At 41.4% G+C, this 60,286-nt stretch overlaps 3 protein-coding genes across 4 annotated transcripts; 1 reads left to right on the forward strand and 2 right to left on the reverse strand.

Moving 5' to 3' along the window:
• Positions 1-15,311: 15,311 nt before the first annotated feature.
• Positions 15,312-21,061, reverse strand: pigh (phosphatidylinositol glycan anchor biosynthesis, class H). The gene is made up of 6 exons (XM_063001453.1): positions 20,978-21,061; positions 20,577-20,829; positions 19,104-19,313; positions 17,120-17,203; positions 16,330-16,412; positions 15,312-16,198 (listed from the first exon to the last, which is right to left on the reverse strand). Exons 2-5 carry the CDS (start codon positions 20,754-20,756, stop codon positions 16,347-16,349), a joined length of 540 nt encoding a protein of 179 aa, XP_062857523.1. The 5' UTR covers positions 20,757-20,829; positions 20,978-21,061; the 3' UTR covers positions 15,312-16,198; positions 16,330-16,346.
• A 2,854-nt stretch (positions 21,062-23,915) lies between these two features.
• On the forward strand, positions 23,916-40,664 carry zfyve1 (zinc finger, FYVE domain containing 1). Its single transcript, XM_063002375.1, has 11 exons — positions 23,916-24,419; positions 26,299-26,803; positions 29,438-29,652; positions 31,424-31,530; positions 31,615-31,723; positions 31,812-31,909; positions 32,966-33,083; positions 33,284-33,454; positions 34,845-35,025; positions 35,689-35,805; positions 36,982-40,664. Exons 1-11 carry the CDS (start codon positions 23,931-23,933, stop codon positions 37,212-37,214), a joined length of 2,343 nt encoding a protein of 780 aa, XP_062858445.1. The 5' UTR covers positions 23,916-23,930; the 3' UTR covers positions 37,215-40,664.
• A 2,302-nt stretch (positions 40,665-42,966) lies between these two features.
• wdr21 (WD repeat domain 21) lies at positions 42,967-53,375 on the reverse strand. 2 transcript variants are annotated; one of them, XM_063001454.1, is made up of 13 exons: positions 53,073-53,375; positions 52,904-52,983; positions 51,681-51,838; positions 50,278-50,360; positions 49,911-50,013; positions 49,668-49,811; positions 48,739-48,788; positions 48,544-48,623; positions 48,330-48,422; positions 47,055-47,152; positions 46,124-46,303; positions 45,904-46,018; positions 42,967-43,891 (listed from the first exon to the last, which is right to left on the reverse strand). In XM_063001454.1, exons 1-13 carry the CDS (start codon positions 53,171-53,173, stop codon positions 43,662-43,664), a joined length of 1,515 nt encoding a protein of 504 aa, XP_062857524.1. In that variant the 5' UTR covers positions 53,174-53,375; the 3' UTR covers positions 42,967-43,661. The 2 variants fall into 2 exon arrangements, with proteins under 2 accessions (XP_062857524.1, XP_062857525.1); XM_063001455.1 differs by lacking the exons at positions 51,681-51,838; positions 52,904-52,983; positions 53,073-53,375 and having other exon boundaries at positions 50,282-50,311.
• Between the last annotated feature and the right edge of the window lie 6,911 nt (positions 53,376-60,286).

A 60,286-nucleotide genomic window follows, 5' to 3' on the forward strand; every position in this document is an offset into this window, starting at 1 on the left:
TCTTCTATATGGTAAGTGGAGCTGATAGAATGGACAATGAGTGTAGAAACAAGGAGGTGGTTTTAATGGCTGATCGGTGTACTTGTACTTGTAAATAAAAAAGGGTGTTTCTATACTCTCATTTAATATACGTAGATGTACAATAATAAGGGGTATAAAGATTTTAAATATATATTTATTTTATTCACTAAATTGTTAAAAGGTTGCTGATGGGGGGATTGAGGGGGTTGAATCGTTTTTCAGGCACAGTGGAGACTCGGGGAGGGAGCAGAACTTCAGGGCTACATTAATTGAAAAGTTGTGGAACATGGCCGTTGGTTTCCAGGTCACGTGCAGAGCTAACACACCTGCTTCAGCACCTCAGCAGGGCCGACAGGCCGGCGCGCTGTTTACAAAGCAAGATCGGAGCCAAAATTCTAATGAAAACCTGAAGTCGGAGCGGCGAGAGGTGAAAGCTATCTGATGCCGGTTGTGTTATTCGGAGGGCCGTGGGGGATGGACGGGGTTTTTTTCAAAAGCACAGCAGTGATCCTCTTAAATACACCTCCTGAGGGACGGCCGCGGAATCAGAAACACGAGGTGGATATTTGAGAAACCACTGTGTTTAAGTCCCCCCGTGGGCTTTGTGGGATACGTCCCGGCTCTGCCTTCACCCCGAAACAATGGAATGTAATTGTATACACAAATGAGTCTGAACTAAATAAATCTGGTCCATTTGGTTGGTTGTCATACCAGACTTTCCTCTAAACTGTCTCTAGGTGTGAATGAGTGAGTAAATGAAAGAGTAAGTGTGATGCCCTGCAATAAAGCTGGTTTTATACATTAAAAAACATTTATTTTATCATTAATTAGAAAGATTTTACTTTCTGAAATTCTCAGAAACAACATTAGGAAAACCTACGGGGCTAGACCACCACCTCAAGCATTTCATTTACATTCTTATTTGCAGCATTTAGCAGACGTTTTTATCCAAAGCGACTTATTATTTAAGCAAGTGAGGGTTAAGGGCTGTGCTCAGGGGCCCAACAGTGGTAACTTGGCAGTGGTGGGGCTCAAACTGGCAACCTTATGATCACGTACACGTCTAGCACATAGATGATAGATAGATAGATAGATAGATAGATAGATAGATAGATAGATAGATAGATAGATAGATAGATAGATGGACGGACGGACGGACGGACGGACGGACGGACGGACGGACAGATAGATAGATAGATAGATGGATAGATAAATGGATGGATGGATAGATAGATAGATGGGTGGATGGATGGATGAATAGATAGATATATTAGACGATAGATAGATATTTTACATTTTCAGCATTTAGCAGACGTTTTTATCCAAAGCGACTTACACAATGAGCTGAACACGATGAGCAATTGAGGATTAAGGGCCTTGCTCAGGGACCCAACAGTGACAACTTGGTGGTGGCGGGGCTTGAACCGTCAACCTTCTGTTTACTAGTCCAGTACCTTAACCACTGAGCTATCACTTCCCTGATAGATAGATACTTTATTAATCCCAAAGGAAATTAAGGCCTCAGTAGCAAGTTACATAAATCAATAGTAATAGTACACACTACAAATATTCACATCATACAAACAAGTAACTGTATAATCACAACAACACAGTTTAGGTCAATCTAGGAGGGTTAGCAACCCTTCAAAGTGTTTTGGTGGGTCCAGAGTCTTACCCGAAAACAACAGACACAAGGTAAGAATCTCTCCCTGGACAAGGTGATAAGGCAGATCTACACTCACCCATTTACTTACTGACAGCTAAAATAATCTACCTACTGGCTTGTTTTGCACAGGCTGGAGAAAACGCCACTGATTCGATTAAATTAGATTAAACTTTATGGTCATTGTGCAGAGCCAATGAAATGCAGTAGCATCTAACCAAAAGATATTAATTATTTACATATATTACAATTAAAGTGCAGCAGTGACCAGTTAAGTGAAATTGAGGGGACAAATTTACAGAGTAGTAACATATTTTGTAGTATTTATTTACAGAGACACACCTGACAAGTGAGTATATTATTTGTAATATTGTATAATGATCTTGTTTACTAATTGATTCCTCTTTTGCTGATGGCAGTTAGTGGCACCTTTCCAGTCGTGTTCGCACAGCCATTAAATAATGAAGCAAGCTTGTTTCAGCCCTTCATGCTCTGTCGGTTCGATTGAAGAGGAGCGGGGGTGTAAAAACTGTCGCTTAGATGCTCGGTGGGGTTCCAGCGCCCTTCCCGCACTGTGGGGTTTCCCTCCGAAACACCCCAGCCTTCGGGCTAAGAGATAAGCTGATCCACACCTAAACACAAACCCCCATTGTCTAAACCCGTCTCCCAAAACCTTAATTCAATACAAAATTATTTGTGTAGCATTTTTAACAACAGTTAATGTCACTGGGGCAGTGTACACACACTGGGTCTAATCCCTCGCTAATAGTAATGCTGTCATGGATAAACATTGAAATAAAACTCGGAAACTGGAAACCAAACTGAACCCATCCTCCTCTGGCGACTCTGGGTAATTTAATTATAGTAGGAAGAGTATAAATGAGATTAAGAGACTAAAATAAATGTTAATACGAAAGCAAATTGTTTAAAAATGATTATTCTCTTAGATTTTCATCTATTTATTTACGTCTAAGTAAAAAAATGGCAATATCACATATCAGACATTTCAGGTAAACAAGTGTCCCTTACTATACAAGTATCTCCCCACTTACTGTATATTTTAGATATTTAAATATAATACACTTCCATTGTGGCTTTTCTCCAACCTTTTCATCATGATCAAGTTGCCCTAATGTTGGGGTGGTTCTAATGTTTTGGCTCATCAGTATACGTGTAGATAGATAGATAGATAGATAGATAGATGGATGGACGGATGGACGGACGGACGGACGGACGGACGGACAGATAGATAGATAGATAGATAAACAGATAGATGATAGATAGATAGATAGATAGATAGATAGATAGATAGATAGATAGATAGATAGATAGATAGATAGATAGATAGATAGATAGATAGATAGATAGATGATAGATGGATGGATGGATGGATGTACGGTCGTACGGACGGATGGACGGATGGGCTGACAGACAGACAGACAGACAGACAGACAGATAGACAGACAGACAGACAGATAGATACATGTCAGTATGATAGATAGATAGATAGATAGATAGATAGATAGATAGATAGATAGATAGATAGATAGATAGATAGATAGATAGATAGATAGATAGACAGACAGATAGATAGGTGTCAGTCTGGTAGATACAGTGTATCACAAAAGTGAGTACACCCCTCACATTTCTGCAAATATTTCATTATATCTTTTCATGGGACAACACTATAGAAATAAAACTTGAATATAACTTAGAGTAGTCAGTGTACAACTTGTATAGCAGTGTGGATTTACTGTCTTCTGAAAATAACTCAACACACAGCCATTAATGTCTAAATGGCTGGCAACATAAGTGAGTACACCCCACAGTGAACATGTCCAAATTGTGCCCGAAGTGTCAATATTTTGTGTGAGCACCATTATTATCCAGCACTGCCTTAACCCTCCTGGGCATGGAATTCACCAGAACTGCACAGGTTGCTACTGGAATCCTCTTCCACTCCTGCATGATGACATCATGGAGCTGGTGGATGTTAGACACCTTGAACTCCTCCACCTTCCACTTGAGGATGCGCCACAGGTGCTCAACTGGGTTTAGTCCATCACCTTTACCTTCAGCTTCCTCAGCAAGGCAGTTGTCATCTTGGAGGTTGTGTTTGGGGTCGTTATCCTGTTGGAAAACTGCCATGAGGCCCAGTTTTCGAAGGGAGGGGATCATGCTCTGTTTCAGAGTGTCACAGTACATGTTGGAATTCATGTTTCCCTCAATGAACTGCAGCTCCCCAGTGCCAGCAACACTCATGCAGCCCAAGACCATGATGCTACCACCACCATGCTTGACTGTAGGCAAGATACAGTTGTCTTGGTACTTCTCACCAGGGCGCCGCCACACATGCTGGACACCATCTGAGCCAAACAAGTTTATCTTGGTCTCGTCAGACCACAGGGCATTCCAGTAATCCATGTTCTTGGACTGCTTGTCTTCAGCAAACTGTTTGCGGGCTTTCTTGTGCGTCAGCTTCCTTCTGGGATGACGACCATGCAGACCGAGTTGATGCAGTGTGCGGTGTATGGTCTGAGCACTGACAGGCTGACCTCCCACGTCTTCAACCTCTGCAGCAATGCTGGCAGCACTCATGTGTCTATTTTTTAAAGCCAACCTCTGGATATGACGCCGAACACGTGGACTCAACTTCTTTGGTCGACCCTGGCGAAGCCTGTTCCGAGTGGAACCTGTCCTGGAAAACCGCTGTATGACCTTCGCCACCATGCTGTAGCTCAGTTTCAGGGTGTTAGCAATCTTCTTATAGCCCAGGCCATCTTTGTGGAGAGCAACAATTCTATTTCTCACATCCTGAGAGAGTTCTTTGCCATGAGGTGCCATGTTGAATATCCAGTGGCCAGTATGAGAGAATTGTACCCAAAACACCAAATTTAAAAGCCCTGCTCCCCATTTACACCTGGGACCTTGACACATGACACCAGGGAGCGACAACGACACATTTGGGCACAATTTGGACATGTTCACTGTGGGGTGTACTCACTTATGTGTCCAGCTATTTAGACATTAATGGCTGTGTGTTGAGTTATTTTCAGAAGACAGTAAATCTACACTGCTATACAAGTTGTACACTGACTACTCTAAGTTATATCCAAGTTTCATGTCTATAGTGTTGTCCCATGAAAAGATATAATGAAATATTTGCAGAAATGTGAGGGGTGTACTCACTTTTGTGATACACTGTAGATAGATAGATAGACAGACAGACAGATAGATACTTTATTAATCCCGAAGGAAATTAAAGCCTCTGTAGTAAGTTACATAGATCAAAAATAATAGTACTCACTATAAAGATTCACATCATACAAACAAGCACCTGCATAATCACAACAACACGCTTTAACAACAGGGCCTGTGGGTACATATGGAGGTGTTATTTTGGTATACATCGTAAGGCTGGTATAGACTGTAAAGTATTAATTATAAAGTATTAATTATAAAGTGTACTACAGTGCAAAGATTAAAAAAAAGTTGTAGATGGATGTGCAAAGAGGTGCATATGTGCCTGTCTGTGTAAACATAAACTCTGTACTTTAAGTAAATATCAAGCCAGATCAATTTACAATCCCATTAATTTACCCTGCCAGGCTTTTTTCACGTTGGTAACACAATAGGGAGTCACGCCAAGTAATCGTGCCTTAACATGTCTGAGGTTGAATTATTTTGCATAGAAAATGAAAGGAGTTTAACAGCCATTGGCAACATCTGCAGTATCAGGGTTTCAGAAAGCACCAGTAACTGATGCTTCAGCACAACCGATATGATCGATTATTTGATTTAAAAAAAATATGAGATAAATAATTAAAAAATAATATATCCACCGTAATTAAAATAGAAATAGGGGGTCTGTTTGAAAACCTAGTGAGCTGCATTGCTGCCTTCTGCCTACCTGATCAGCTGCCTCAATAAAGAGGATTCTAATTAGACATCAAACTCATTAGGCAGATTATTCAGACATGATTAAGTCATCGCAGTTTTGGCTTACTAAGCTAACACAGTTAGCCTCAGGCTATTAAACTAAACTGTCCCTGACAAGTTCAAATTTACAGATAAATGAGACAGTTACACCTTTGTATAATTGCACCTTTATATAAATTAAACATCAATGATAATTTATTTCATTTTTTTCTATTTTATTTCTGCATTTTCTCCCTTTCTCTCTCGATTTAGTGTAGTCAATTTGTCTTCTGCTGCTGGTGGGTCCCTGATTGCAGTTGAGGAGGGTATATTGCTGCTCACGCCTCCTCCGACACGTGTACAGTCCTAGTGGACCCCTTCTATTCACTCATGCGCTCTGCACAGGCGCCTCTATCTGCTAATCAGGGTCCTTGCACAGCGTTTAAAGTCCCCACCCACATAGTCATATCGCCCTAGCAGACACGGTGGCCAGTTAGTGTCTGCTGCAGGCACTGCCAATTATGCCGGCTAGATGGCGCCCAGCCGACTGGTGGCAACGCCAAGTCTCGAACCGAGGAGAAGGACTGGCACAGTAACAAACCATTAATTAAAACCATTAATACGTGTGTACTTTAATACTTTTTGCTTTAATGTATCTTGAGCTGCTGTAATAACTGGCTTTCCCTAAGGGATTAATAAAGTGATCCATCAATCTGTCTGTCTATCATCTATCTATCTGTCTGTCTATCTATCTATCTATCTGTCTGTTTATCTATCTGTCTATCTATCTATCTGTCTATCTATCGGTCTGTCAGTCTATCTGTCTTTCTATCTATCTATCTGTCTGTCTATCTATCTATCTATCTATCTATCTATCTATCTATCTATCTATCTATCTATCTATCTATCATCTGTCCGTCCGTCCGTCCGTCCTTCCATCCATCCATCCATCCATCCATCCATCCATCCATCCATCCATCCATCCATCTATCTATCTATCTATCTATCTATCTAATTTAAATAAAAATGACCTGCTTTGAGATGTGAGATTTCATGTGACAACAGCAGTCTGAGCCTCTGTATGAGCCATCCAAGACGGGTTAACCATTTAAAAATCACGTCCACTCAAAAAGCGTATCCACTTGACCCATTCGATATCATCATCTTGACGTTTTTGTTTGTTGAACTCGTTCTGGATCACTTTAACTGTCCTTCCAGTGAAAGCACTTGCTTGGAAACGCTGAGGCCCTGAAAACAGCTCGGCGTGTACAAACACAAACTTTTCACCTACACAAACACTCGACAGCTTTTACTCTGTTTACACAAACACAGAGGGATCAGAGGTGCTTCTGACCGTCCATCAGCTGCCCACGTGTTAATTCCAGAGAGAGTTTATTGGGACGTAAATAAGCTCCGACGGTTATGGTGCAGTTATTACTTTGGGAAAGTCCCTGAACGCGTGACATGAGGATGTCTGAATATGCGTGTGTGTGTGTGTGTTATTTAAACTCTATTTATTAAGAATTTCAAAAACAAACCCCATAACTTTTCTACATCGTCACCTTCCGATGCATTTTCCCAGCGTCGTACCAACTTTTTAATGCCGTCAGCAACAAATGTTTTTGGTTGAGCTTGTAGCGACTGATGCAGAACTGCTTTCACATCATCATCACATGAAAATCTTCTTCCCATTAAAGCTTCTTTGAGCGTCCAAAAAGGTGGAAATAAGATGGAGCTAAATCCGGACTATAAGCGTCTCTCAGTCTCTCAGACACGACCGATTACTCCTCCTCCCTCCTACCCTCACCGCTTATAACCGCAATATAAAAGTGAGGGAACTTTTTGAAGATCCCTCAAATATCTGTAACTTTTTATATACACTGACCAGCCATAACATTAAAACCACCTCCTTGTTTCTACACTCACTATATAGAAGCACTTTGTAGTTCTACAATTACTGACTGTAGTCCATCTGTTTCTCTGTATGCTTTGTTTCCCCCCTTTCACCTTGTTCTTCAATGGTCAGGACCACCACAGAGCAGGTATTATTTAGGTGGTGGATCATTCTTAGCACTGCAGTGACACTGACATGGTGGTGGTGTGTTAGTGTGTGTTGTGCTGATATGAGTGGATCAGACACAGCAGCGCTACTGGAGTTTTTAAATACTGTGTCCACTCACTGTCCACTCTATTAGACACTCCTACCTAGTTGGTCCACCTTGTAGATGTAAAGTCAGAGACGATCGCTCATCTATTGCTGCTGTTTGAGTTGCTCAATATGGCAGTGAAGTTTGGGGTTCGCTTACACACCATCAATTCCATAATTGGGACAAACATCCATTAGAGACCCTGCACACAGAGTTCTGTAAAAGCATCCTAAAGGTGCACAGACACACCACGAACAATGCGTGCAGGGCAGAATTAGGCCGATTTCCACTAATTATCAACATACAGAGAAGAACAATCAACTTCTGGAACCATCTAAATAAGAGCGACCCCCAATCTTATCATTATAAAGCCCTGAAACACCAAGAGCTGAGCAAACATACCAGTCCCCTCATCCAACTGGTCCTGAGTCACTGCACCCATACACCACTAACACACACAGATACACCACTAACACACACAGATACACCACTAACACACACAGACACTGTAATAACACACACAGATACACACTAACACACACAGATACACCACTAACACACACAGATACACCACTAACACACACCGATACACTAATAACACACACAGACACTGTAATAACACACGCCGACACACCACTAACACACACTAACACAATAAAGACTCAGGAACAGGAGAAATCTGTAAATCCAATTAGAATAAACCAAATTACACAAAAACTCAGAACTAAATATCTGAATTATTGGGAAACTAAAACTAAAACTCAAAGTAAAATGCAGTTATTTATTATTTGTTGTTATTTATTATTATTATTATTTGTTGTTATTTGTTGTTATTTGTTATTTGGCCCTAAACAGACACTACAGTGCAGCAGATTATCTGAGCGCAGTATCCGACCCTAAATTAAGAAACACCCTGACGAGGTACAGACTGAGCGCACACGACCTGGCCGTGGAGACGGGGCGACACACCCGGTCCTGGCTGCCCCGGGAGGAGAGGTTGTGTCAGCACTGCACTCTCAGTACAGTAGAGACGGAGCTGCACTTCCTCACCCGGTGTACCAAGTACCACCACGTCCGCTCCCAATTCTTCCCTAAATTTAATAACATCATCCCCAACTTCACCTCCCTCCCAGACCCCGACAAACTGCCCCACCTACTGGGGGAGCACAGAGAGAGCTGCACACTAGCAGCACTCTATACACACACCTGTCACCAGGTGAGGGACAGTGGGTGACCATGTCTCATACACACACACACACACACACACACGCACACACAAACTGATCGTTTTTCTACCTCATTAATGTAAATATTATAATTTTTATTGTTATTATTTTTGCACTGTTTTTATTAATATTTTATTCTATTTTATAATATTTTTGCACATGTAACTGTTCTGTATATTTTTGTTCTTTCTTATTTTTATTTTTATATTTCCCTGTAACTTGCTTTGGCAATACGAATGTACTTATTTGTCATGCCAATAAAGCTTCTTTTGAGTTTGAGTTTGAGTGTGTGTGTTTAGGTAAAGAAGGCTGGAGAGGTGTCAAAATGTGGTGCCCCCCTCCTCTCTGTAAGTTCCTGGGCAGTTCGCACCTCCAGTAGGGGTGATTATCCTGTTGTAAGAAGCTTCACAGTGGGTTCACACACCCCGTGAAATTTCACCCCTCTGGTCAGACTCTGCCCCTCACAAGAACTCCAAATGGTCAGAATAACCAGATGAAGGCACATGGGAAGAAACAAGAGGGGGAAAAAAATCGGGGTATTGACCTCTGACCGCTGAGTCTATTCTTGTCCGGGCGTGTTTCAAGGGCGAGCACGAGGAACAACTGTGCGACGTCTTAATAACCGATGATGGACACACTCGAGATCGTCCGAACGTTCTGCTGGAAATACAAAGAACGCAGAACAAATGGTTGTTTCTCCTTCCTATTTTAGAACAGGAAAACCTGTCGAACGGCTCCGCTTTTGAAGACGGCGTGAGCCCGAAATCGAAACAGGTCATTATATACACAGCAGGGCGGGGCAGGGCCTAGAGCGGCTTTACCAACACTGCAGGGTTCAGCAGCTGAGAGAAAGAAGCAGACAGGTTCATGTAGTCACTTATATGAGTCAGAAACGGATCGCTGACTTTTAAATGTCCAGCGCGCAGACGACGCAGCAGCTGTTCTGCAGACGGCCGGGTGAAACTGATATCATGAAAAGCTACATGACTAAAACGTTTGTAGACACACAAAACATAGACATTGTTGTGAAGTCACTATACACAGGTACAAAATGAAATTTTGCTATCCTAACAGCCTGCACTCGGCTGCTGAATTAGTTTCCCTGCTCCAGAGTCCACTGGGGTTGTGCTTTTTCTGTACCCATAAGTAAGCCATACAGCAATTTTGTGCAGATACACTGTAAAGTTCTCTGGGCCTGAGCACAAAAAGGGGCTCTGTGGTCAGACGAGTCCAGGTTTCAGGGTTTTCAGGGAAAACAAAAGTCAGGTTCTCAATGCCAAAGGTGAAAATTACCATTCAGATTGTTATCAGTGAAAGATAGATATAAAACTCATGCTGCCGTTAAAAGACAGTGGCTGCATCCGAATTCGCATACTTAAACATTCATTCATTCATTCATTCATTTGGTCCAAAGCAACTTACAGTACCGTGACAGTAATTTGTCTGCGCAATTGAGGGTTAAGGGCCTTGCTCAAGGGCCCAACAGTGACAACCTGGCAGTTATTTGGCTTGAACCAGTGACCTTTCAATTACTAGTCCAGTACCTTAATCGCTAGACTACAACTGCCCTGCAGTTCTTAACCGCTTATCCAATTAGGGTTGCGGGGAGGTGCTGGAGCCTATCCCAGCTTTTCAATGGGCGCAAGGCACACAGTAACCATCAGCAGGGCAGACACACACATACACACACATTCACTTATAGGGCAATTCAGTGTCTCCAATTAACCTGACTGCATGTTTTTGGACTGTGGGAGAAAAACGGAGCACCCAGAGGAAACCCACGCAGACACAGGGAGAACATGCAAACTCCGCACAAAAAGGACCCGGACCGCCCCGCCTGGGGACCTTCTTGCCCCATACTTAAACAGTATGTACTAAATTCGAGCTATGCTCTTTCAGTACGCAAGTGTGCGGTACGCATGCAACCTCGTACGTCCTCGTCCTCCACTAAGCTACTCGTAACGTTATTCAGGGTTGTACTTAATCATAACATTTTTCATTTTTGTCTTCCACTTCGAACGCCTTTGCAGCTCCAGTTGAATTATGGGACAGATTATCGGACCGCAGTGTGCTGTGTTTGCATATTTAAGAATAGCTGCCCATGCAGTAGGTCATCTGGGTACTTTTCACGTACTGTTTAATGAATACTCTGTATTCGGACACACTACCAGCTCTCACGTACTATTCAGTATGCAATTTTGGACACAGCCAATGCCAGAGTGCTTGATTGACCCACTTGCAGTCTGATCTGTTTCCCATTAAAACGTATGGCACATCATGTGGACGATCAGACAGCAGCAACCTTGGACTGTTGAGTAGCTTTTAATTCATGGCAAACCTGCCTATTTCTGGTTCTTGGATTACAACTGACCATTCAGGCAGCTTACAGTTTGGGTCTTCTTTCAGACCTTGGCAAGGGACCACTGTTCCATGCACGTTTTTAACTGGTGCGGTCAAAATATCCTATTCATGGGGAATGAATAGAAGAAGTCACTGAATATAGTCATTCATAATAACTAACAACAATTGTATAGCTGTGCTCAGTGGTTTATTATGCTAGCCCTCCATCGCTGAGATCCGGGTGTGAATCTCAGCATTGTTATCAGCCGGCCGGGCGTCTACACAGACTGCCGTGGCCTACGTGTTCTTAGAAGCAAAGTAATGAAATAATTACTGTAACAGCTGTAATGATGGTAGTTAAACTAATCACATTTAATGTTGCTCTATGTGAGTAAGTATGAATTAGGCCCAGGGGTGGGTGAGGAAGGCTAAGGCAGGGAATGAGAGGCTTTATAATCGTCACCTCATTTAAGAAAATAGAAATGCAGAGCTCCAGGCTAAAGGCCAATTTAAAAGCCTTGTAGAGCTACAACAAAAAAAAACCCCACCCACTGCTTATTCTGCTTAATATTGTAAACCTTTTTATATCACATTAACCAGCATGAACCCAGCAAGGTGAGTACAGTTACATAATCTCAAATCAAACCAGTATGATCTGATTACATCAACAATATTCATGCAGTCTCCTACACACAGAAAACACTTCCTTACAAAAGACCTCGCACAATTAATTACTGCCGGCTCACCAGGGAACAGAGGGGGCGGATTAGCTCAATCCTTCCAGCAGTTTGGCACAATTGCGACCATGCTGGAGACCTCAGCAAAGCCCAACCAGACCTCATTCAATTCCTATACATTGTATAATTTGTAAGCTTCAATGATAAATCCCACCGACACTGGTAACTGATTAACTGAACCCCCTGCAAGAGGCTGAAGTCACATGGGGCTCTTGAGCCACAATATTATGATCACCTGACAAAAATGCTGTCAAAACAGTGGTCCCACCTCTATAAGAGCTCTGAAGTTGTCCCCTGGTATCTGGTACCAGATTACCCTTCAAAATGCCTTGGTATTTCTGTGAATCCATATTTAACCATGGGGAAAGTTTTTCACCAAACAGTTCTTATTTTAATTCACTCCATAGAACTGTGTTCCAGAATTGTGTCCAAATTTCTTCTGGTGTATTCCAGTCCATTCTTCCTGTCCTTCTTGGTCAACAGTGCATCTTGGAGCCCAGTCATGAAGTCCTTGGATGCTCAGTAATCTTCATATAAGTATCACAGTACTTTTCATGTACTGTTTAATGAATACTACGTTTTCGGACACACTACCCGCTCTCATGTAGTATTCAGTATGCAACACACAGCCAATGCCAGAGTGCTTGACTGACCGGCCTGCAGTCTGATCTGTTTCCTATTAAAATGTACGTCACATCATGAAGTGGACAATCAGCCAGCAGCAACCTTGCTCTGCATGTCAAGCCTTTAATTCATTGCAAACCTGCCTAATTTTGTTCTTGGATTACAACCGACCGTCCGGACAGCTTGCAGTTTGGGTCTTCTTTCAGTCACAGTTGTCCCAGCCTTCATCTTCGTTGTCCTGATAATACTGCTAAAGCCTCTGGACACAATTGTGGGCGTTCTCCCATGAGCACGGGCAGGAAAGTTCGGAACTACCGGACAACACTCACAATGATTTCTCTAGAGGAGTACCTGGACTGTAAAATCTTCTTATATGCATTACTGCATTGCTTCTTAATGTTGTAACCCAACTTTAGGTCATACAGTATACTAAATCATTCATTTTCTTTGATTATTTACTGTATAGTAAAGACTTTACTTAAAGCAAAATCTACCTTTGTAGAAGAGTTTATCCTTTATTTCCTTAACATCTTTGTTTCTTTGGGGTGGGCTTTGATTATTTACAGTTGTAACTAAATGTTACGTGAGTGTTAAGTTAAAATGATTCCTGCAGAAGTAAAATTAGACACACAGCAACAACAATTAATAATTCGGTGGTGTAGAAAGTTCTACAAGGCAGCACGATGGCCAAGTGGGTAGCACTGTCACCTCACAGCAAGATAGTCCTGGGTTCGATCCCCGGGTGGGGTGGTGCGGGTCCTTTCTGTGCGGAGTTAGCATGTTCTCCCCGTGTCTGTGTGGGTTTTCATCCCACAGTCCAAAAACATGCGGTCAGGTTAATTGGAGGCACTGAATTGCCCTATAGGTGAATGGGTGTGTGTGTGTATGTGTGTCTGCCCCGCGATGGACTGGCGCCTCGTCCAGGGTGTTACTGTGTGCCTTGCGCCCATTGAACATCTGGGATAGGGTCCATCACCCCCCTCCCCCAATTCCTTTATTATTCATAACTGACTACGGCTGGTGGCTTTTTGTGCTTATATATCTAAACATGGGTAACGTGTAAAAGACTGTGCTTTTGTTTTTACTGTCATAATCAACCAGAACATTGGGTTATGTGTTTGAAAAACCTAAATTAAACACATTAAACAAAATAAAGTATAATTTTAGTTTGTTTACACCGTTTTAACACTACTGACCTAACAAAATGTCGAACAGGTACACGATCTCCCTCTAGTGGACATATGATGCCAACATTCAAAATGTATTTTCATGCTAAAATGCGATTTTTAAAAGATATTTATTGTAAATAAAGGTTGAATAAGTAAAATAAAGTTTAATATTCTTCAAGTTGCAACTTTTGTACATTTCCAGTATGAACCAGTACAGCAGAGGTGTACCTCCAGCTAACAAAATTACGTTCTGAGAACGTTCCCCAAACGTTCCATTTTGGTTGTGGGAACGTTGCATTGGAATGTTCCCTCAACGTTATTTTGTCCAGTTTTCTTGATGTTCTCAGAACGTTTTTTTAAAGTTATGAAAACGTTCATAGATCGTTACCTAAACCTCATTTGCAACCATAATTTAACGTTCTGGGAACGTTGTCTTGGAATGTTCTAAGTATTTTAAATTTTAACATTTTAAATAAGGTCCTCTGAACGTTCCATTTTGGTTGTATGAATGTTTTATTAGAACGTTCCTTCAACGTTATTTTGTCCAGTTTTTTGTCAGTTTTCTTAATATTCTCAAGACATTTAATACAAGTTAAAGAACAAACCCAAAAAACATTTTTAAATGTTTTAAATGTTACTTTAACATACTTTTAACATAACTACAGACAATGTTAATCCCTCTGTCTCTGATATATTGGATGAAGGAGATTTCAGGCAGAGAGAGAATCTGTTTAACTTTGCACATTTATTTGCAACACACACACACACACACACACACACTGAGCGGCTCATAACCGCAGTTTTTAATGCAGTTTTTATAATATCATGAAAAATAATAGTTTATCTTAAATATATTATTAAATAAAATATTATATAAAGCAAAACTGTTTAGTAGGAATCAATGAATTTAGTCTTACAGTGGTGCATCTTATGACCTCTTTAAATCAATGTAAATCAGTTAACTGTTCCGTTAGCTGGGCTAGTCCAGTCCAGTCCAGTCCCAATTTGTGTTTGCATTTCTTATAAACGTCTGACTGAACTGACTAGGTATAAAATAACAGTTCATTTATAATAGCAGATTTTAAAAAATGATTTTAAAAAACACATCACAATCATCCAACTATGAAAAGATTAGTTTGTCAAACGCTAAGTGCATGAATCTGCCGCTGTATTGCGCATGCGTCGTGCAGTTTTTATCTAAAGTAAAAAGAAAAATAATAAATAAATAAAATATCATGACCACATTTAATAGCTGCCATTGAGCAGAACACTTACAAAACCGTGTTGGACTTCAGGCAAGAATACCCTAACCAGGGCGCCAGTTAATTGCAGGGCTTCGGCCATCCACCCAATACTGTATCTTACCAATCATATCTGTGAAGACGTCTGTCTGGCCGATAGCACCACTGCCATTCATTTGAACCAGAAACCTGGGTTAGAGTAAAGACCACTGCACCACTCAAGCACTCATTAGACTTTATATTTTATTTAAAATACAAATTCTAATTTGTCTATGCATTTTTAGTTAACAAATGTTGGAATATTTAGAGTTTAAGGGTCAAAATAAAAAAATAAAAAAAGCTTATGACATGTAATTTCTTTCCAAGAAAAGAATTTCTTCGCCAAGTTATTTTCTTATCTTTTTTTTATATAATTTTTCTCCCCTAATCTTGTCGTGTCCAATTACCCTGATTGCGTCCTCTATACTGATTCGACCCTTCACCGCTGACTGAGGACGCCTCTCAACTGACATTCGCCCCCTCCGGCACGTACAGTCAGTACAGACTGCATTTTTCACCCGCACGAGTCGAGTTCATACACTTCACGGGCACTGTGTACAGAGGGCCACACCCCTATCAGCATTATTCCTCAGCCCTGTGCAGGCGCCATCAGTCAGCCAGCAGGGGCCGCAGTCGCACCAGTTATGAGGACCTATGATCCGACTTTTTACCCTCTAACCCTGAACAACAGCCAATCGTTGTTCATGCTGTTTCCCAGCCCAGTCGGAAAGACATTTTGTGTATGCCATGTTAGCGAAGTTTAAACAAATTTAATTCAACATGATCCTTAACAAACAAATTTCCATTAGTAGTTTATAATGTCAAAAACAAAAGGAGTTACAGAATAAATTTAGTTTGGTTAGTTTCTTATACATTTGATTAACTTTAAAAGGAAAGAAATGTCTAGATTACACTGTCCAGGAGTTGGAATTGACCTAATAGTGCTTTAAAATATTAATAATAATAATACAGCTCCAGTTTATTGCAAAAACCCTCATTTATGCATTAGGAGAAGACAGAATGAAAAGCTGGCACAGTTTACGATGGCTCTTCTACTTTGTCAGACGGCTTTACTGTAAAAAAATAAAGGACAACAGGATTTCTCGTGAATGAAAACACGGTTTTAAATACATTCTTAGGAATTAGACAAATATTCTGAGCATGTGGCAGGACCAGATGTGCTAATTTTACACAATACCCTTACCTGGTACGTCATCGTGTTTACCCTATTATCTCCTGACAGCTCTTGTACACGTGAACCAGACAATTCAGTCTTGGCTTTGAACTCTGAAACAGAACACAAATCATTCAGAAAAACTAAAAGGCTGACACGTTACAATTTCCACTCAAAGTGTTCATCAATTCATGTGCTAATGATGGTAACACTGCAAATGGTCATGCACTAATAACATTTAAAATTTTGGACACAAAGACAATATACACTGATCAGCCATAACATTAAAACCACCTCCTTGTTTTGTCACTGTCCATTTTATCAGCTCCACTTACCATATAGAAGCACTTTGTAGTTCTACAATTACTGACTGTAGTCCATCTGTTTCTCTGCATGCTTTTTAGCCTGCATTCACCCTGTTCTTCAATGGTCAGGACCCCCACATGACCACCACAGAGCAGATATTATTTAGGTGGTGGATCATTCTCAGCACTGCAGTGACACTGACATGGTGGTGGTGTGCTAGTGTGTGTTGTGCTGGTATGAGTGGATCAGACACAGCAGCGCTGCTGAAGTTTTTAAACACCTCACTGTCACTGCTGGACTGAGAATAGTCCACCAACCAAAAACATCCAGCCAACAGCGCCCCGTGGGCTGCGTCCTGTGACCACTGATGAAGGTCTAGAAGATGACCTGTGGGGGTCCTGACATGGTAAGTGGAGCTGATAAAATGGACAGTGAGTGTAGAAACAAGGAGGTGGTTTTAATGTTATGGCTGATCAGTGTATATGAATATACATGAATTAAAATGAATACAGACCTGAAAAAGAGGTACAACACTGCTGACACCATCCGGATCTGCTGAGTCTTTTATCAAAATGCACAAGTAATAGATGATGTTTTGCTGAAAATAAAATACAAGCATGTTGGTTCAGAAACATAGGGTGGTCATTTTATTCATTTCCTTTTCTTTAACTGCTTTATTCTGGTCAGGATCGCAATGGGTCTGGTTTCATGTGGAATCAGTGAATGCAAGGAATGAACCCACTATGGACAGGACGCAAATCCATTGCATGTCTGAGAAAATGTCTAGCCGGCCAGTAGGACCGCTGAGATTCGGACCTGGGTCTCAGTGTAATAGACCGGAGCGCTACCCAAGCGCCTATGTAGAAAATGTAATCAGAATGGAATTACTAATTTATTCTGTTTAATTTCTTAGAGTTTTTTTTTTTGCTTCTCTGTGCTTGTTTTAATGGACCTGCTTTCATTTCTACATCTTCCATCCTGGTAATTACACTCGATGCTGGGATTTAGACACTTCGTTCACACTTGACCATGCTTCAGTAAACGACTAGTAATGCCTAGTACACACAATTTAAACCAATCTTTCTGTCACTAACCTATTTTGGGGAGCTTCTTTATCCATCCCCCAATCAGCAATTAAACTTTCCAGCACTGGACTCTACATTTCATTATACACACACATGTACAGTATATATTTACATATATTATATATTGTGTTTTATTATATAGTTGTTATTACCATACCGATGTACAGTATAATAGTTATTGCATCTCATAGCTAATATTTTTTATAATGTTCTTATTTTTATTTTATTCTACTCTATTTTATTTACTCTATTTACTGTACTTACACTGTACTGGAGCTGCTGTAACACTCGAATTTCCTCCATGGGGATCAATAAAGGAATCTTGTCTTATCTCATCTTAGACAGCTCAGAATGTGTTGTGTCACACACTGTTCACTTTACATGCACACATTAGGCTCCAGGGATCCTCCAGATGGACAAAATAAATCATATATATTTTTATAAGCATATCTAAGGACTTACAGCTCTAATATGGACAGCAGAGGTACAGTCTATAATTACCATCATTGTCATTTTCACGTTATTACCACTGGTCAGAGTTACGGTGGAATACGGCTAACCGCAATGCAGTAATACACCCCAGACAGACAGCAATCCATGGAGTCCTTGGCCACCCCCTTTCTCAGACATAGCCAATCATGTCTATATGTACACGCCCGACCGATATTCTAGCCCATGACCACAGTGGTAGTGACCTAGCATAATTTACTGATGCTCCACCCGAGCACCTAAGTCTATCCATATTAGCCATTTCATAATTTAGATATTTTATGACTTATATATATTGTTAAAAATGACGTTGAGGAGTCTTTGAAAGTTTTGAGGGTAAAAATGACTTTACACCGATCAGATGCAGAAAGATCTAACAACAAACAAGCAGCTCCCGCAGAACAAAGCCCAGAGTTTACATGCTCATACATTGATTACATTTTAAAAAGAATAATGCATATGACAAAAATATGATCTCAAAATAAGTCCTTTTCACAGTATACAATGCTTCCTGGGGTTATGCTACAAATTTGCTAGCACAACAGTACAGCCAATAATGTCAGATCCTTTAGATACCACATTCAGATACACAAACTTTTACCTAACTGCTTTGAGAATGTTCCAGCATAATGTTTATGTACATCAATATTCCAAAAAGTCTAACGACTTACAACATTCAAGACATCAACAGGTCAGTTTACATTGTCACATCAAGGGTTTTCATTTGGTAACAACTTGCAACCTTATCTACACTACGAAAAAGCCACTCTTTCAATAATGGAGTCCACACCTATCCTGCAAAAATGCTCTGTTATTTTACATTTAATTTTAAATGTCATTTTTCTTTTGATATTTTTAGCACTGGAGTTTCACATGTGATGAAAATGTGATGAAATCATAACACTGTATTATCACATTGCTTACCATGTAGATGGCCTCGTTGATAACGATATCTTTGATCTTGCTCATTTCTATGAATGTCGTGCTCTCACGTCCGGAGGCATAAGTGGAGGACAGCTGGACACCTAGCGAGCCCACAATCAGCAACGTCTCATGATCCACCTTAATAAAATGCACATACAGCACCATTCCAACTAAAGTGGCGATGATGGCACTAGACAGAACTGCTGTGTTCTAAAGGAAAAAATAAACAATTTAGGAGAAACATTAGCCAAAATAAAAAAAACAACACCACATGCTCATTTTAGCTCAATGTCTAAAATCTGTTTCTTTTGTTTGTACTGGAGATACTAGCCTTATTGTGCCATGGAACACACGTAGCAGAGGTATGTGGCATTTATAAAGCTGTCATATTCAAGAGTTATTTTATTTAACAACATTTATTCATTATTGTTTTACCACCACTTTCCCCGAGCAGGGTCACAGTTTCTGGGACATTAGTTAGATAAACTGGATTCTGCTATGTTCAACTTCAAAATGAGCAAGACCACAGAATAAACAGATTTCTAGGGACAACTCCATGACTCAGTGTGGTGTAAAAAAGCAGAGGCTAAAATATTACAGTTTAAAAGGGTAACATCTTTACTTCCCATTGTTATTACATATAAGTAACTGTTTGATTTTAAATCATTTAAAAAAAAGCAACATCTTGCCGCTCAGGTGGCGCAGCGGTAAAAAACACACGCTGGAACCAGAGCTGGGATCTCAAATACATCGTATCGAATCTCAGCTCTGGCTGCCTGCTAAGGCTGAGCGGCCACATAAACCACGATTGGCCTGTTGTTCAGATATGGGTGGGACTAAGCCGGATGTGGTCTCTCTCTCTCTCATGACTGGTGCAATTACGACCTCTGCTGGCTGACTGATGGCGCCTGCACAGAGATGAGGAAAGAGTGCTCTCAGGGTGGTTCTCTCCGTACACAACGCTGAGCTGCACTGCACTCGTCAAAGTGTAGGTGATAAGATGCATACGGCTGCTGCCCACGTGTCGGAGGGGGCGTGGGTTAGCTTTGTTCTCCTCAATCAGAGCGGGGATCGGCATTGGTGGAGAGGAAGCATGACGCAATCGGGCAATTGGACGCGCTAAATAGGAAGAAAAAGGGGAGAGAAAAAAACAACAAATGTCGTTAAACCCTATCAATGCTTCCAAGTAACACGGTCATGGATTCAACCATATTTCTACCTAAAGTTTGTTGATGGTTATTAAAAGAGAAAACGGCTATAAAGGAATCACAGTGTGTTCCAATCATTCACAGTCACAAAAAAGAGCAGTTGCAGGAATCAGTGACATCCCAAGTCTATCATGACCCTTACAGGTGAATGTGAATAACTGACCAAAATCTAAAGAGTAATTATGTGTGAATTTGGCACCTTGTTTACTCCCTATTTTAGGCACATTTTCTCCAGTGTGTATCTGGAACATGTGAAGCAACATACCTCTGTTATAAAGAATGCAGTGTAGGCGAATAGCCACACACAGCAGGTGTACACCATCACCTTCCATAATGATAGTTTAGAAGAGCTGACAGTGAACTCTCTACAAAACTGGGTGTAATTCTGACTCGATAATGAAATCTTCTCTCCATTGATGTCCGTGAAGTCTTGTTGATCAGCCATGTTGTCCCACTTTTGTAGGTTTGAACAGTTTTCGTGCAGAAAAGCAGCTTTTAAGACTGAAGGTGTCCAGAAGCTGAAAGTAGTAGAGAGTAGTGTATACAACACACATTACACATACAATTAACACTAAACAATAAACTGTTTATACACACACACACACACACACACACAACAGTGCACATTGTAAACACGCTATACACCAAACTCATGTTTATACTTACTGCTCATGCTGAATAACACAGAATGATTATTATGCTATTTAAACTATTTAATATTTCCTTGAAGCTTGAATTATATCTTATAAGACGTCTATCATTGTGCAATGTGCAGCAATGAAACTCGGTGCGTTGCATTGCATTATGGGAAGTTGAGTTTACAACACGGATTTATCATTATCAAGCAAGCCAGTTATTATGTAATATTTCTCATTCAAAGCAAATTACAACTCTTAAACTGTTTATTTTGATAGAAAACCAGTGAACGAGATTATATAATATGTGTTAAATATCAGGACGCGTTTAATACTTCGGGTATAAACTACATATCCCGGCAAACCTTGCGACTTTGCATTAAAAACAACTCGATCAGCTGATAAACCTGGGAACAATCGCGTTTTCTTTCCGCACCCGTTTTTCAAATTAAGAGGCGATTGGTTGGCATTTAGACGCTACAAACTCTGACCAATTGAACAACCGAGGACGGAATTATCAGCCAATCATAGAAAAGAGGCGGGTTTTCAGGGACATAAAGGAAAACAGGTGGGAAAAATATCGCTGGCAACAACACAGAAATCTACCGGGGAGGGGAAACCAACAAGCTGGTTGGAACACTATTTTACTTTTTATTTTTTAAATATATTATAAGTCTTCCTTTATGATTAGTGAGACGTTTTTAAAATCTAAAGCGCCTGACGTTATTCCTGACGTTTAAGGGAATATATTGAAGCTGTTTTGTCTGAACAGGACTTGTTTTGGTGCTGGTCAGTGTTTACTAATGTAATTTGGGTAACAGAGACATTGTCTGAATAATCCTACAGTACAGGCTTCCACTGGGACTGTTAGTGTGTTCTGTATTATATAATCAGATTTAATGCTGGTGGGCATCGACCTTAGTTAAAGACTGGGTGATATGTTTTCTTCCTGACACGTATGCTAATGCTGGCTGGGACAAAAAGCTGAAGGTAAACAGTACATGTAGTAAACTGCAGTCAGCACTGTTTTGATATTTAAGACATTGTACTGATCAGCATTAGCTCTGTATTCTGTTTTAATGTTTCTTTGGTACCTAACATAGTTGCCCACAACCTGAGGGGTCAGTGCCAGCCAAGGCAATGAGAGTGTGGGAGCTGCTTTATTTAGACCTGTATAGATATTTGAGTTAATCAAGCACTAGGTCTTGATGTTTATGTAACATATGTGGCACAGGAGCTTGTTTTGCTTGTTGTATAAGCAAATCAGGATTGGAACAAATCATTCTATATTAGTGTAATCTGTAGTGTATATCTAGATTAGTAGAAGTAATAATGTATATTGTAGTGTAATTGCATACCTAATGTATATAAGTATTTTACAGATCTAGCTGACTTAATGGATCATTTCTGACTAAAGTAGAATAGATATACTTATATAGATACGTTTTGATCCTCTGACAGTAAACAGTTTATTCGTACATAATAATTATAATAATAAGATTTCAACACTCTTTAAATCTTAAAACAACAGCGATCAATACTGACCCACTTTGCACACATCACCCCGAGTGCCAAATTTTCTATGCATTGCATAGAAGTGTAGTGGATCTTCTGGATGCGGCAAATTGTCATAGTTATATAGACTTACTCTTTATATAGATATACTTGCCTATCTGACTAAACTGATTAGTGCCAACCAAGATAAAGGAGTGAAAACTAATATTAGACCCTCAAACAAGCATCTCCAGTCTTTCCCCCCCTTAAAGTTAGTATATTAGAGTCTGAAGACACAGTTTTCCAGGTTAGGGTACATTAGGGTAACAAATGATTTAGATAGACATTTAAAATCATTGTCTAAAAATTGAGTATTTTCACTTAATTACACCACAGTCAGCTGTACAGCTGTAACACAAAATTTAAATATATATATAGAGCAGATTGTAGTAATACTGAGCAGTGATTGGCTTAATTTAAAAACGTTCATTTATTCCCCTTTATTCAGTTTTTGACTGGCAACCTTAAAGTGATGGATATTAATTCCTAATCAGGAATCCCACCAAGGCAGTAAAGGTGAAAACTCAAACTCAAATAAAAAGTGTCAATCTAACATTTTCAATTAATTTGATCACTTTTGCAACAAAAATTGAATATTTTAATCGTTCTAAATTGATCCAAGCATTACATTCATCATTGCTTGTTAAAAGGAGAACAAAAAATTACAAATACATTTCAGATTTTATACTGAAAGTTTGATACTGAAAAACTGAACCACTTTCCTGGATTTAACCATTTTAAAATAGTCTCAGTTCTATGTACTGCATAACAGCCCATATAGGTTTCAGCTGTATCTGTATACAAAATTAAAGAGCTGTAACAAACATTTAAATACAGGGGAAATACATAACACTTGACTTTTACTTGAATTGAATGATTAATACCATCCACCCCAGTCTATAATTTTCACTCTTTCTGTCAGGTACTATATCGGTACTGTATACTCGTGGCATTTCTCATTTGGCTTGAATAAACTCCTAAGGGGATAAAAGTCCCTTTGACTTTGATCCCTACAACATTCTTATAAAGCATTGTATGTAGAAACATATGATTTATTCCTAGAATTAAAAATCTAAAAAAAACAAAAAACATTTAAGGACGTCTTGTCTTAGTAGTTTGTATTGACGTAGGTGTGTAGTGTAAGATCATGTTACTTCTTGACTAGTTGCCTAACCAACTGCATGGATCATTATCAACCAGGGCAGTAAGAGGGACGACTGACTTATTGTAGATCCTAATAGTTAAAATAATTAATAAAAAAGTGAACAGAGTGATTAAAACCATCTGACCTTCCAGTTTAAGTATTTAGAAGCTAATTATTTGTTCCTAGGTATTTGTTTTAGATGGAATAAACTGCTGTCTTATCCATTCACCAAATTAGATTGGTGCACATCAGATCAGTCTGAAAGTTTTAATTCTGATTATTCAGAATGAGTGGGCGCGGTTCAGGGGAAAAGGGAGAGAAGGGAATAAATGGGATCTTGGCGTGTCAGGAGAGTTACGCCTGTGGCGGTACCGACCAGGCCGCTTACGAGTGTGACGAGTGCGGCAGCCTGCAGTGCGCCCGCTGCGAACTCGAACTGCACCGTCAAGACCGCATGCGCAATCATGACCGGGTTCGGATCTCGGAGGGTCACGTCCCGTTCTGTGACCCGTGTAAAGGAGACGGAGGTCCAGGTAACGGAGCCCGGCACAGAGCCGTGGTGCGCTGTCAGGGCTGTAAGGTCAACCTGTGCCTGGACTGCCAGAAGCGTACCCACAGTGGCGTGAGCAAGAAAAAGCATCCCATCACTGCCTATCCACCATGCAAACTCGTAGAGAAGAACATGAACTCTGGGTTTGGAGAAGCGGATGATGTGCAGGCACAGCTGGAGAAGGTCTGCAGCTTCCTTCTGGTGGACGAGAAAGAGGAAATGCAGGTACGAGTTCAAAGATTCGTACACCGATCAGCCATAACATTAAAACCACCTCCTTGTTTCTACACTCACTGTCCATGTTATCAGCTCCACTTACCATATAGAAGCACTTTGTAGTTCTACAATTACTGACTGTAGTCCATCTGTTTCTCTACATGCTTTGTTAACCTGCTTTCACCCTGTTCTTCAATGGTCAGGACCACCACAGAGCAGGTATTATTTAGGTGGTGGATCATTCTCAGCACTGCAGTGACACTGACATGGTGGTGGTGTGTTAGTGTGTGTTGTGCTGGTATGAGTGGATCAAACACAGCAGCGCTGCTGGAGTTTTTAAATACCATGTCCACTCATTGTCCACTCTATTAGACGCTCCTACCTAGTCGGTCCACCTTGTAGATGTAAAGTCAGAGACGATCGCTCATCTATTGCTGCTGTTTGAGTCGCTCATCTTCTAGACCTTCATCAGTGGTCACAGGACGCTGCCCACGGGGCGCTGTTGGCTGGATATTTTTGGTTGGTGGACTATTCTCAGTCCAGCAGTGACAGTGAGGTGTTTAAAAACTCCAGCAGTGCTGCTGTGTCTGATCCACTCATACCAGCACAACACACACTAACACACCACCACCATGTCAGTGTCACTGCAGTGCTGAGAATGATCCACCACCTAAATAATACCTGCTCTGTGGGGGTCCTGACCATTGAAGAACAGGGTGAACGGGGGCTAACAAAGCATGCAGAGAAGCAGCTGGACTACAGTCAGTAATTGTAGAACTACAAAGTGCTTCTATATGGTAAGTGGAGCTGATAAAATGGACGGTGAGAAACAAGGAGGTGATTTTAATGTTATGGCTGATCGGTGTATATTGTCTTTAACTATGTAGTGTATATTATGAGTGTCTGTAAAGAACATCTTAAACAGGTGATATAAACATTTGTATATAAAAGTAGCATCCAGAAAAAAAACTAGTCCCAAAATTGCCAGGATTTTAGGTTTTCCCCTTATACAGTGCATAATATCATCAAAAAATCAGGACATTTGGAGATATCTGTGTGTAATGGACAGGGCTGAAAACCACCACTGAAAGTTGTCCCAGGTTTTTAAAGACAGAGTCTGTGATGGTGTTGGGTGGGGGTATTAGTGCCCATGTAAAGGGGACAATCTGGGCCATTGTATAACAAAAGTCCATGCTTATTTCAAAATGTCAACGCACAGTGGCTCGGTGGGTAGCACTCGCCTCACAGTAAGAAGGTCTTGGGTTCGATTCCCAGTGGAGTGGTCCGGGTCCTTTCTGTGTGGAGTTTGCATGTTCTCCCCGTGTCTGTGTGGGTTTGCCTTTCCTCCGGGAGCTCCGGTTTCCTCCTACAGTACAAAAACGTGCAAGCGAGGTGAATTGGAGATACAAAATTGTCCATGACTGTGACATGTTACAACAGTATGTCTATGCAATCAGAGAGTGCAGGTGCTACACTGGCCTTCCTGCAGCCCAGACATGTTTCCTATTGAAAATCTGCAAGATGAATAACACACTCGGGCTGTGCTATCGGCTGGCCGGGTGTCTATACAGACATGATTGGGTCTCTGATGAGTGGAGATAACCAAAGCCCTGCGCCCAGTGGAAACAAGCCTACTGCGACCCTGACCAGGACCAGGGGGTTGATGTTACGTGAGGGTGTGGTAAATATATGTGCAGTCCACATTAGCTAGACCGGATCATTAAAAGTCTAAATAGCTTTTTGGAGCTGTTCAGTCTCATGCTACAATGGTAAAAAGAACAGGGTATTGTTTGTTTGGTCTACCGAGCTCACTCTTCTGATGTACATGCGTGTTACAGTTTTATTCTGTATGTCTTGACCCCTCCATCGTGGTTTGACCTGTGAACAGGTAACCGACGCAGACGACTTCGTGAGCCGACTGGGCTGCGTCACGGACGAGCTTCTGAAGGTGGTGTCCATCTTCGGTAACACGGGGGAAGGCAAATCCCACACCCTCAACCACACGTTCTTCAGGGGCCGGGAGGTGTTCAAGACGTCGCCCACGCAGGAATCCTGCACCGTCGGGGTGTGGGCAGCGCTGGACCCGCTCCATAAAGTGGTGGTGGTGGACACGGAGGGACTTCTGGGAGCCGGAACCAACCAGGGCCAGAGAATCCGTCTCCTGCTGAAGGTCCTGGCTGTGTCCGATCTGGTGATTTACCGGACGCACGCCGACCGCCTGCACGACGATCTGTTTAAGTTTCTGGGAGACGCTTCGGATGCCTATTTAAAGCATTTCACCAAGGAGCTGAAAGCCACCACGGCTCGGTGTGGTTTGGACGTGCCGCTTTCCACCCTGGGCCCGGCCGTTATTATCTTTCATGAAACCGTCCACACCAAATTGCTCGGGTCAGGTCAGTGCATTTATAGTTGTTTTATATATATATATACAGTGCCTTGCAAAAGTATTCAGCCCCCTTGAACTTTTCAACCTTTTGCCACATTTCAGGCTTCAAACATAACGATATGAAATTGTAATTTTTTGTGAAGAATCAACAACAAGTGGGACACAATCGTGAAGTGGAACGAAATTTATTGGATATTTTAAACTTTTTTTAGAAATAAAAAACTGAAAAGTGGGGCGTGCAATATTATTCAGCCCCCTTGCGTTAATACTTTGTAGCGCCACCTTTTGCTGCGATTACAGCTGCAAGTCGCTTGGGGTATGTCTCTAATAGTTTTGCACATCGAGAGACAGAAATTTTTGCCCATTCTTCCTTGCAAAACAGCTCGAGCTCAGTGAGGTTGGATGGAGAGCGTTTGTGAACAGCAGTTTTCAGCTCTTTCCACAGATTCTCGATGGGATTCAGGTCTGGACTTTGACTTGGCCATTCTAACACCTGGATACGTTTATTTGTGAACCATTCCATTGTAGATTTTGCTTTATGTTTTGGATCATTGTCTTGTTGGAAGATAAATCTCCGTCCCAGTCTCAGGTCTTTTGCAGACTGCAACAGGTTTTCTTCCAGAATGGTCCTGTATTTGGCTCCATCCATCTTCCCATCAATTTTAACCATCTTCCCTGTCCCTGCTGAAGAAAAGCAGGCCCAAACCATGATGCTGCCACCACCATGTTTGACAGTGGGGATGGTGTGTTCAGGGTGATGAACTGTGTTGCTTTTACGCCAAACATAACGTTTTGCATTGTGGCCAAAAAGTTCGATTTTGGTTTCATCTGACCAGAGCACCTTCTTCCACATGTTTGGTGTGTCTCCCAGGTGACTTTTTATGGATATCTTTGAGAAATGACTTTCTTCTTGCCACTCTTCCATAAAGGCCAGATTTGTGCAGTGTACGACTGATTGTGTCCTATGGACAGAGTCTCCCACCTCAGCTGTAGATCTCTGCAGTTCATTCAGAGTGATCATGGGCCTCTTGGCTGCATCTCTGATCAGTCTTCTCCTTGTTTGAGCTGAAAGTTTAGAGGGACGGCCGGGTCTTGGTAGATTTGCAGTGGTCTGATACTCCTTCCATTTCAATATGATCGCTTGCACAGTGCTCCTTGAGATGTTTAAAGCTTGGGAAATCTTTTTGTATCCAAATCCGGCTTTAAACTTCTCCACAACAGTATCTCGGACCTGCCTGGTGTGTTCCTTGGTCTTCATGATGCTCTCTGCGCTTTAAACAGAACTCTGAGACTGTCACAGAGCAGGTGCATTTATACGGAGACTTGATTACACACAGGTGGATTCTATTTATCACCATCAGTCATTTAGGTCAACATTGGATCATTCAGAGATCCTCACTGAACTTCTGGAGTGAGTTTGCTGCACTGAAAGTAAAGGGGCTGAATAATATTGCACGCCCCACTTTTTAGTTTTTTATTTTTAAAAAAAGTTTAAAATATCCAATAAATTTCGTTCTACTTCACGATTGTGTCCCACTTGTTGTTGATTCTTCACAAAAAATTACAATTTCATATCGTTATGTTTGAAGCCTGAAATGTGGCAAAAGGTTGAAAAGTTCAAGGGGGCTGAATACTTTTGCAAGGCACTGTAAAACCACCTCCTTGATTTTACACTCACTGTCCATTTTATCAGCTCCACTTACCATATAGAAGCACTTTGTAGTCCTACAATTACTGACTGTAGTCCATATGTTTCTCTGCATGCTTTGTTAGCCCCCTTTCATGCTGTTCTTCGATGGTCAGGACTCTCACAGGAGTGTGTTAGTGTTAGTGTGTGTTGTGCTGGTATGAGTGGATCAGACACAGCAGTGCTGCTGGAGTTTTTAAACACCTCACTGTCGCTGCTGGACTGAGAATAGTCCACCAACCAAAAATATCCAGCCAACAGCGCCCCGTGGGCAGCGTCCTGTGACCGCTGATGAAGGTCTAGAAGATGACCGACTCAAACAGCAGCAATAGATGAGCGATCGTCTCTGACTTTACATCTACAAGGTGGACCGACTAGGTAGGAGTGTCTAATAGAGTGGACAGTGAGCGGACACGGTGTTTAAAAACTCCAGCAGCGCTGCTGTGTCTGATCCACTCATACCAGCACAACACACACTAACACACCACCACCATGTCAGTGTCACTGCAGTGCTGAGAATGATCCACCACCTAAATAATACCTGCTCTGTGGTGGTCCTGTGGTGGTCCTGACCATTGAAGAACAGGGTGAAAGCAGGCTAAAAAAGCATGTAGAGAAACAGATGGACTACAGTCAGTAATTGTAGAACTACAAAGTGCTTCTATATGGTAAGTGGAGCTGATAAAATGGACAGTAAGTGTAGAAACAAGGAGGTGGTGCATATTTCATTCATTATATGTCCTGATTTTCAGAAAACAATAAAGTAAAATGTTTAAAATTAGTATATATTTACTTTCTTGGACAAAGAAGTGTGTGTGCCAGGAGAAATAATAATAAAAAATGATCAATGATCCTAATACTGCGATTTTTTTTGTCGTTTAAAGAATTGTTTTAGAACTTGCACTCATTTCAGTCTTAATATTTTCGTGGTTACTGTGTTTCCTGGGCTTGCAGATAAACCATCGGAATCAGCCGAGCGTCTGCTACAGGAGCGCTTCCGGAAGCTCGGACTCTTCCCAGAGGCGTTCAGCTCCATCCAGTACCGCGGCACGCGCACGTACAACCCGCCTACCGACTTCAGCGGCCTGCTGCGTACCGTGGAGCTGCAGCTGGAGAACAGCACCACGCGTTCGCCACGTTCTGCCAGCGTCGTCTACAAAGCTCTGAATGTAAGCACGCTACTGTCCTTACAAAGGTCCATACAGCAGGTCCAAGGCATAATGAATTACAACCACACTCATTTTTCCACCTCAGCTGCTATACTGGTCAGGGTTTTACCCTGGAAACACTAAGCACAAGGCAGGTACACCGTGGACAGGGTCCCTGCCTTAGACATAGCCAAACATGTCTGTTGTAGATGCCCTTCCGGCCAATAGCCTGCTAGGATTCGAACCTGGTCAGTTCTCAGCCACAGGGTCTTTCCGAAAACCTAGCGCTCTCTCTTTACGTAGACACACTTTACGTCATCCTACACTCCTGAGAAGAGGGCGTGTCTAAATTCTTAGATACTGTAAAATGCTCCTACTGAGGCGCCTTAATTCTGAGTGATGATCTGACTGAATGACGAGGGAGCGTCCGACGCTTCCTCAGCGCTGAAGGCAATCCCAGCATTCAGTGCGGCACGACTTTCCTCACAAAAAACGACAAATGTGCTGGACGAATGAAATGCGGAGCAACCAACGGAGTTCTTTTCAAATGTAATAAATTCTCATTGATGTTTAATCTGTATAAAGGTGTAACTATACGAGTGTCGTTTATCTGTAAATTCAGGCTCGTCAGGGACGGTTTAACCGTTTTCTGTACACGGAGGGAGACGGTAGCTGGCGTGCTAGCGGGTTGTGCCACCTCGGCCCGTCGGTTTGAACGTCCCGAGTGCGTAGTGCGTCTAAATAATCTGTATCATGAGTTCAATGTCTTATTAGAATCCTCTCTACTGAGGCAGCTGATCAGGTAGGTAATAGGCAGCAAGGTTCGATTCCTTGGAGGTGGAAGCCGTCTGGGTCCTTTCTGTGTGGAGTTTGCATGTTCTCCCCCTGTGGCTGGCTGCATGGGTTTCCTCCCACAGTTCTTGTGTAACGAGTAACTACAATTAAATTTTCTGTGTTTTGCAGACGCTCTTATTCAGAGCGACTCACAGATGAGCTTTCACAGTAAACATTTCCTACTCAATAACATGTTTTATTGTGTAGGAAATGGGGGGGGGGGGGGGGGGGGGGGTAAGAGCGTTAGTAAGTACGTTAGTTCTCAGCTTAAGTGCGTAATAAAGAGGTGTGTTTTGAATCGTCTTTTGAAGACAGTGAGAGACTCAGATGATCGCCAGTAGTCACATTCAAATACTTTAAGAATACTGCAACAGTGGAATCATACTGAAAAGTGGCAGATTAATCCTAATATTTATTTACTTATTAGGATTTTAACGTCATGTTTTACACACTTTGGTTACATTCGTGACAGAAACGGTAGTTACTGGTTACACAAGATTCATCAGTTCAAGTTTAATGTCAAACACAGTCATGGACAATTTAGTATCTCCGATTCACCTCACTTGCACGTCTTTGGACCACGCAGACCACGCTGGAGAACATGCAAAATCCACGCAGAAAGGAACCGGACCGCTCCACCTTGGAATCATACCCAGGACCTTCTTACATTTACATTTACATTACATCGGCATTTAGCAGACGCTTTTTACAGTCTGCTCAAGGGCCCAACAGTGGCAACCTGGTAGTAGTAAGGCTTGAACCGGCAACTTTCTGATTACTGGACCAGTACCTTAACCACTAGTCTTGCTGTAAGGTGACAGTGCTACCCACCGTGTCACTGTATTAATCCTAATAAAATAAATACATGTACTGTTTAGTTCATTGTGGGGGCTTGATGTACTGACTGTAATGTGGACGAGGCTCAGATCGGATTAATCAGACCCTCGTCTCTTCTCAGGCGCTGAGTGAGCGTTTCAGTGGAGAAATCCCTGACGAGCACCTCTCCAGTAACTCCTTCTTTCCTGATGAGTACTTCACCTGTTCTAGTATCTGTCTCAGCTGTGGGTGAGTCTTCACACGCTGCACAGGTAAAAGATCTGACGTTCTGTTCTCCTCGCTGAGCCTAAAGCCTGTATGTCTGACTTTCAGCTCGGGCTGTAAGAACAGCATGAACCACCTGAGAGAGGGCGTCTGCCACGAGGCCGAGCACCGGTGCCGCTACTCCGCCCCGTATGACAACCGCATCTATACATGCAAGGTGACTCCTGATCCCTCAGCCCTCAACGTTTTATACGTACATGGTCAGCGATTTTTCCTAATACCTGGTTCTTCATGTGACCTCACAGGCGTGTTATGAGAGTGGGAAGGAGGTCATTGTGGTTCCCAAGACGACAGCATCCTCCGACTCCCCCTGGTTTGGACTGGCTATTTACGCCTGGTCTGGGTAAGTCCTGTCTGCTACTGAACACTAGTTATTGACTAGTTATTCAAACTGACCTCCAGGAACGTTTAAGCAAAGATTTTGAAGTTGTCATCAGAAAAAGTTCAGCTCAGGCTTTCGTCCTTTTCCTTTACATACTGAAATTCCTTTGGATTCCTTGAATCGTTTAATGATATTATGCAGGTTTATGATATGTGCTGGTATGAGTGGATCAGACACAGCAGCGCTACTGGAGTTTTTAAACACCGTGTCCACTCACTGTCCACTCTATTAGACACTCCTACCTAGTCGGTCCACCTTGTAGATGTAAAGTCAGAGACGATCGCTCATCTATTGCTGCTGTTTGAGTCGGTCATCTTCTAGACCTTCTTCAGTGGTCACAGGACGCTGCCCACAGGGCGCTGTTGGCTGGATATTTTTGGTTGGTGGACTATTCTCAGTCCAGCAGTGACAGTGAGGTGTTTAAAAAGTCCATCAGCGCTGCTGAGTCTGATCCACTCATACCAGCACAACACACACTAACACACCACCACCATGTCAGTGTCACTGCAGTGCTGAGAATGATCCACCACCTAAATAATACCTGCTCTGTGGTGGTCCTGTGGGGGTCCTGACCATTGAAGAACAGCATGAAAAGGGGCTAACAAAGCATGCAGAGAAACAGATGGACTACAGTCAGTAATTGTAGAACTACAAAGTGCTTCTATATGGTAAGTGGAGCTGATAAAATGGACAGTGAGTGTAGAAACAAGGAGGTGGTCATAATGTTATGCCTAATCGGTGTATAATAGTGTGTATGAGGTGGAGGCTGTATGTTACATCTTGTTGTAGCCTAGTGGTTAAGGTACTGGACTAGTAATCAGGTCACTGGTTTAAGCCCCACCACTGCTAGGTTACCACTGCTTGGACTGTATACTGTCACAGTACTGTACGTCGCTTTGGATAAAAGCGTCTGCTAAATGCCGTAAATGTAAATGGTAAAAATGACAGATAAAATGTGGGTCGCTTCAAAACCCTGATCTAAAGGGGGAAATTAATTTAATGTATTTATTTTTGCAGGTATGTGATTGAGTGCCCAAACTGCTCAGTTATCTACAGAAGCAGGCAGTACTGGTACGGAAACCAGGACCCTGTGGACACAGTGGTCCGTACGGAGATCCATCATGTCTGGCCGGGGGTGAGAAATCCTTTTATTATATTATACATATTACATTTTAGGCTTATTATCCACATAAAACCTTTCAGGTTTTGAGGTACAGACCTCATCTATGATTTTCATTAGTAAAGGAGACCACCGTTGACCAGATATTCAGGTTGAAGACATTCACACTAACACTAGTCGCTTGAAGATTCCTTTATTGTGTTTTATTTTTCCAGACGAACGGATTCTCGAAGGATAATAACAACGCTGCTCAGAGGCTGCTGGACGGGGTGAACTTCATGGCTCAGTCAGTGTCAGAGCTGAGCGTTAAGCCTGCCAAAGCCATCACATCCTGGCTCACAGACCAGATCGCTCCTGCCTACTGGAAACCCAACTCGCTCATCATGGTAAGTGCCACGTACAGAGTTTCACGTGTCCGATCTGGACTGGAGTACTCGATAGTAAAAATAGTTCATTTAAGATGTATTTCTACATTGTACGCAGAATTAAAAGTATAAAAAGGTCTAGTGGAACGTTTGCCTCGGTCGATCTACAACTGTGCAGTTATGATAATTAATGATTATTAACACGTGACCACAGTGTCTTGCCAAAAATCTTGTGTTGACCCCCATGCACATGATGAACCTGATCTTGATTTAGTGTTTGTTCAGTGTTGTAGTTGTGACAGTATACAGTCTAATAATTGAGGGTTAAGGGCCTTGCTGAAGGGGCCCAACAGTGGCAACCTGGCAGTGGTGTGGCTTAAACCAGCAACCTTCTGATTACAAGTCCAGTACCTTAACGGCTAAGCTACAACTGCATAGTTACAGAGACGTGCTTATAATATAACGGGACACCTGCGCCATTAAGCGGCAACCGTTGACATCCTAGTCATTGCAACTAACTTTGACCTTTGCTAAGAAGCCGTGTCACGTTTACGTTTTAGCGGCAAAAGAACGCAGGGTAACATCAGTAGCGTAAACAATAATAAATAGAATTTAAATCTCTCGCAATCCAATGCAAAAGCATCGTCTGTAAGTAGTAGACGTTTATATTACCGTAATTCCGTAATTAAATACGGTTGTTACCGTTACTAGCTATGTGCATGTACTGTAGTATGTTTTTTATTGTTTGTATTTTGTAGTTTTACTCCATTCTGATGCACACAGTGTATCCACACAGCTGGTAGGCAAATAAAACCGACCTAACTGTATTTTGGGGGAGGGAGTCTGTCTGTCTAGCTGTCTGTCTAGCTGAGAAAGGGGGAAAAACTCTTAGTGAGGGCAGAACAATTCTCTCAAAATACACTGTAAAATCCTACATAAACTGCATCTCCCACAATGCATGCCGAATTTGTGACCTGCAAAGTGACGCATCCCGCCACTAGATGATGTCGAGAAATATTTACAAATAATCCCAAAATGCACAAGAAGAGAAAATTGAAGCAGAACGAGAAAATTTAATGAGCGATGAGAAAGTGAAAACAAGTTTGTGCTTCAAAAAGAGAAACCGGTACGTTTCTTGTGTTAAGAGGCCGTGTCTGTGGTAAAGGAGGACAATATAAATGTAGATATACGTTATAAATATACAGGATAAATTTGGCAGAATTTAGTCTCCAAGAAAAACAACAAATTGTCCAATAATTAAAAGGCGACTGCAATCACAGCAGGATACGTTACAATCGGCCCTTTGAGGGCCACCGTAATGCAGACGTGGCCCTCAGTGAAAATGAGTTTGACACCCCTGCTCTATACACATAAATAATCATGTATTACTTATTTAACTGTGGTGCTGCAGAACTGCAGTACATGCGGCGAGACCTTCAACGATAGTGACTCGAAGCATCACTGCCGGGCCTGTGGAGAAGGCTTCTGTGACGGCTGTTCCTCCAAAACCAGGCCTGTACCGGAGAGAGGCTGGGGACTCACACCCGTCCGAGTCTGCGACGCCTGCTTTCAGAACCGAGGAATTTCTGAAGGTAAGCGAACACTAACAGCGGTGTGGTAAAACGGGTGAGTGTGGATATGAGACGAATCTGCATTTGTGTGGAATAAGAGTCAGATCCAGTGTTACAGCTCCACACGTATCTGTGTCTATCTGGATTTTCCTCACTGTTTCACTTTTAAACTTGTGTTACAGCTCGAGCTTCTGAGAAATTGTGAGAATCGGCTTCTCCGAGAGTCTAAAACGCCTATCGTTAATTAAAGCTTAAATTTTCAGCGATTTTTCAGATTACGAGGCCAGTATCTTAACCATTAAGCCATCACTGTCCACATACTGCATGTTTTTGGAGGATGGCAGGAACTCTAAGTACCTGAACGAAACCGTGGGATATTTTTGCCCCATACCCAGAGTGTCAGAACCCACCACGACCCTAATCAGGCCGGTGGTTTTACAAGCTTTTTAAATAAATGAGAGTTAATTGTAGTATTTGCGCAAGCTCAGCTACCACTTGGATCCAGGGTTCGAATCCCCAGCGATGTTCTCAGCCGCTTGAGCTTCTCCATACAGACATGATTGGCTATTTTTGGTTTGGAGGTGGGATTAGTGATTCACGGAAGCCGGACCCACCACGACCCTGACCAGGATGAAGCATTGATGATGTAGTTCTTTCCTTTGTAACAAACATTCTGTCTTGCAGAGCTGCTGGACGCTGCTCTCGAGGAGGACGAGAGCGGGACGCTGATAGCCAGGAAAGTAGGAGAAGCCGTACAGAACACGTTAGGAGCCGTAGCCACCGCCATAGACATCCCACTGGGTTTGTATCATACTGTCTCTCCTCATGTACAGTGTATGGCCAAAAGTATGTGGACACCTGACCATGAGCTTGTTGGACGGTCCATTCCAAAACCACAGGCATGAACATGAAGTTGGTTTCTTTTTGTTTACTCTACTGGGAAAACTTTCCACATGAATTTGTGAGTGTGCCCATTTAGTCAACAGGCACTCTTCTATGTGAAGAATGTCAGACACCTACCACCATAAAACACATCCTGAATGAACGTTTTGTAAGTTCTTTGAAAGCACTTTGTAGTACTACAATTACTGACTGTAGTCCATCTGTTTCTCTACATGCTTTGTTAGCCCCCTTTCATGCTGGTCTTTAAATGGTCAGGACCCCCACAGGACCATTACAGAGCAGGTATTATTTAGGTGGTGGATCATTCTCAGCACTGCAGTGACACTGACATGGTGGTGGTGTGTTAGTGTGTGTTGTGCTGGTATGAGTTTTTAAACACCGTGTCCACTCATTGTCCACTCTATTAGACACTCCTACCTAGTCGGTCCACCTTGTAGATGTAAAGTCAGAGACGATCGCTCATCTATTGCTGCTGTTTGAGTCGGTCATCTTCTAGACCTTCATCAGTGGTCACAGGACGCTGCCCACGGGGCGCTGTTGGCTGGATATTTTTGGTTGGTGGACTATTCTCAGTCCAGCAGGGACAGTGAGGTGTTTAAAAACTCAACACAACACACACTAACACACCACCACCATGTCAGTGTCACTGCAGTGCTGAGAATGATCCACCACCTAAATAATACCTGTTCTGTGGTGGTCCTGTGGGGGTCCTGACCATTGAAGAACAGCATATAAAAGGGGGCTAACAAAGCATGCAGAGAAACAGATGGACTACAGTCAGTAATTGTAGAACTACAAAGTGCTTCTATATGGTACTTGACACCCTTTCCTGCCATGAACATGGCCCAAAGGGCAAACATGGCGTTAAAAACTAAACACTAACTAACTATATGGTACTTGAAGCTGATAAAATAGACAGTGAGTGTAGAAACAAGGAGGTGGTTTTAATCTTATGACTGATCGGTGTATGCCCAAAGCATTAAAAGAAACTCTGACACAAGATAATACAGGAAAAATCATTAAATTCCTCATTAATATAAGACTGAAAACACGCTTACTTCTTCTCCCCATCAGGTTTGGTTAAGGATGCGGCTCGACCAGCCTACTGGGTTCCAGACCAGGACATTCGAACCTGCTACCAGTGCCAGCGCGAGTTCAGCGTCCGCCTCTCCATCCATCACTGCCGTGCCTGCGGACAGGGCGTGTGTGACGGCTGCTCCCCCGACCGGCGCCCCGTGCCCTCTCGAGGGTGGGACCATCCCGTCCGGGTGTGTCTGGCATGCATCCAGAAACCCGGAGAGCTCTAGCGGGACCTGACGACAGAGCACACACGCAGACGCCGACCCACCCGGGGGGTCAGGACGCCAGGAATGGTCTCACGCTGGGAGGATGAAAAGCTGCTGGTCCTGTAAAGCAATGTCAACACTCGGTCCTTTCACAAGCATGTCGTCACCTGTCTGGCTCCACTACAGTCCAGCTACAGATACAAGCATTATGTTTTATTCATTTACTCTGACAATCCGTTGTTTTTCATGCGTTGTAATCAGTCACCTGTGTGTCCATGAGGTCAAATTATAAAATTTACGTTTGTGGCATTTTAGCAGACGCTTTTATCCGAAGCGACTTACAGTTGTGACGGTAAACAATCTAAGCAATTGAGGGTTAAGGGCCTTGCTCAGAGTACCTTAACCACTAAGCTACAGCTGCCCTTGAAGCATACCTAATTTTTTTTTTAGCTTTGCACTAAAACTACAAAGCAAATGTGGCCAAAAAAATAATGAAAAATTTATTTTTAAAACATGAATAAAAAGTCCCGGACAGCTACAGTACTGCAGAGTTTAGCATTTTACGTCATGTTTACATTTACAGCATTTAGCAGACGCTTTTATGCAAGCGACTTACCTCTATTTCCTCGGCTGCTCCCGTTAGGGGTCGCTACAGCAGATCGTGATCCGCATTATCGATTTGGCACGGTTTCTACGCCGGATGCCCTTCCCGACACGACCCTCCCTATTTATCCGGGCTTGGGACCGGCACTACAGTGCACTGGTTTATGCATCCTAGCGGCCGGGTACCTACAGGACAATTCAGTGTCTCCAGTTTGCCTGGCTGCGTGTTTTTGGACTGTGGGAGGAAACCGGAGCACCCGGAGGAAACCCACGCAGACACGGGGAGAACATGCAAACTCTGAGGGAACAGAAAGGACCCGGACTGCCCCACCTGGGGATCGAATTCAGGACCTTTTTGCTGTGAGGCGACAGTGCTATCCACTTTATCCAAGCGACTTACCATTATGACTAAATACACTTTAAGCAATTGAGGCTTAAGGGCCTCGCCATAAACCAGGGCCCAAAAATAGGCAACTTAAACAAGCAATCTTTTTATTACTAGTCCAGTAATTTAACCACTGAGCTACCGCTTCAATTTTACCTCTTTAACACACCTGATTCGACTCGTCCGACATTCGTGTTTGAATTTGGTCTGTTTGAAAGAGTAAAGCTGATTTTTTTTTAAGTTCGGCAGCTCTCCAGGATCCGAAGTTAAGTCCAGTGAAAAATTAAAATGACACAATTTTCCATCTACCCCAAATGCAGTGTAACATAACACAGTAAATCAGCCACGTTGTTACAGTAATGGAGTCTGTCTCACACAAGATGTTCATACATAAATCTTGTACGTTTGCTTTAATAACATGCACATATTTATCTCATGGTAAATAAACGTGCGCGTAAAGTAAATAGAGTTTGTATTTTCTAAATAGCTCCGTTGTGAATGCAAACAACCTGTATGCTTGGGTGCCACAGTGGTAAATTACAGTAGCTCACTACTGCAGGTATCCAGGGTTTGAATCCCCAGCTGTACTATCAGCCGGTCGGGCGTCTACACATGAATCAGGATATATAAAACAGACTGTTGTTGTAGGATTTAAATGCACGACTCGATTGATTGTTTGTCAGCATTTCAACTTTTAATTTAAAAGTTCCAGAGTCCGACTATCAGACTTTATAGCTTGTCAAATAGTAAAGAATCGAGCTATTCAGCTATTCGTATATCATTACAGCCCAATTAAAATATGATTATTTTATCAGTCTTTAATTGTGAGCTAAATGAAGACGAATACATTTCCTTAGGCAGCATTATTTATATTTAAAGAACCTCATGGACCTTAATGCTTTTGGCAGTGTAGTTGTTTGAGTAAACATCACACTGATATTCTTTTATTATTTTTATCACCCTGTTTATTCTGGTGTCACTGGGAACCACTGGTCGCAGGGCAGAAATACCCAGGACAGGGTGCCAATCATGTGTGTTCATATGCCCGGCTGGCCGATGGCGGGCTCGCATAATAAACCACTGTGCCACCTGAACGTCCCACTCTGACTGTAATAGTTTTAGTTGCAACGTTAATCCTAGGAGTCTTTTATTTTACACATACAGGGGAGTGTACTTGTTTAACTCACTATATTTACATCATACGATCCTAAAACCTCATGATTCATGCAAATATTGACCAGTTCAGCTGATTCTGCATCCTTATTACAGTTACTTTTAAAACATTTGACTAAAACTGCCTTCTTTTCCCTCAATTGTTCCCTCTGAACAGGGGTTTCTGCTCTGCCCAACCATTAAATACTAGCTAAAGTAGCCGCAGCAATTTTTATAGAATATTTCAGGTTATAATGTGTCCTAAACCACATCTGCAAATCTGTAATGCTTGTAGGGGTGTGTGACATGTTCTGTGGCAATATAATTAAAACATTAGCAAAGGATTTTAAATAAAACACACTCTTTAATTTAAAGAAGCAAATATCAGATTAATGCCTTGGCTGATTAACTACATTCAGGTTAAGTGGAAAAATGTGTCCGTTTCATGTGTTAATAAATCATTTCTTCCGCCACACGTCAAAATTTATATATAGGTGTGTTTCAGACGTCATTAAATCAGTGTTGTGTGCATAAATCCAGGGAATTAATCACTGTACTGTACGTTAAGGCAGCTGTGAACTGTTACGAGGCTACTCATACACCCAAAACCTCGGTGGTAGCATTTTGGATTCTGAATAACACCAGCCATATTGGGAATGACTTATGAATTGTCCTAGAATTCTGCTCAGTACTACAATGGCACGACAGTCTGGAAGGGAGTTTGTAGGGTGTGTTCAGCCTTGCTTGCTAAAAAAAAAACTGGGCCTAAGATCATGTTTTAGGGGTTGAAATGACATGCAGGCCTTGCGTCGTCTTCCCACAGGACAATATGTTGTAATTATGAGCTTTATGTAGTAGGGATTGTGTTTTAACCCCATGATTTGTCCCTGTTAGTAAGCTTTTCTTTTAGATATATGTATTAAAAAGTTTATCTTAGACCTTTACAGAAGATACCGCCACTAATGTTGGATTTATATCACATTGTATAAAGCTCTATAGCTAAACCATACACACAATATGCCAATACAATGTATGACATGAAATTGCATTGGTAGTTTCTAAACCACATCCACAATCTGCTTGACTGTCCATTTACAGAATGATCACAATGTTAGTAATCAAGTGTCTAAGAAAATCACATTTTAGCTGTTGTCAAAGCCCCCCACATGGTGTAGGCCTTGGTACATGCCAAAAGCAGCTTGTTTAGTGAAGTGTAATATGAGTATGACTAAGAGTGACTGACTAAATGCACCTAGATGGATAACTGTCATATTTTATTCGCAGTGTATGCTGATTAAATTAAATTAAATTAAACATGAGTTTAATTTTTACTACGGTGTAGCTGTGAATCTTGTAAGCATGTCTGTGTTATTTTCCCTGCCTGAGCCAAAAACATCTGACTCACCTGAATCATAAACGAGTCCTTCCTGGGATATAAATGGGAATGTCTGAGCCAGGAGGACAGAAATACGTGCAGAACATGAACATGTCTGATCCAGCAGCAGGACTAAGACATTCTGGTGTTGTCAGGTTGGGAGGGTTCACCTGAGAACTTCCAGCAGGTGGCGCTGTAGCTCTAAGCAAATTTATTAAAGAAAGGAAGAAATAGGATTACAAAAGTAGGATGACCATAGTTTGGTTTTCAAAAAAGAGGACACTTGGCAGGATGGCAGCGTGGGCCAGACAAACATCTGCACTGGGTGGAAGGTTTGGTGGCACCATGGTAATGTGTATAGAGGTTTAAATATTTGACAAATGCATCAATAACCATCCATCTATGGTATTGAACTTAGAAAAACAGCTACTTTTCGTTTTCGTTCAATTCAGCGTTTAGCCCTAAACAATAACAACAACAAATATATTTATAAAGGCATAAATAATAATTTATTATATCAGGTTTAAACTAGATAATGTAACGGTACAGGACTTGATTGTTCTGAATGGATTATAAGAATTAAAGACATATTACCCAATGTGGCCAAAATCCTGTCACCATGGTACATTTTTACAATATTATTTCTAACATACCCTCACTAAGCACTTTAATTACAGTAGGTGCAGCTCTATACCTAGTATACAGATGCACATTGTTGGTATACAATTACTGGCTGTAGCCTATCTGTTCCTTTGTACATGTTGCCCAAACCCCCTACCCCATTTATCAATCAAAAGGGATCAAAAAGGACCTCTACAGACATAGCATGGTACTGACATGGTAGTGTGTGTTGTTCTATCTATCGTGTAGTGTATCGGGTACAGCAGTGTTGTTGGGATTTTAAAATACTGTTGAATTTTACTGGACCTTTTATTAGGAACACATACTGTACCTAGTTAGCACTTGTAGTAAGTGTAGTTAGCAAATAGAGCCATTTTCTATTCTGTCATGAGTGGACACTTTCCGATCACAGGCTGCTGTTGGCTTTATATTTTAATTTTCTTGCAGTTTTGACAGTGAGATGTTTGAAAATCCCAACAACACTGCTGCACCAGGTGTACTCATACCAGTACAACCCACACTACCACATCATTACCTTGTTATTGTTACTGCAGCACTGAAAATGGTCCACCACCCAAAAATTACCGTCAGTGGGCGTCATATTGGTAGGGGGTGATAAAGTGTGCAGAGCAACAGATGGGCTACAGTCAGTATTTGTATGGTAAAATAAAATAAGCACTGGGTGTAAGTACCAGATTTGTTCCTAATAAAGTGCTCAGTGACGGTACCTTTCATATCCATTCATGGTATGAACATTATAATGGCCAAAGTACGTGGACACCTGATGAGATCTTGTTGGGCGTTCCGTTCTATGGACAGTGATGTTGGATAGGATGGCCTTGCTCACAGTCAAACTGAGTAAGTAGGTACAAGTCAGCTTAAGTCCTTAGTAAAGAGGTGATGAAGGTTTTTAATCGTCTTTTAAAGACAGCGAGAGACTCGGATGTTCGAACAGACAAGGGAAGTTTGTTCTACCACTTGGGTGCAAGTACAGAGAAAAGCTTTGATGCTGATGCTCATCTTCCTCGAGTACTGGGTGGAGGATCAAGACGGGCGAGACTAGTGGCTTGGAGGTTGCATGGTACAGAGCGTGGTTTGATTAGATCTCAAAGGTAACTTGGGGCTGGTCCATTTTTGGCTTTGTAGGCGAGCATCAGTGTTTTAAACTGAATGCGTGCAGCTACAGGAAGAGAACGCAGCAGTGGGGTGACGTGCAAGTGTTTAGGTTGGTTAAAAACCAGACGAGCAGCTGCATTTTGAATGAGCTGCAAGGGTTTAATAGTGGACATGGGAGCTCCTGCCAGGAGGGAGTTGCAGTCGTCCAACCGTGAGATTACAAGTGACTGCACAAGGATCCGAGTAGCTTCCATGGAGAGAAATGGTCGAATCTTTCTGATATTGTAGAGGACGAACCGGCACCATCTTGTCATGTTGGCTACATGAGAAGAGAAGGTCAGCTGGTTATCCAGGACGACACCAAGGCTTCTTACATTATCAGATGGTCTGATCTGGGAGTCATCAAGAGGTTTCTTTATGGTCCTTCACAAATACAGTCATAATGAAACAGAAAGTGCCCTTCCCCAAAGCCTTGTCTTTTAACAATTCATTGAAATAAATAAAAAATAGTAATTGAAGTCTTCATACCACTTGGTTGTGGTTAAACTGGTTTTAATCTCTTGTGGCACATTACATTGACAATTTGTACAGCATTTAGAAGGGTTCACCAGTATGGCACACATCCATTTTCTTAGTTTTCTCTCCTTGTTTTGCATTTCTCCCTATTTTCTCCCAATCTAATCATCGTTAATTCCTCTATTACAATTTTCTTGCTGCTCTGACACGTATTTACGTTTACTTAAACTTCTATCCAAAGCGACTCACAAATGTGACCACATACATTCCAAGCGATTGAGAATTAGGATCCAACAGTGGACACCTGGCAGTGAACCAGCAACCTTTTGATTACTAGGCAAGTACCTCGTCCACTGTGTGCAGTCTCCAACTTCATCTTTTCACCTGATTGTAGTGGAGTCTCGCAGAGAGCCGTAACACGTATAGAACTATGCAAACGTCCCCACCACAACTGCAGGTGCTTTGGTCAGACAGCAGAGGTCACTATTGTACAACCTTCCTCAATCTGCTACGTATTGAGGAAGGTTAGCATGTTAGACAGACCATGCACAGTGCCAGCCATGCATCCCATTCTCCAAGTTTGCTCCAAAACGTGAACATATCATAAAACATGTTATAAAATGCTCCTACAAACCATTAACCAGGCACCACACTACAGACCAGCTTGTAGCTCCAGTAACTAAACCAATTTAAGAACCAGCTAGGTCTTTGCTTCTGATGCTGCTTCGTCCTGATAATCGTTGTACGGGTAGTGATAGAGATCATGCCGGACGGCCATCAGGAGACCGGGCAGTCCTCTGCGGCCTCCGAGCCGTGAGGAGAACACCACGTTGGGGATGGAATCTTTCCCGGCAGGATGAGGGGAAGGAATAGTTCGGAGCAGATGACCGTCTCCGAGACTCCACAGCCTGGTGTAGCAATCCTGACCCGCTGAAAACACACCAGCACACAGGAAACACAGTCAATTCCAGTATGGGTAAGAAGCAGATAATAGTCAGACATGTCCACCAAATAGGTGCCATTTGCGTGTAGTAACTTAATGAAATTAAACTTCATTTTTTATCTTTGTATAACACGGAGTCTAGTAACACACACACTTAACTCCTCAGAGTGTGTTTTGGTCAAATCTCAGGCACCTGTTTACAAGGTTTCTAAGTGGAAGATGAGCTGTACATAAGTAACAGTACTGAAAGTAACAGGACTGAGTTTTTAACATAGAATAAGTAAATACATGAAATATAGCAGCATGGAGAACATGCTAAAAGCACAAAAACATTGGGCACACTGGGCACAGGTGATTTATCACATTTATAACAACACTAAGATAAAATGTAGGTAACAGGAATGAATGTCGAGATGAATCTTCTCAGTCAGAGTTACAATATTATCAAACATACAGGAGAAAAAGGGAGAACCTACTAATTATCTTCCTTTAATCTTCAGTAGATACAGATAATGAACATTTCTGTTTAATATGTGACCTGATTGATGAAAATATTTCCACATTTTTATTATCAGAAGGAAGAATATGTGAGGGTAACAGGACTGAGTGACTAAAACGTGGATTTTATCCACATTTTTATAAATTTCTTATGTAAAATAAATATTAAAAACATAGATGGGATCAAACACTGCAAGTAAAAATGACTTCTAAAAGATTTTACTCTATTATATTTCATTGTAAAGTGTCGTGTTAGAGGGTGGGGACATGACCAAAATACTATTTTTTAAGTCTTATAGGGAGTTTTTATTAACGATTTAAATTATTTATCCTAAATGTGCAATTAGATTAATGTGCAGGACACTTTGCTAATTAAAACAATTATTTTTAAGTTAATTTTCATATAAATTTTTTAATTTTTATTTTCTTTATGCATTTTCTCCCTTTTTCTCCTTTTTGGCGCGTCCAATTGCCCGATTGCGTCACGCTTCCTCTCCACCAATGCCGATCCCCGCTCTGATTGAGGAGAACGAAGCTAACCCACGCCCCCTCCGACACGTGGGCAGCAGCCGTATGCATCTCATCACCTACACTTTGACGAGTGCAGACACACCCTGAGAGCACTCTTTTCTCATCTCTGTGCAGGCGCCACCAGTCAGCCAGCAGAGGTCGTAATCGCACCAGTCATGGGAGAGAGACCCCATCCGGCTTAGTCCCGCCCATATCTGAACAACAGGCCAACCGTTGTTCACGTGGCCGCTCAGCCTCAGCCGGCAGGCAGAGCTGGGATTCGATACGATGTATTCGAGATCCCAGCTCTGGTTCCAGCGTGTGTTTTTACCGCTGCGCCACCTCATATACATTTATACATATAATGTCCTGGGGACGTAAATGGCCCATTTATTTTTTGCATATATAATATGAGCAACAATTGAACTAATATCAGAACAGTACGCTGGTGCAACCATCTTCTCCAAAATCCTTTTTTATTGGTTGTTGGTGCACAGGAATGTGTCGTTCATTCCCAAACTTACTTTCCCCTTTGTGTATTCATCTTTATGTGGCTCCTTGCCATTTCCTATTGTCTGTAAAGGCATACTATCGCAATATGAACAAGCCTTCACTGTCTAAATGGCACAAAATAACAAAACGACGTGAGTTTGTGTACAGTGGGTTTAAGTAAGAGTGAAATTCCTAAACGGTTGCTGGTTTCACATGTGAATCTACTGTAAAATGTGGGTATTTAAAAAAAGCAATAGTTTTATAGTAGCAATATGCTCTGGGAAAATAATATGAAAAATAACTAAATCATGGTAAATTGGCATCATTAAAACAGTTTGGAAAACATGGGGATGTTTCCAATATAACCTGGTATTTGTAAATGTAGAGCACAGCAAAGACTTTTGTTTTTTAGAGGTGAAAAACGCACTAATCTAATTATAATTAATAATAAAACCATAATTAGTAGCAACGATACGTTTGTGATAGGATACAAATGTACCTGCTAGCAACAATCCCTCCTGCTCACACAGATGAAGCGGCAGATAGGCGTACTCATTGTGGTGACCTTCGTACTCCAGTACTGATTTTCTGACGCGAACATCCCAGAGCTTTATCTAATCGGATAAAACAGACGAGCAAACAGAGGGAAAATGTTAATTACTCGTTTGACTGGCCGGATGAGCAACATCAGCGGTGTTAAGAATATCCTGGACAGAGACCTTTCCCAGCATGTCCGCAGCGAGGAGGTAGTTCTCGTCCTGCAGGAGCCGCACCGAGGTGACGGCCGAGTCCTGACGGAAGCGGCAGGTCTTCCAGCTGTGGTCCCGCCCTCGACCCCTCTGTCTCAGGTCGATGCTGAAGATTTCTCCCGAGCGGCAGCCGTTAAACAGCACCGGAGCCTTTCAGAAAACAAATAAAACACACCGTGAGAACAGGGCAAGGTGGCAGTTATTATTATTTATCAGGATTTTAACGTCATGTTTTTTTATTTGGTTGTTACTGGTTACACAAGATTCATCAGTCTAAGTTTAATGTCAAACAGAGTCGCAGACAATTTGGCATCTCCAGTTCACCTCACTTGCACGTCTTTGGACTATTGGAGGAAACCGGAGCTCCCGGAGGAAACCCACACAGACACAAGAAAAAAACATGCAAACTCCACACAGAAAAGAACCCGAACAGCTACACCTGGGAATCGAACCCAGGACCTCCTTGCTGTGAGGCAACAGGCAAGGTGGCAAAGACGTCCTAGTCACACTTTACGTTACAACCCAATCTGTTCCGTTTGAATTAGGAAAGGCCAACACACGTCATTCACAATTCAGTATCCGTCTCTGCTCGACCACAACCTGAATAACCTTATTGCTGCATATTATATTATCGAATCTGATTGGCTAAGAAGTGTTACAACTGTGCTGATATTCGTACTAACAGCACAGATTTTTCACTCTAAACTGCATCACGCTGCCAAATAATGACAAGCTTGAGGCGCACAATCTGTGACGAGGCACCAGTGTCTCTCTGAGAGGAAGGTACTGTCAATATTAAGCATATTCAGTATAAACTTCAGGGCTTCTTTGATTTATTTTGTAAAAACTGTAGTAGTATTATTGTCGCGAATAAATCAACTATTTAGCCAGTCATACTAACTCGGAGTGCAAACTGCTGGGTCAAAACGTCACTGCTGCTGCTGTACGTCTGTCTTCGGCCTGTTACTGCATCGGTTACAATGACACTCCGCGAAAGACCTACGTAAAGAATAGTTACAAAAACTATTATCAGTATTTCCAATATGCACAAATAACATGATAAAACATCCATAAAAATACAGTGATAAATACACCAGAATAATCAAGCCAGCTATTATTCTTATATTCTAATATTGAATTATTATCTGGAACACAATCACAAAGTTATGTAATGAAATCAAATCTTCCAGTGGCCGAGCTGGTGAGCTGATCCTGGGGATTAACACTAGGTCTGCCTCATCTGTTCAGGTATTATTTAGGTGGTGGATCATTCTCAGCACTGCAGTGACACTGACATGGTGGTGGTGTGTTAGTGTGTGTTGTGCTGGTATGAGTGGATCAGACACAGCAGCGCTGTTGGGAGTTTTTAAACACCTCACTGTCACTGCTGGACTGAGAATAGTCCACCAACCAAAAATATCCACCCGACAGTGCCCCGTGGGCAGCGTCCTGTGACCACTGATGAAGGTCTAGAAGATGACCGACTCAAACAGCAGCAATAGATGAGCGATCGTCTCTGACTTTACATCTACAAGGTGGACCGACTAGGTAGGAATGTCTAATAGAGTGGACAGCGAGTGGACACGGTATTTAAAAACTCCAGCAGCGCTGCTGTGTCTGATCCGCTCGTACCAGCACAACACACACTAACACACCACCACCATGTCGGTGTCACTGCAGTGCTGAGAATGATCCACCACCTAAATAATACCTGCTCTGTGGTGGTCCTGTGGGGGTCCTGACCACTGAAGAACAGAGTGAAAGCAGGTTAAAAAGGTATGTAGAGAAACAGATGGACTACAGTCAGTAATTGTAGAACTACAAAGTGCTTCTATATGGTAAGTGGAGCTGATAAAATGGACAGTGAGTATAGAAACAAGGAGGTGGTTTTAATGTTATGGCTGATCGGTGTAGGGTTCCAGACTTCTTCTACCCCACACCCCCAATTACAGCTAAAAATGATAGAAAATACACAATTCTGTCTAAGCAGCTTCATAGATTTCAGGCTCAAAAAGACACAAGGAAACATCCCAAATATTACAAGGAAGACCCCTTGAGAGGAACCTCTCATACAGAATGCGTTTGTCCATAATATATGACAATGACAAGGATATAAATCAGAAAATTAATGCTGTGATCCAGCAAGTTCAGGGTTCTTCCATCCATCTGTCCTTACCTGTACTGAAGTTTTTATCAGCCTGTGGGTTCAAACACCAGGCACATGACCACGCTGTAGAGATCTTGAAACTGCAAAGCATCCCAGGCTGGTCTGATCACAGAATAAGAGCGGGTGGTTTTACTTCACCTTCACTGCTATAGTTTTACAAACAAATAATGATGTATTTATTTAGAAAGTACAAAATATCCAAAGATCCTTAAATATGTCTCACCGGGATTGGAGTTACTAAAGAGAGATGCAGGCAGTAAACTGACACAGCCTGGAGTCTCGGATATTCCAACCAAACACAACCTACAGAGGCTCATCAGGAAAGTACAAGTGTTTTAACTGGCATTAAATGTCTTTTACTAATTATTTTCTTACAAAGCAACATGTTAGGAAAACAATAGAACGTCCAAAAGGATACAGAACATGAGAGTCTGAATGAGTCACAGAAGCCCAGCACACAGAGTTCACCTAAAACAAAGAGGAATACAAGGTTATGCATATCAAAGACATGCGGTACCGGTGTTCAAACTCAATAAACCTACCATATTCCTACACTTTAGCTCTATTGGTACACCGATCAGCCATAACATTAAAACCGCCTCCTTGTTTCTACACTCACTGTCCATTTTATCAGCTCCACTTACCATATAAAAGCACTTTGTAGTTCTACAATTACTGACTGTAGTCCATCTGTTTCTCTGCATGCTTTGTTAGCATGCTGTTCTTCAATGGTCAGGACTCTCCCAGGACCACCACAGAGCAGGTATTATTTAGGTGGTGGGTCATTCTCAGCACTGCAGTGACACTGACATGGTGTTAGTGTGTGTTGTGCTGGTATGAGTGGAACACCTCACTGTCACTGCTGGACTGAGAATAGTCCACCAACCAAAAACATCCAGCCAATAAGATGAGCAACTCAAACAGCAGCAATAGATGAGTGATCGTCTCTGACTTTACATCTACAAGGTGGACCGACCAGGTAGGAGTGTCTAATAGAGTGGACAGTGAGTGGACACGGTATTTAAAAACTCCAGCAGCGCTGCTGTGTCTGATCCACTCATACCAGCACAACACACACTAACACACCACCACCATGTCAGTGTCACTGCAGTGCTGAGAATGATCCACCACCTAGATTAATACCTGCTCTGTAGTGGTCCTGACCATTGAAGAACTGGGTGAAAGCAGGTTAAAAAGGTATGTAAAAAAACAGATGGACTACAGTCAGTAATTGTAGAACCACAAAGTGCTTCTATATGGTAAGTGGAGCTGATAAAATCGACAGTGAGTGTAGAAACACGGAGGTGGTTTAAACCAAAATGTCTCTGTTTGAGAGTGCAGGCTCACCTTGCGGTTGGTGAAGTACAGGTTATCACACATCCTCACAGACAGGGAGCCACTCTTGCAGCCGCTGAAGTTCATGATGCCGTACTTGCAGCCTCCGTGGGAAACATCGTTCACTGTGAAGACTCGCTCACAAGCAGAGTCCGCCTACAAAAGCGGTATGAAAAGAGAATTTTAGAGGTTATGACTACATCGCCCTAATGCCAGAGCCCCGGAGCACTTGTGTCTGTAAGTGTAAGAGCTCACCACAATGAGGCGAAAGTTGTCCGCGTTTGGGCTGGTGGAGTCGGTGCTCTGGACCTCCAGTTTGTGCCGTTTCATCTGACTGACCTTCACCTCGTGGACCAGTCTGATTAAAAAAATAATAATAATAACAATAATAAATAATGAACAATGGAGATATGAATGACTCGGATCCACAAACCACACATAAAGAATGAATAAAGCAAAATGTCCAAATGTTTTATGTTTGTGTTGCAATATAAGTGATTATGATGCCACAGATCTTTGTTCAGACCATTGTATGCTGTGCTTAGTGGTCGGTCGGTCGGTCTGTCGGTCTTTACTGTGCATTCACCTAAATTGTATATAATAGGTTACGCTGATACAGTACCTACAATACGAGCTTGAAGGCAGCACACCCAGATGTCTCTTCTGTAACAGCAGTGTGGAGTTCAGACCAGTTCTTGGAGTTTTCTGTACAGAGATACCAGCATCCAGTCAGTCATTTTTTAGATTGTTAGATTATAGTTTCTATTAGTGCACTTAATCGTGATGGTTATCTGATTATTAAGTGCACATAAATGGACTATAACTGTAGAAAGCAGCCAAAAAAACGCATAAAAATGCAGCTGGACCAGAGCTGTCAAAACTTTTGCACAAGCCTGTATATGTGTAATTTACCTGTGTATTCACATATAGGTCTTTATTTATTAGGATTTTAACGTCATGTTTTACACACTTTGGTTACATTCATGACAGGAACGGTAGTTACAGGTCCACAAGATTCATCAGTTCACAAGTTTAATGTCAAGGACAATTTTGTATCTCAAATTTACGTCTTTGGACTGTGGAAGGAAACCGGAGCTCCCGGAGGAAACCAACACAGACACGGGACCAACATGCAAACTTGACACAGAAAAGACCCAGACCGCCCCACCAGGGGATCGAACCCAGGACCTTCAGTGCTACCCACTGAGCCACCATGCTGACTTATGAGTCTTTAGATGCCGGGTGGCACGGTGGCTCGGTGGGTAGCACTGTCGCCTCACAGCGGGAAGGTCCTGGGTTCGATCCCCAGGTGGGACGGGCCGGGTCCTTTCGGAACATGGATTGTGCAGGCAATCCATGTTCTTCATTTGTGTAAGAGGTTGGAGAGAGCAGAAGAATCCCAAAGAAACCCATGGAGACATGGGAAAAGCATGTTAAACTCAAATCCAAGTATACATGGTCATGTCACTGTGCCACCCATTTACTCCACCTGCCCATGTACAATGATCCCAAACCGAAAAATATCAGCAAATTCAAACGCTTAAGGAATAAAGCTGTTGGTAGTTCAGTAATAAGTCCATAGTGGAATCACTTTCTTGCCCACCTCATTTACTTTACTGAACACCACACTACACCGCTATGGACCTATTATTTATCATTTGCACCTGCACTTTACATCATTTGCATCTGTCATACATATACATATCTGCACAATTATCTACCCGTATATGTAACGTTATTTATCAACGTCTTTATATACTGTAGTTATAGATATAGTTGTATAGTTATTTATTTTATAGATCATTATTATTATTATTACGGTTATTATTGCAATACCTACTTATTATTGCTAATCATATTGTTATTCATACGCTCATTATTATTTTATTACTATTATGTATATGGTACTATGTACATAGACATAATAGCATATATGGAAATGTATATAGTTATAAGTATATATTAATCAGAGATTACAGGTTAAAGGAATCCAGCATTTTCACAGGTTAAATGTCAAACTCTCACCTTCCTCGGATGCTCATCATCAACCAGCAGCTTCATTCTCTTTTTCTCCTGCTCCTTCATCTCCAGCATCTCCTTCGTTAACGGATTACAGTTGTTGTGACCAGGCAACAGCCGGAAGTAGCGATTCTTCTCCGGGTCGAAATAAAAGCCAGGCAACTCTGCAAACAAACAGGTTTGGTCTGAGATCATTTTTTTTGCCCATGCTACAACAGTATGGCTGGATAGACACAGTGTGCTTGTGTTCTACTGAAAATGCTTGGTGCATCTTGTAGAGGAGAATCAGACAACAACCTGGTACTGTTGAGCAACTGAATACTGGACAGAGAACGGAATTAGTAGATTTAATAAGCCAATTCTGCACGCAAATATTGACGGCCAGAAACTATTTTATTTTAAGGAAGGCAAGATACAACTTGTACACGAATGCCCCCTTGTGGAGGCTTTATGTTACATCTTGTAAATCACATGGAGAGCAGATAAAATAGGATGCATTGTTTGTGTTGCCTGGATGGCGTAAAAAATAATGGACACAACGTGGGTCGCTTGTGGGTTCTTAATTACTCTAGATGCATCATCTTACCTATCAAAATGCAAAAGGTGGAGTGGCTACCCTAAAATACCCCTCGGTGTAAGCAAAAGAGTAAATAGGAGTGTCTACTGACCTGTCCATTGTATAACGTTTACATTACATTTACATTTTCGGCATTTAGCAGACGCCTTGATCCAAAGCGACATACAGTACTGTGACTGTATACAGTATAAGCAATTGAAGGTTAAGGGCCTTGCTCAAGGGCCCAACAGTGGCAGCAGTAGGGCTTGAACCAGCAACCTTTAGATTACTAGTCCAGTACCTAAACTGCTAGGCTATGGCTTGCCACAGTTTATGGAAGGCCCTGTGCACAAAGCGAGCTCTATAACATCTAAATTTTCATCATCTAGCAGACGCCTTGATCCAAAGCGACTTACAGTACTGTGACAGGATACTGTCTAAGCAATTGAACATTAAGGGCCTTGTTCAAGGGCCCAACAGCAGCAACCTGGCAGCGGTGGGGCTTGAACCAGCGACCTTTTGATTACTAGTCCAGTGCCTTAACCACTAGGCTACAACTGCTGCATTTTCAGCACATGTGTTTCATGGTGGCACCAAACACACCAGGACCCTGACCAGGATAAAGCATATCATACAAATAAAGTAATTAGGGGTACGGGGAGAACATGCAAACCTGGAGCTGAAGTGCTGGATGTGGAGGAAGATCCTGAGTCTGATTCTGAGTTTGGGTTTGTTCCTGATGTGCTGGCTGATCTGCAACGTCAAACAGGGAACTTCAGCAATGTTCAGTGAGTTTACAGCCATAGTGTGAACCAGTTATCAGTTAGTTGTGGTTGTTTTACCCAGATTGGTGACTTGTTGTCCAGTCAGACCCATGATGATGAGGATTATGATGATGGTGGTGTTGGTGCCGGCTTCTCCTTCCTCTCCGGTTCTCTCTCATGTTTGTTGTTTACATTCAGCAGAGAGGAACGTTAGCCTGCTAACTTGCTAACTAGTTTTCGCTGAAGTGCACATCTAACTGTTTTAAACTCTGGGTTGTACAACTTTAACAGTTTAATTTAACACTTAATTCAGAAAGTCACTTAAACCAGCTTTCACAGACATAAGAACAATGTACAGCGATTTCGGTACACGCGTTTTCTCAAGACGTTGGTTATGTTCTAAAAACACCAAGAAATGTAACAACCGCACTAGCTAGGGTAAAACTATAACTGACTCATATACCCTTCCTAGTCCACTATTTATCTATTTGGTAGTGATCTCAAAATGAAGCCGTACGTTGCTTCTATGAGTGGGTCCCTCGTGTTGATTTGCAAGTGCCCGCCCTCTTGAATTGGATTGGTGAATTTCTCAGAAGTGCTATATCATTCGAGCATATGATTGGCTACTTTAAATGTCAATCATCCTAAAACAAAGATAATTATGATTAAATTATTATTATTAGTAGTAGTAAACTGTCTGATAAAACATATTAGCTACGATTACATTGTAGAAAATATAAAAAAATTTAAATGTTTAATTAAAGAAACGATAACCTTAAATGTTTTATTTTATCGTTTCTTTAATTAAACATTGAATTTTTTTATATTTTCTACAATGTAATCGTAGCTAATGGGTTTTATCATACACTTTATTAATAATAATAATAATAATAATAATAATATTAATAATAATAATAATAATAATTATTATTATTATTATTATTATTATTATTAAATTATATTTATCTTTGTTTTAGTATGATTGACATTTAAAGTTATCGTAAATTATACGATAAATATCGTAATAATTCTAAATTATACTTTGATAAATGTAAATATGCCATAATCAGTGATGGCATAGTTACCTTGAAAAGTAATCTGATTACTGATTACTCCTTTAAAAAGTAATTTAGTTACTTTATGGATTACTTGATTTTAAAAGTAACTAAGTTAGATTACAAGTTACTTTATTAGTTATATAATGCGGAATATTTCAAAGATATTCCTTTGCAATACTTTATCATTTGGCTGCCAATTTGTGTGTACTGATGAGACTCAATTGAATCCCAGAACATGCTAGTGTGAATGCATGGAAAACAAATCTTAATTTTCTTTCAAGAATATGATACAGACTGACCAACACTATTACGCTAAATCAGCATTGAAAATTGACTTTACTTTTAATAGCCTTCTACAATGCTGGAGCTTCTTAAAACGGAAGATTTTCTTTTAAATAGAAGTGTTATTTACCTGCTATTAAATAGTTTTCCAACAAAATCCGCCCAATTTGGCGGATAATCGCCCAATCTGGCAACACTGGAATGCGCAGAGCCAGCTGGCGCTTTTACTCGTAGCGCGCCACGAATACTACTAAATAGTACTACTGTACTTCTGTAATGGTGTTGGTGGTTGACATTTATGTTGAGTGTATTACTGCACTGTTTTGATGAAGAACTACTCATCTGAGGTGCGCTGCTCCTGCCTGCAGAAATGCTTCTGCAAAAAAATTGCCGGCAAAGCGGTGGTGGGGGGGCCAGGGGGGTGGCCGAAGATTACTTTATGGTGGCCATGGCAACCACTGGCCACCCCCTGGCTCCGCCCTGCCAAGAAGAAAGCAAAAATAGGCTTGTTCGAGATGAACTGCGCCTCGCCTTGGTGGTCAGCGAGAGCTGCCGGTTGCAGTTGGGGGAGGAGGTTAAAAGAAAGCCGTCAAGTCGGACAGTCGCCACCTGCAACCATGGCTGGATTACTGACCGGGCCAGTGGGGCCAGTGCCCAGGGGCCCTTGAGGTCAGGGGGCCCCGGGGGGCCCTGGCCCAAAACATTTTGCGATGCCTATCAACATTTATGATACAATATATTTTTATTTCCGAGGGCCCTCCATTTTAAGGATCCTCTGACTATTAGGGACTTTGACCCCAGGGCCTCTTGGGGGCCCTAGCCATGCAACTCTTTGCCCAGGGGCCCAGACCATCCTTAATCCGACCTTGCCTGCAACCCACGTGAGCTACAGCGGATCTCGCGGCGTTTGCGTTCTGCATGGCTGATGAAGTGAATGCAGTAGAAATCGCTCTGCTTTTGCGTGAAATCGAACTAAACATTCTTGATCACTGAGCAGGTTAAGCCCAGCGTTTGTTTTCCAAATCCATAGTGGTGAATATAGATGACCATAAAGTGTCAAAATAAGTTTCTGTAAATAAATATAGTTTTACTCATCATTCATTTATCTTGTAGATTGTAGATTGAAAAAAAAGAAAGAAAAGTTCTAACGAACATGTTATCAAACACATATTTATGTTAATGAATAGATTTAAATATCTGTCTACAACAATTTAAATAAATAGACCTAAACTAAGTAGCCTATTTTTCAAGACTATTGAAACATTTCACATGAAAACGTAAGAATACATAATTCCAAATATATGGTTTGTTCAAGGTAGAATCTGTGAATGTGATAAACAATTTACATTTACATTTTCAGCATTTAGCAGATGCTTTTATCCAAAGCGACTTACACAATGAGCAATTGAGGATTAAGGGCCTTGCTTAGGGACCCAACAGTGGCAACTTGGTGGTGGCGGGGCTTGAACCGGGAACCTTCTGCTTACTAGTCCAGTACCTTAACCACCGAGCTATCACTGGCCCCAACAATGTAAAAGTGTTTCAAAAATAATTAGATGGAAATTATAAAGTGCACTCAATCAGACCTTAATCATTATGGTTGTGTATATGGTAAATAGACTGCAATTATATTGTGTCAAAGTGGCTTAAGGTCCAAACTGTCTATATCAGGGGTCATCAAACTATGGCCCGATGCTTTAATTTGACCGGCCCCTTTAACCACTGCAGCAATACATGTTGTCTGGCCACTGTTTATCTTCGAACTCACAGTATTATAGGAAGGGGGGGGGGGGGGGGGGGATAACAGAGGAAAATTGGCCACCCGGAGTCTCAGTAGATTATATGGCGCTCCGAGCATGAGGGGAGTGACTGGCGCATCAATAGAGAGATGAGTGACCGCAGCCACTGAACTGTGTTGCAAAGTGGGATTTTGTTATGAAAATTCTCGTGTCCTGTGTTAATTTCATTAAAGCTAATGCTCTTAACTACAGGCAGTTTCAGGAATTCTTGTCTGAGCTGAAGATGTGCTTTACTGAGATCCGCTGGATGAGTCGGGGCGAGTTTTGAAATGTTTTAACGTCCTGCTCCCGGAGATCAACGCATTTATGCATCCAAAATCAAAACTCAAGCACATTGTTTAATTTTTATGCTTCTCTTTCCATTGCTCCCCGATGTCAATAAAACATGCACTCAAAGTAACTACCGTTTTCGACAGCATCTACTTCTGTGAGCAGACTTTTTCGAAGTTGAAACACCTTAAATCTCCAACCAGATCCAGACTCACTGATCAACATTTATTAGCTATTATGACTGGCAGTAACAAATATGGAACCTGACGCTTACTGTCGTCAGGCAAAAGCAGGCTCACACTTCACACTGATTTTTTAAGGAAACACTGTATGAGGTAGGATAATGGAAATTATTGAAATAAATAAAATTTCTGCATTATCATTATGAACTACAATTATACAAAGCACAGACAATACATCCAGTATACATAGTAAATAGCTTTTTTGGGTGTGTTTACTATTTCACCTGCGGTCCGGCCCCCGAAACACTGAAGAACAGTAATCTGGCCCTTTGGTTAAAAAGTTTGAGGACCCCTGGTCTACATAATTATTTTGTCTACGTAAGGACTTAATCACATTTACCCTTCTTTAGGCTTGTTCCAAAAACACAACATTTTGTAGAGGATGTTGTCCCCCTCTATAGTCTTTCAGAATTTAGAGGTCATTTCAGACTCACCAAAGGACAAGTGGAGGTACGTAGAGTATGTGGAAGCCACATAATCATCCAGATGGTTTCAATGTTATCATGATAACCGTCTTTTCTCTCACTATTTAGGATCTTATTAACACGTTTGGCCCTGTCTATATGAATCCACAGCAAACAAAATTGCCACTGACAAAGAGTGTCCTAGCCTGTCTATGGACACTGTCGAACCAGGAGTCATATAGGGGTATTTCAGACCGATTCAGTATCACAAAATCCACTCTTGCCAAACATCTCCATGAGTTTTGTACTCTGGTAAATACGCACATGGCACACCACATTTCCTGTCCTTTAGGACAAACCCTGCACAATTCTTTGTTAGGCTTTCAAGCAGCTGGATTTCCAAACACTATCTGTGCAGTAGATGGATGCCACATTCATATTCAGAAGCCACACTGTGACAACCCCCTGGCATATTTGAACAGGAAACAGTTCTATTCTATCATTCTCACTGGATTTCTGAAAGCAAAGTTGAGGAATGTCCAGTCCATCAGCTCAGCAGTGTCAGCTTGTTGCATTCTACACAATGTTTGCTTGGAGCCAGGAGACCAAGGTGATGATGTGCAGGATGAAGAGAATGATGAACAGCATTCACTACAACCTCACAACCAAGATGCAGTTTATTATAGAGACATAATAAAAAAAATGTTTTGTGTCATCTTTAACTTCATGCCTGTTGGAGATCATTTTATGTTCAACTTGCTTAACTGTTCACAGTAACAGTAATTGTGACCGGGGTGCCCAAATGTTCGCACACCACTGTATTTATAGATGCATTGTTAAACAGTAAACTTCAGTATGCTCACCGATGTGCCCAGTATGATTCATTAATGAATAATGTGGTTAATAAGTACATTGTACAATTGTGTAGAAGTTTGTGCTTCTTCGAGCATGGACACATCAGTTGTTTAGGCATTGATGATGAATAGTGGCTGTGGTTTATTGAAGATGAATCTCTTAACACAATCATCATCTGAACAAGATTGTTTTGTTCTTCCAGAACAGCTTACCTTCTGGCCTTGGTTCTTGTAAAGAAACATTACACCATGCTCATCCACACATTTTTATTTATGTAGCATATTTTAAAATGTTTACAAAGTTTACAGAGAAGAATGAAAAACAAATCAAAGTGTGATAGTGATAGTGGTATTAAAACAGTTAAGATATAAAATATTAAAGCAATTTAGATTGCTTTATATTAATAAAATTAGAAGACAAGAACCATCAGAAGTTCTAGAAAAACATCAAGATAAAAAGATATGTTACATTAAAGAAATATCAGGTAGCCTACTTGAGTCTTTTCATGATATGGAATGATAATTATGACATATGTTGCAATTTGTACGAAATTAAACTGTCATGCTACTAGAAAGCATGATAGTATTTCGCACATATCAGGTCTTTAAGACAAATAAACTGAGATTTACATTTTAGAATGAAACGAAACAACCGCCAGAGGATTCAGCGGCGCTTCTAGCCAATGAGGATTAAGCTCTGTCGTCATCAAGCCGTCTCTCAGGCAGCGCAGCCCGTGGAGAGCAACTGCAGTGACCGGTTCCGCCGCCTGCAGCCGCGCCGCTCTCGCGAGATTATAACGAGTCTGTCACCGAGACGCGCCGGTGGCGCCGACGCAAATCGGACAAAAAAAACTAACCGGCATGCACCGTACCGAGCCAGGCGGCGATCGGTCTGCGCAGCGCCGGGTTAAGTCGAACAAGCCTAATATCTTTTCACTAAGGAAAATGACAAAAATAGTAACGCACAGTAACTTGGATAAGTAACTTTAATCTGATTACTGGATTGGAAATAGTAACGCGTTAGATTACTCGTTACTGAAAAATGTGGTCAGATTAGAGTAACGCGTTACAGACCATCAGTGGCCATAATGCCATAAAAATGCCATTATTTGTTGCATATAGGATGAAGTATAGCAGTAAAGACTCTTTTAATGCCAATAAAACTATAAATGATAAATGGATTCGATATACTTCTTATATCTAAAGCTTTAAGTATTGCATACAGTTTATTTGCAACTAAATCTACAATTGAATGTCAGAAATGTAAAGCGTCAGACTAATAAATCGTTTATTTATTGCATCTATAACCTCTTCACTAGGTGAACAAAATATCGAATGCACATAAAAGGAGGTTGACTTTAAAGTGACTACATTTCAGATTCCAAACACAGCAGCAAATGTTTATTAAAATGAACATATATCAATTAATAAAACAGCTGACAATTAGCACATTACTATGCAAGGGTTTTGGTGCATTTGGCTATCTATTTGAAATACTTAAACTATTATTTGTAGTTGGCCCTATTGGTAAATAAATACTTGCAACTTGCAAAAGAATATTACTAACATAACTACTAGAAGTACAACAAAAAGTACTACTGTATTATTATTATTATTATTATTATTATTCTTTAGTAAACAATACATTTTGATCCATACTTCATTACTCACGCACAACAAAGTGATACTTAAAGCAACCATTCCACCTTCTGCTTGTTTTTTAGGGTACGATGAAACCCTGAATAAGCCTATGAGTCTTTTGAGGCTGTTGTAACCCCAAAGGTTGCCTGTTCAAACCCCACTACCACCAAGCTGTCAGTGTTGGGCCCCTGAGCAAGGCCCTTAATCCTCACTTGCTTGCATGATATTCGGTCATTACTGTAAGTCGCTTTGGATAGAAGTGCCATAATGTTATAGATGTAAATGGACACAGATAGAATTTCTAAAAACTGTGACAGAAACAGATAGATAAATGGACAGACAGACAGATAGATAAAACAGACAGATAGATGGATATTTTAAATAGATAGATAAGACAGAAAGATAGATATTATAGATAGATAGACAGACAGACAGACAGATAGATAGATATATAGATAGATAAATAGACAAATAGACAGATATATATACAGATAGATAGATAGATATTTAGATAGACAAACAGACAGATAGACAGCTATATATATATATATATATATAGATAGATAGATAGATATACAAATAGACAGATAGATATACAGATAGATAGATAGACAGACAGACAGACATATAGATATTATAGATAGACAGACAGACAGACAGATATACAGATAGACAGACAGACATACAGATAGACAGATAGACAGACAAACAGACACTTTATTCAACAAAGAATAAACATACA

Source organism: Trichomycterus rosablanca, chromosome 9, assembly GCF_030014385.1.
Source record: "Trichomycterus rosablanca isolate fTriRos1 chromosome 9, fTriRos1.hap1, whole genome shotgun sequence".
Classification (NCBI taxonomy): Eukaryota; Metazoa; Chordata; class Actinopteri; order Siluriformes; family Trichomycteridae; genus Trichomycterus; species Trichomycterus rosablanca.

What these genes read in the sequence shown, in the direction of transcription:
- pigh (XM_063001453.1), bottom strand. Translation starts at nt 20,756, where the DNA reads ATGGCTGATCAACAAGACTTCACGGACATCAATGGAGAGAAGATTTCA. An exon ending in TCAACGAGGCCATCTACATG is followed by an intron (nt 17,204 to 19,103) that starts GTAAGCAATGTG and finishes TTTTATTTTCAG; the next exon opens with CAAAACATCATCTATTACTT. An exon ending in GTGTTGTACCTCTTTTTCAG is followed by an intron (nt 16,413 to 17,119) that starts GTCTGTATTCAT and finishes GTTCTGTTTCAG; the next exon opens with AGTTCAAAGCCAAGACTGAA.
- zfyve1 (XM_063002375.1), top strand. Translation starts at nt 23,931, where the DNA reads ATGAGTGGGCGCGGTTCAGGGGAAAAGGGAGAGAAGGGAATAAATGGG. An exon ending in AGTATCTGTCTCAGCTGTGG is followed by an intron (nt 31,531 to 31,614) that starts GTGAGTCTTCAC and finishes TCTGACTTTCAG; the next exon opens with CTCGGGCTGTAAGAACAGCA. An exon ending in ACCGCATCTATACATGCAAG is followed by an intron (nt 31,724 to 31,811) that starts GTGACTCCTGAT and finishes GTGACCTCACAG; the next exon opens with GCGTGTTATGAGAGTGGGAA.
- wdr21 (XM_063001454.1), bottom strand. Translation starts at nt 53,173, where the DNA reads ATGAGAGAGAACCGGAGAGGAAGGAGAAGCCGGCACCAACACCACCAT. An exon ending in CTGCGGACATGCTGGGAAAG is followed by an intron (nt 46,019 to 46,123) that starts GTCTCTGTCCAG and finishes TTATCCGATTAG; the next exon opens with ATAAAGCTCTGGGATGTTCG. An exon ending in GGAGGGATTGTTGCTAGCAG is followed by an intron (nt 43,892 to 45,903) that starts GTACATTTGTAT and finishes GTGTGTTTTCAG; the next exon opens with CGGGTCAGGATTGCTACACC.